This window comes from Planococcus citri, chromosome 3 (assembly GCF_950023065.1).
Source record: "Planococcus citri chromosome 3, ihPlaCitr1.1, whole genome shotgun sequence".
Classification (NCBI taxonomy): Eukaryota; Metazoa; Arthropoda; class Insecta; order Hemiptera; family Pseudococcidae; genus Planococcus; species Planococcus citri.
This window is the reverse complement of record NC_088679.1, coordinates 58583705-58655793: the sequence shown is the minus strand read 5'-3', so window position 1 is coordinate 58655793 and position 72089 is coordinate 58583705. Positions and strand designations below refer to the sequence as shown.

Sequence of the window (72089 nt, the reverse complement as noted above, 5' to 3'; positions counted from 1 at the left end):
ATTTCAACAGTATTTATATTGGTTACACAGCCCAAAAGTGGCGAGAACTCAGGTTTTTTTTTGAAAATCATACCAGGACCCTTGATTCAGCCTTCTGTGCGTCTAAAGGACTCAAAATTTCATCAATTTTACCAAAATCTTTTTTTTTTTGATTCCACTGCAACGTCCATTACAAAATATGGGATTTGATTTTTATTTGTATGTATGTAGATGTATCTATTTTCAGTAAGTTGCCTCAGAAGTGCAACCGTGAGAAAAATCTTGATTCACCTGTGTAGTTGTCCAACTCATCTTTCAGAATTTTTTATATGGGAGGAAGATCTTCAAAAAATGCGAAAAACTTATTTTTCACGATTTTTCTCACACTCAAAATGGTCAATTTTGGCAGACGAATTTTTCTTGAAGTGTGGGTAGGTGGTAGGTATTAGGTACCAAAAAAGACACCCAACCACATCGTCAACCCAAATTTGTCACGTTTCTCTAAGCACCTGAAAATTCATGTTAAGAAAATTAAATCGCTCTATTTTGGGAACCACTGACTTCCCTTTCAGATGACCTATCGAACCAAAGTTCATATCTAGACCAATATCAACTTCGTAATACATCGACACATCGTGTATGGCAATTTCAGATAAATTAAAATAAGCTTCAATTTTTTCACCCTCTGATAAGTGCATTTTTCCAAATTAAAAATTTACTTCGATAAATAATTAAAGAAAAAAATCAAAATTTTCAATTTCTCTGAAATTTTTACAACATATTTAGAGGCCATAATATTGGTCTGATTGATATAAATTTTGACCCCGTTGGTGACCCAAATGGGGATCCAGGGGTCCCAAAATTGGGCGATTTGCTTTTAAATGGATACGAATAAAATTACAAAGCTCAGGAAAAATTGACAAATTAGGCCCAAACTCAGATGGGTAGCGTAGTTGGGCATCGTTTGAGATACTAATGTGAGAACGGAATTTTTTCGAGTAAAATTAACTAAATTGGGCAGGAAAAGCTGTGAAAAAATCAATTTTCGTATTTTCAAAGGTCTTTTATTGCCCATGTATGATATAGGCATGAAAAATTCTGGAACAAAATCGGTTCTGAACTTCTGAATCTATGGGAGTCATCTATAATTGTGTAAATACATTTACAAACATTCCTATCTAGGTATTGCAGGGACGAAAACAATTGCAGAAAATAGAATTCGTCTTTTTTGATGGAACTTGGCAAAGTTTACGTTCTACCAACTTCTAAATAGCAAAATATAAAAACTAACTAGATAAATTAACACAATAAATCATTAGAAGTTAATGAGAATTTCTAACTGTTTAAGAATTGCTCAAAAATGCAACCTGACGACTTGAGAGAATTTTTTTTTTGTTTTTTGAAAAATTGACCACAAAAAACAGTACCTAACTTTTATCATTTTTACCACTTGAGTGAAATTTTTCAAAAAAAATGAAAAATTGACAACAAAAATTGGCAATTTTTTATCATTTTAACACGTTACTTACGCGAAATTGTTCAAAAAAATGAAAAATTTACTTCAAAAACAGCAAAACGCGAAATTGTTTTTTAAAAAATTGAAAAATTGACTAAAAGTTGACAAATATGAAGTTGACAAAGTGATAAAAAATTGTACAAACTTTTTGAAGAAAGTTTAAAAATTGATTGAATTCAAAAAATTTGTCAATGTTGAAGCAGGAAAATTCATATGAATTATAAAGTTTTAAAAATTCCAAGGGTGGGAAAATTGAATCTTGTTCCAAATTGAAATTTCTAAAAAAAAAAAAAAAAAAATAGTCGAAGAAACTTGAATGCAGAATTTACCAACTAAACTATGATGTAGGTATGTATTGAAAACATAATTGAATTTAGTGTTGTTTTTAAAATGAAATGTGGCAATGACTGGTGCAGAGAAATTCTTCACGCTTTTTCATTTTTTTAAAATTTTTATTTTTATTTTTTTTGTATTGAATGAGAAAATCACCCCATGAATACAAGTCGATATCAATTTTTAAACCTAGTTGGGAACTTCTCAATTTTTTTTCAGTTTCTCGCCAATATATCTGTCTACCAAAGACAAGTACAGCGTAGATCAACTGATGAAGAAGAAAAAAACCATCGTCGATACTCAGCCAAAACGGATATAAATTTCAAGCGAGTTTTTTTCCATTCTATTTTGATCATCGAAATAAATAATTCATTTATTCGTATATTTCATTTTGTAACTTCCGGTGCAGCTACTGTATATAAACGTACTTAGTATCTACAGTCGATTCGTACACCGAAGAAGGTGAATTTTGTACTCGCGCCACAAGCGTGCGTAGGTATACGTGTTACGTGCTAAGAAAGCAATTTGTGTTTTAATACACGTAAAAAACTTTACGAGAGAATATTGTTAAATAATTTACATTGTATTCGAATTCGGCTGTGAGTTTTTAAACGAGCATATAAAAAGTAAATTGCCGCTATTACCACCGACTCGTTGTAAATTTAACGCTAAAAAATGTACTCCAGTATAAATTCCTCGGTCTTTGTTTCACATGGCGGAATGTCGACGAGCTAGGGAAACGCAGCGAAGAAATACACCAAAAAGGTCTTTTAAATGTTACTACAAAGGTTTTCTTTTTCGGGGGGATTAGAATTACCCGACTACAAACGAATTTTACAGGGTTACAATAAAAGAAGACTCGACAAAAATTCTCATCGTTTTGTGTAGGCTCATCCTCGGCTCAAACTCGTGGTACATCACTAAATACGAGCACAAAATAACATTTTATTTTATACTGCTCGTAACTTAATCGATTAGGTAAAAATTAAATTTTCTTACTGGTTTCGAATGTTTTTTCTCTGGAATTTTACACTCGTTTCCAATATCGTCTCTCGTGAAGAAGTGCACCTTATTCATCCTCCTACATAATATATTTTCATTTAAATGATAGTACGATTGCACATAAAACGAATAGTGTCTCGTTTCGTATACCATCCTATATGCATGTGCTTGTTGTATTCGTAAAGATCTGGAAACAGAATACCGTTTCGTTGGAGAATTTAAATTATAAAGAAGAACACTCTCCCTTAGGTTTTTTGTTTCAACTGTGCTTGTGCTTGTGCTTGTGCACTCTTTAAAAGACACCGTGCTGTAGTGATAAAGTTTTTATTGGTTTATTCCAGCTCTATTCTTTAGGGTTACTTTCGAACATCCACTAAATTGGAAGGATTTATTTATGCTGTTATTTTTTTCATTTCCATTTATTAAATAATTCAATGTTGTAGAATTATTACCGGCGCGTTTAATGGCGTTTTTCATGATATGAATCCATTGATGGATGGATGGATGGGGTATGCTGTATGTGGATGTAGAATTTTAAATCGCTCGTGCTGTATTTCTATTTGTACGTACTCGAGACTTGAATATCAGAATAGTGTGGTAATATTTGGCAACAGGAAATGTCCTCAGTTCATGTATTCCATTTGAAGATTTTAGATTATTATTAACACATTGAAAAAAGAAAAGATGTGTACTTACTTAAACCTTTCGTTACTTACCAAACAAATAAAATAGGTAATTCACTCAAACTGAATCAAATTGATCATTTTTACATTAATAAGCGCCTGGCCCACATGTACATATAATACGATAATCTAGCCAGGTTTGTAGTTGGGTAGGCAACCGTTTATACCTCAAGCTTGATATTGCTGTACGATGCAATTTTCAAGGAACTCGTTAAGAATGAACAAATGTGGAGAATTTCTGACCAATTGTAATGTTACTCGTACGTGGACTGTTTGAAACACTAAAAAAACTCATGGCGATCCTCATTAAAAATACTTTCAATTTTTTATGTATTTTTTTTTTTTTCAAAAAATTAAATTTGTATAGAAAGACAAAGTAAGTAGGTAGAACAGATGGCATTTTTTTTTCTGAAAGCAGAAAATAGAGTGAAAAAGACAACGCGTCAGGCATTCAAGACAAATTCATGTAAGAATTTACATAAAATTAAAAACATCCCATGAAAATTTTCAAATCTTCCAGATCAAGGGAATGGTGTCAAGTTAGGGGTTCTCAAAGCAGGATTATTTTTTCAAGTCCTAATTTCACCAAGTTGCATTTATTCAAAATGAAAAGCTGGAGTTGAGGGCATGGTCTGTAGAACAAAAATGAAACATGAAAATTGTCAAAATCTCCCCAATCAAGAGAGGATGAGGAAGGGGATTCAATATTATTCGTGCCAAACATTTTTCATTTTTTGAATTTTATCTTTCCTCACTTGAAAATGTCTGCCTGAAAATGGACTGTTGAAAAACCAAATTTTTGTTTCATTTTGGAATTATGGAAATGACTAATACTGTCAAAAGTGATGGATGTACTTTTTACCAAAATAGTGAAATCATCTCTGAAAGTACCCATAAACGTTTCTTAAAATTTCAAGAATTTAAAAAAAAATTATGTGAATAGATTTTTTAAACAGGTCGGGAATAAGCCACAACTCAATTTTTACCATTCCTAAATTACCTATTGATATCCACGCTTTTCGGAGGAATTGTAAGCCATACTATAAACTAAATCAGTTTTGGGGACTAATTTTTTCATTGTTTTTAGTTTTGCTGAAAAAAATCTAAGTACATTTTTTTTTGAAGAAAAAAATGCATAAATTGAGGAAAATGGTCAACTTGGAATTTTCAAAATTTTTCCAAAAATCTAATGAAGAATTTAAACAGCTAAAATTTTGGTTTGCTTTTTCCGAAAAGATGAAAGGTGTCGTAAGAAAAGATAATTTACAAAGGTTGGAAAACAGGGTCTGAACTTCGGAACTCAAAAATATTTTTGAAAAAGCTAGATGGTGTGAAATGACAACCAGTGTACCTACTTTTCCTGATTTATTTGAAACAACAAAGAACAAGGACTCTGTTAAAACGAAATAAATAAATAAGAAAAAAAAAGAATTTGAGATGACCAAATTTTGGACGGCCTTGTTTTTTTCAAATCACGATTAAACTTTGATGAGCGATTTTTATAGAATGTTTCACACTAATGACGGGAAAAATAATAAAAAAATTACATCACGTCAGGATTTTTCAAAATTTCAGAGTTGATGACGCTATCACTGAAATTCCGTCAATTTTTGTCAATTTGTAAATAATTTCTATGATAATTTTACGATTTTTATCAATCTTCAAGTTTTGATTTTTTCACTTTTTTTTCATTTCAGCGTTTGATCAATTTCGCAATTTTCTTCTTCTTTTTTTTCATAACAGCATTTCTACGGTATTTTGCTCAATTTTCATCCAATTTCAATCATTTTTATGGCATTTCAACAAATGTCCAATCAATTTTCGTAAAATTTTTCTCTACAGCCTTTCATTTTTGTTCATCACTTATGGTAACTTTCTATAACTGGGGGGGGAGGTCAGTTTAACAATTTTTAACCAAAATAAGGATGACCTACAATCCAAAACGATGACTTTCTGATGACTTTTGATGACCTATAGTAGACACCTAAAACAAGATGACGGTTCATGAGCAATTTTAAACGGAGAAAGTAATTTTTTAAGTTCTTCCAGTTGCGAAAAAATTTTGAAAAAAATCATTCGTGCAATATCAGTATCAATTTCTGAAAAGATCGTTTAGAAATTCGCGGAAGTCATGCAGATAAAAAATTTGAGGTTGAAATTGCTTTTTGATGCTACCCCATATCCTGGGGACTCTCGATAAAAAATGCTGCTGATGCTTGAATAAAAAAAAAACAATACCTGGGTCTCTATATAATATGTATTTTCCTATACCTTCCTGGAAATCGAGTAAAACTGTAATGAAATTGCACTCGTGAGATCTTTTTGGATACGATCAACAACAATTTTTCATTTTTTCAATGGGTTAAAAATATTTTGAAACTTCGAGACCCAATCATAAAATTTACTGGTAAAGTAATCCCTGAAGAAAAAGGGCAAAAAACTCATATAAGTCCTCATCATATTAGTTTCCATTTTATTTATTTATTTTTTTTTTTTTGAAGAGAGGAAGGGGAGACGTAGACGAGTCGTGAAATAACACCAAAATAAGATTATGATGAAAATCTGAACTTCAGCTAGCCACAAGGTTTTTTCATTTCTGGAAAAATTCTGAAACACAAAATGACCCTTTTCAGCTATTCAAGACTATGCTTCATAAAAGTAAATGTTCTGTAAAAATAATGAGAACTGGCGATTACTTCCTTAGACTGAAATTATTAACCACCTTGACCGAAATTTCACCTTTTCGAGCCTTTTCTCTGGCCTCGAGCGAGATTTACGATTTTTCTAGAATTTTGAAATTCCACCAGAAGGCGCGAGAATTAATTTGAGCAGCTGAAAATCAAACTGTAGATTATTCTCGATTTTTTTTCGGCTAGTTTATGTGTAGGTACTTACCTACGTCAAAAGTAGGTATGTTGTTTTTTGTACCAACATTATTGACGTGTGTAGATAGGGGGAAAATTCAAAAAATCAACTTTAATATCAATAAATACAAAAAAAAGCGGCATGATTCTCGAAATTTTTCAAAAAATGTCATGTGACTTATCAAAATAGGTCAAAATTTAGCAATTAGGATATCGAATATTGCGACGAAATTGTTTTTTGAGCTCTCTTTCGAAATTTGTTGAAAAATCATCACGATGATTCATCAGAATTTATTTAAATTTTGTAAGAAACTTACACCTAGATGTTTCTAAATCGATCGGAATGATTACGAAGAAAGTAAATCCAAGTTTATTTGTGCCTAATTTCATTTTCAAGCTACTTACAGCGTTTTTTTTTTTTGTTTTTTTTTCGAAAAATCGGAAAATCAAAAACCCGCTGGAAGGCTCAGAACGGTTCAAAATCATCACCAATCGACTCTGGAGGTCGACAATAGCTTTCAAACAAAATTTTAGCCCTTTATGCAGATTTTATGATATTTCGATAATTTTTAAAATAAAAAATAGATTAAATTTAAATGTTTGAAAATTCACCAAAAAAATTTTAAAAAAATGGATTTCTACCAGAAATTTTTACTATATCGAAGTATTTTGGGATCCTCTTTCAATTCCTCTTCGTTACTCTAATAATCGAAATATTTCACAAGGCATCTTCCACCAGAAATGTGGTCAAATTTCAAGAAACCCCCACGCATTCCACCCTGTAAAAAAGTCCTGTCCTTTGCTATCAAAAAATTCATCTTAAAAATGTGTTTTAAAATACACGTACATCGTACGCCTTATAATCCAACCCACGATTACTTATTATAACGGCGTCATGCGAGTCTTAACAAATACTCCAGATCCCTTTTGTAAAATGAAAAAAGCTCTTTATTGCGGTACTTGGGTCGGGTTAAAATTATGGTGAATTTTTCAAAGTCTCGTATACCAACAGTTGAATTCACCTCGCGCCCACACGTTTTTGTTACACAATCCACCATACATACTCGTATAGTAGTACAACAATGATGACACAATGACGAGTTACGCTCACGTCATACTCGAGGGAAAAATCACTGCTTTTACAGTTTTATACCAGAAAACATCATAAATAGACACGCAACACACAGAAAGAGTAACGAGGATACACGAGACGCTTCCCACCAGCCGCATCGTTTGGAAAAACAAAAGCTGCGAAAACATTTGGCCAACACGTATTGCTCGTAAAAGTCTTCCTTCTGTTTGTTTGCACATCGTTTATAAAGCCTTCAATTTTGTACGCAAACTACATCGGTCTGGCAAAAATTCACCAAAATAACCGGTCATTACTTAATTGTGCGAACACCCTGCGACGGCAAGGGGATGACAGGGAGGGGGGTAACCGCAGCGTGAAATATTCGCGGGTAGTCCGCCACAGACGAATGCAATTATTTAATTCTCTGAACTTATTTCATTTTTAAGGTCCACACTTCGCCAATACACGTTCGAATTCGAATAAAAAGCGCGTACTATGTACGATTTATAATTTATCGAGTTTTACGCGTGTGCTTTACATTGCACATAACAATCCGTTAACAATGGCAAAAACACATATTCTTGTCGTTATTGCGCTCATAGTACTACCTATACCGCGGCACCGCACCGCCATTTCAAAGTAAATACATTCGGTTGATGTTATCCCTTGTCTATAGGAGGAGGTAGCTCGCGCATACAATGCATCAGGCAATATATCTTGTGTGATCGGTTTTTACCACCTGAGTTGTTGTTCAGTACAATAGAATTGACCCTATTCAAAAAGGTGACTTTTACCTCGTGTTGTGACATTTGATTCTCTCGATATACCGCTAACATAGACTACGCACAGATACACACCACACGTTCTTCCGTGATGCACAAAAGCCTCTCAGCTGTGTGGAATCAAAGTTTATATGTTGGAAAAAAAAGAGAGCCTGCACCCTGGGTAATTTTATAGGTAACCGAGGAAGTGCAGTATGGCGCGGAAATCTTTGAAATGCGGGTTTCTTCACACTTACTTAACCCATACCTATCGAAAACATTCAAATCATAGGTAACGAGACAAGAGGCCAGCTTCGAATATCTGTCGCAGATTTGAACGAGACTGTGAATTTTAGCAGGTGCAAGGTCTGAAATCCCCATATTTAAAATTTTGGCTGCCAAATCGATTTTTTTCATTTTTGAAGTACTTATTTTTGAAAATCCAAAACACCTTTTGGAAAAAAAATGTGCAGGTATATTCAGTAAATACGATGGAAATTGATCCTGGAAGCATAGTAATAACCTCCCCTACCCTAAAAACTAAATTTCACTGTTTTATACCATTTTTGAACCTCAAATGTGATTTTAGATTTCTCAGGAATTTTTAATTGTTTCAAAAAGAGAGCGGAAATTGATTTGGGCAGCAGAAATCTAGTTGTGACTCATTTTCGATCTGTTTAAAACGAGTTCATCCACATTTGAGTCGATTTTCGGGCGCTTTCTTCAAATGCCTTTTTTTTAAATGCCCAAAAAATATTTTTGTTGAAAGGAGGAGTATTGATAAGGCCATTTTTTGGGCCCAGACAGTTATCGACTAGACCACTCTTAAAATGTTTTAATAAATATACAAAATACGAATCCGTGATTAGGTGACCCAAAATGACCACTTTTTGGGCTCCAGGGGTTCCCAAAGTTGCGAATAAAGAAATAATTTTAGGAACCACTGAGTATTTTTTCAAAAACTTTTGTAGCGTAATATATCTGTTTGAACCTGATAAACATCATGCGAGATGATTTTTCTATTTTTAACCCACGGGGGCAGAAGTTGGGGGTTCTGATTTTTTGAAAATTTTGGAACCACAAGTTTGGACCTACCCCTTTGAGCCCCGCTAAAAAGATTTTTACAGTTAATTAGTATCTGAAAGACGTCCATCTTACCGAATTTTGAGCTCAGTAAAATTTTGCGCAGGTACTCAGAAATCCAATTTTCCAATTTTTCGCAATTTCGATATTTTGGGAACCACTGGAAAACTAGAAACATGCGATTTGCGCCAATCGTAACGTTTTAAGGTATATATTCAATAATCTCGATGAAAAAGTTAAATTAGGCTCCCTGTACATATATTCGTAATTTTGAACCCCTCTTTTAGAGCCCTCACTTTAGGCACCCCTAAAAAAGGCGTTTATGCATATTTTTTCAAATAAATTGAAGCATTTATTTTTGAAACACACTAGCAAGTGCTCGATAATTTTTCATTTGATTTTTCCTGTAACTTTCAAAATTGAGCTATTAGGTGTCAAATTCTTACATTTTTACTTCGTTGAAATTGTGAAAACGTTATTTTCACGTCTTTTCGAAGAGTTATATCTCAGAATTTGACCCAAAGTAGCTCAATTTTGAAAGTTAACCGGAAAAATCAAATGAAAAATTATCGAGTACTTGCTAGTGTGTTTCAAATGCAAATTCTTCAAATTATTTGAACAAATATGCATAAACGCCTTTTTTAGGGGTGCCTAAAGTGGGGGCTCTAAAAAAGGGGTTCAAAATTACGAATATGCAGGGAGCTTAATTAAACTTTTTCATTTGGATAATTGAATATTTACCTCAAAACGTTGCGATTGGCGCAAATCGCATGTTTCTAGTTTTCCAGTGGTTCCCAAAATATCGAAATTGCGAAAAATTGGAAAATTGGATTTTTGAATACCTGCGCAAAATTTTATCGAGTTCAAAATTTGGTGAGATGGACGTCTTTCAGATACTAATTAACTGTGAAAATCTTTTTAGCGGGGCTCAAAAGGGTAGGTCCAAAATGGTGGTTCCAAAATTTTCAAAAAATCAAAACCCCCCAATTTCTTCAATTTTTTTAAATGGTTGGTTTTTCAAATTTTGTGATTGTTGTGAAAAGTTGAGCTATTCACCTTGGAAGTTCAGTTTCGAATTTTTCCAATCTCCAATTTTCAGTTTTGAATTTACACTAACTTAATGTTCAAAACTCTGTTGCTACCCTTATCCGGTCATAATACCTATTTTCATTTAAAAAAAAAAAAAAAAAAAAAATCATTTGTACTTAACACAGCTCCTTCAAATTCCATACTTATAGTGCTAAAAATATATCGCTCCTGAATCATTTTTCGTCTGAAGTAACCCTACACAGCTATTCCTAGCTAATTATAGGTCCAGCCAAAGTCATACGTATTCATTATTAAAATATAGCTAATCGATCTGGTCATTGAGATTGAATTTTAGAACTCCAAAGTAAACAAATAAATACAATGTACATGCGCACAATCTGATAATCGGTTTTCAGACCCTATAATAATAACTTACTAGCCTATTTGAAGACCTCTGTGTGTCTGTAAAAATGATACATTATAAATATGACAAAATGCAGGTGCATATATAGATAGTCGTGTGTTTTTACTCGACCGGAAATGCATCCACCCATCAACACCCACATATACTGCATGTAAGTTGCATTCGTATATGGACAGATATGCTCTTGTATATATGCCTATACTTCACGTTAAAAAACCATTTCCAATCCGAGCGAGTAAAAATTCCATAAACAAAACCATTTTACACCGTAAGGTACCTACAATACATAAGTACTATATTAAATCAAAAAGATTCGTATCTTTATTGAATTTGTTGAAGAAACATTGAAAACATGTTCACGTTCAGTTACGCTAACACGTCCAACTTTATAATGTGATTTTCATATCATCGACTTACATTTTCAAAACCCTTTGCTCAGGCTACCTACCAACTTCTCTTTTTTTTTTTTTGCCTCAGAAGTGAGTTATGTAACTAGAACAGATGAAATTGAGAAATATTGATTGAGATGTCTAAATCAGGCTTTAATTAAACGATAAAGTTTTAACAAAGTGAGGTTTTCTTTATCTAAAATACAAATCAGGAGTCTGCTAAGAATCTGTATCGTGGCTCAGGTTCGTATTTCTCGCTCATTCATATAGAGGTAACTTAACTATATGCTACGAGACGGTTAGACTATTTTTTTAAACCAGCTGTATCATCTAATGAAACTGGTTTCGGATATTTTTCCTTGAAATATGTCTATTTAATAGATAGATTAATATATGAATAGGTATGTACTCTATACATAGGTGCACATCCATCATATCTTATGTACGAGTAGGTACATCTGGAATTTAGTTTCTCCTCTTCGTAATATTCTCGCGGTTATACTCGTATGTTTCGCTATCTGCTGAGATCGATTGCCTAAAATTAATACAAATCTGTGCAATGTACACTGTTCAAAAATGAATTTCTATATAGGTACTTGTATATGAAAACCAACAGATACGACATTCATTTCGAATTCGATCGCAATTTATATCATTTTCAATTTGTTCATTCCTTGTCGTAAGTAGGTATACGTCCAGTTCACAAACTAAGGAAAAAGTTGCTTTGGAAATTTATAAAGCAACATTTACTATACTTATAAACTCGAAGACGCTGCCGACGAGAAGAAATTTTACACGCCGAGAAACCATAGTGATATCGTTTGGTTGGCCGAGTAAAAATGCTACTCGATGAAAAGTGTAATTTGTAACGGTATTATTTATCCCAATGTAGCAAATTGGTATTCTCCAACTGTCTGGAGAATAAGTTTTTTGAAAAATGTGACAAAAATAAGTCTGCAAGTTTTTCGAAAATAAACAGAGCATCGAATAACTAGAATTTAGAATGAAAGTTGGCGAGAGCTGTTCGGAATATTTTCGGCTTTATGCATTAGAACGCTTTTTATCGTAGTTAATATTCCGGAAACGCAGAGAAGATATGTCTAATGGTCTTTTGCCCATTTTCACTACAAATCCCAAGTTTTTATTTTCATTTCGTACAAAATCTAGCCCGCTTTAGGGTGTGAGGTCGCCTTTTTCGTCGCAAAAGCGTTCAATTTTTAGCCAATTCTTCTCCGAACTTGTAAGCTTAATTTTTATCGGGCCCGGGTCTAAAAGCGTGCCCGGATACCGGAATCCCCCGTAAGGCTGTATACCGAATATCGTGCCTGAACAACTCGCCGAATATAGTGGAATTATTTAATATTTTACACGTTCCAGCGAGTAAGGTATTTAAAATTTTTACCCAAATTATTGACACAGCGTGATCGATTACAACTTTTATGGTAGTTTCGTTCGTTATTAGTTTTTCGTGTTTGAGATTTTTTTTTCATCGAAAGTAGGTATTTTTGTTCCGATAAGACCCGTCTAAATGATGGTTTTTTGCACTCCGACTCGTTACGTATAGTTGAAGTGTGAATATACCTATACGTAATTATGAACGAATCATAGGTAATGTGTATTTCATCTGTGATGTGATTTTTTTGTATCGTCGTGAAAGTTGCTAAAAAAAAAAAAAGTTACCTACGAGAATTATGCATTATTTCATCAATATTTTGTCAAACCATACCTAAACTAACCCCTCAAAATTGGTGGTAAAAATCCTGGCAATTTTAACGTTCAGTATTTAAAAAATGGTTTTAAAAAAATTATAGGTACCTCTACCTACCTATGAGATAATTTTAACATGTACATACATACTTAAAGTAAGTAAATTTTAACATGAGCTGATAAGCAGTCTACTTATGATTTTTGGGAACGGTACCTATAAAAACTTGAAAAACAATTTTGTGAAATGATTTGGCCAAAATGTGTCTTTTTGGAAAAACTGAGAAAATGTGAAAATAGCCCAGTTCTCACTACAAAAAAATTCAGAAAATTTCGTAAATAAAAAAATAAAATATCAACCACATGAGAATTTTGTAAATTTAAACAGATTCTGGTCTTCTTGTAAAAAAATGTGCTCCTGTTTTGAAGTAAAATTGATATATTTGAATTTAATTTTTTGTTTACACTATATTTTCAAGTTTTTGGGATTTTCAATCAAGAGAACCTCGATCAAAATACACCCCAAACAAAAGTTTTAATTACACTGTAATTCATTTTTATAGATATTTTTGTAGAATTTTCGAAAATTCAAACTTGGCCCATTTCTTACGAGAAAGTGTCAAAATTGATCGATTTAACATATTGTCATCTTAATACATAAAGTCGCCAACTCCATTTTTGTAAATTGTTCAGGAAATGCAAAAAACTGCGTTATCAACTATTGATGGGTGTTACATACATAGTTAAGGTTATTTATTAAAGTAAAAAAAAATTCTGCTAAAAATTTTTTTCACTTGATACATTTCAAGCCACTTTGAGTGGACACGGATAATACACCAATGAATTCACCAGAGGTAATTTTCAATGTCGGAAGTTACATACAAAGTGTTCACCTTTCAGATGGTGTTCATAACTCATTTTCTGATGGTGATGGCAGTGAGGGTGGTTTTTAGGCAGAGACAACTTATTAATGTAAAGCAGACTACGACAAATACAAAGAGTGCTTTGCCAAACCAACCCTGTGAATCCACCTTGTGCTATATACTAATTGTTGTGCTATAATTACTATTTCAAGTTGTATATCTACCATGCTTGAAACTAATAAACATGCCGAAGTGTTTCAGATACTTTTTTCCAGGTAATATTGTGCAATGGTGTCATTTGTAGCGGTACCAAAAATCTTTCCCCTTCTGCGTGGAAGCAAGACACCGCTGGTCAGTAGCCACCAAGTGGAGCCCCTGCTCCTGACCGCCTCTGCTGTGAATCTGATCAGGATTTATGCAGGCTCCTTTCCACCCTAGTTTAAGATTATCTGTTTTATACTTATTTTAAAAAAAAAAAAGTGGAAATGTATTAATCTGTCAGGGACATGTGAAGTGGGACTTGTAACAATGGTGTGAATGGCTTTTTTTAGAGAGGCGTGTGTGAGGGTCGGAAGTGCTAAGTTTTGTGAGACATCTTAGTGGGTATCTTATGTTTGCCAGGGTCACTTGCTTGAAGCTTGCTTCAACTACACCCCTTCCACCAAAAAAAAATTGAGCCGAACTAGAGGGCGTAGGGGTGTCTCACCCCCTCTCCCTTTCCCTGACAGAAAAACGTTGGCAGAAAGTTGGGAATTTTCGGGAAAATCGAGTGAGTTGGGAAATTTAGAAAAAGTTGAGAAGAAATTGCAAGAGTTTGGAAAATCAGAAATTACCAAAAACCATTGATTTTTACTCCTTAAATTATAAATCTTCCAAAATCTTTTGCCCTCACTTTGCTCGGACTAGATCAATTTCCTTTCTTCTGGCCAAATTATAAGAGGGTTGAAAAATTGACTCTGCGCATCAAAAATAATGCTGTTTTACTTCTCAAGAATTTTGAATTTTCGAAAGCTTTTCACCTTGCTTCGCTCGGGCTTTGGTATTTTTAAAGATAATATTTTGTATATACCTTATCAGTATCACTGATATTGAGTGGGAATATTTTGAAATTGGCAGAGGTGTAAAACAGGGGCACCCCTTATCACCTATTCTTTTCAACGGAGTTTTGGAACAAATGTTTAGGGAGGTGGACTGGACAAAATTGGGAATAGAAATTCTAGGTAAAAAACTAAACAATCTTAGATTTGCAGACGACGCAGTACTAGTTGCAGATAAATGGGAAGACCTGACAAAAATGATTACGGATATACAAAAAATTGGGACCAAATCGGGACTTGAACTAAATTATAATAAATCAAAAATTCTTACTAATGGGAAGGGCTATGGCAATTTGGCTAAAATAGGGGAAAATGTTATGGAAATTTCTGAAGATATTATAATATATTTAGGACAGTTGATTTCTTTTGAAAACAGATCTGAAAAAGAAGTGCACTGAAGAATCACCCTAGGATGGAAGAAGTTCTGGTCTCTAAAATCGATTTTCAAAAAACCACACAAAAACAAGCATAAATCTGAAATTTTCAATAGTTGTGTCCTTCCCACAATCACCTATGGCTCTCAAACCTGGTCACTGACAAAGAAATTGGAGAAAAAATTAGAGATTACTCAAAATTCAATGGAGCGATCCATGCTGGGGATAAAATTACGGGACAAGGTTAGGCTTTCAAAAATTAAAAATATGTTTAAAAATAATTAAAAAATTGCGTCCACGGTTAGGAGGAACTTATGGAATTGGGCGGGTCACGTTGCAAGATTAAAAGATGAAAGATGGACCCGAGAAATAACCTGCTGGACCCCACATGGTGGCAAAAGGAGAAAGGGGAAACAAAAGGCGAGGTGGAGAGATCCGATAACAAATTTTATAAAGAATAAACTATTTGAGAGCGTGGCACAGGACCGTACCGAATGGCACAGGTTGAGTGAGGCCTTCGCCCTAGATAAGGGCCTCTGAAGTATTTGTGTACATTTTTACTTTTTATTTTATTTTTGCTATGTACTTCATTTTTTGTATTTTTCTATGTATACTACTTTGTACACAATTCAGAATAAAGGCATATTTTGATTTGATTTTGATTTTGATTATCAGATGATATGTACCTATCTTATGTAATTTTCTGAAAACTTTCAAAATTTGAAACTTTTGAAGCTAGGAAAATAAATTTTTTCATAAAAAATTACGTTTTACGTTTCGAACCATAAATTTTCCATAGCTTTCACCAGATTTTAATTCTACTGCACAAATTTTCAAACACGACCTAAAATGGATAAATCAACTCAAAAAATTCCAAAAACATAATCCAACCAATAAAAAAATCAAAATAATTTTTCTTAAAACATTTTGTTTCCGACATTCTCTTCAAAAAAAAATGTTTCGAATCACCTCCGGGCCTATCTAGTTGGAAATATCTTGCCAGAGGGGGGGGGGGGTCTGAAGTAAAAAATGATATTTTTTTGTTCCAAAAGGTAACTTTCAGGTTATCTAAAAAAAACGCCAATGCTTATTTCAGTTTAGTAAAAAAAAAAAAATTGGTGGTAAGAGATCCATAAAGAACCATTGAAATCTTGCACTGAATCTTGTGATGATTGTTCTTTTCCTCAAAAACTCAATCGGTTCTAAATGGTTCTAAATTCTTAGTGAAATCATTTTATTTTATGGTTCTTTTGGTATTTTTCTTTTCTACATTTTCAAATAATTCTGGTGCTTCTGATGGTTACCATTTCAGCTGACCAAAAAAAAGGGAGGGGTGGTCGGTGATCGTTCCAAACGGCTTTCAATCCAGATCTGGATCAATTGTGAACTCAACTTTTTTCTAAAATGATCAAAAAACATTTTCGTCCAAATATACAAACTCTGTGCGACAGTTCATTTTTACTTGTAATGAGGGAGGGGGGAACTTCGAAATATGAACTCCTCCATGCAATTGGATATGAATTTTTTTTGACAGTTCAAGTTGGTACCTATAAAATGAGTTACCCTCATTTTTCCACCACAAATATTTGATCAAGAAAAAAATTCATCATTCTAAATTTCGAGAATATTTTTATGACAATTTTGAAAATTTTGAAAAAAAGTTCAAAATTCTTCCAACACAGCAGCATCATTATTTTTCCTCGCAGAAACTACAAACTCGCGAAGATTATCATTCTGCTGCTATCTACAAGATACTTCTGGAATTACATCCACATAGCTGCAAACAGATGAACGATCCGCGAAGAAATTACCCATCACCTTTATCTCTCCCATCTTCGTAATCAGAAATAAAAAAAATTAATCCTGTATTTTGTATTTTTTGTACGTATTGAGATTTTACTAATTAGATTTGTATTTGATTACATGTTAGCTCGATATTGTTGTCTTACAGATGATCGATGATGTTCCAACTTATGTTGGAATATTGACTTTAAACGAATAAGCTATGTAGTTAATAACTTGTATATAAGATGGAATTTCCTCGTCGTCGGAGGGTTCGTGTTAAGATGTTCAATCATATTGCAGATGATATCGAGAACGATCTATTACATTTTGTTATTGGCGAATTATAAGGATTCACCGATGCGATGGGTAGGTAGGTACACTTTGGTAACATTAACAACGTACTCGAGCCAGTACCTCGATATAACCACGTTATATTGTGTAAAGAAACACGATATTTTTATTTATTCTGTTATTAAGACGATGTAATTAATACGAAGATGAATCATCATCGTTTAACGTACTCGTTTGTTTTTAAAGATTCGCTCGAGCTCTCTGTGCGGCCAAACAATTCCCCTTCACAACTTTCGCTTATAGCCTAGCGTATAGCGTTTTACGTGTATTTATTTCGTTTATTTATTACAATTGTCATATTCATAGCTATCTGGCAAATGAAAATGTCACATCTAGATATGCGGCGAGCATAACCACGTAGCCCTATATATACTTTGTACCACTCTCGCCGTACCTATTCCATCGTCGAAATGAATCGTAAAAAATGAAGGAGGAAAAAAAATTCCAAGAAATTGTATGCTCACGTACACATTTGCACGTGGGAACTAATTTTCATGTTTCACCTACGTGAACCTTCATCGCAATACACAACGCTGATGCAAAAGCCTTTGTGAAAAATATTTCATAGTACGACGCTATAAAAGTTATTCTTTTTGTTTGTTTTGATATTTTAATCTGCAAAATGGAAAATTCATAGAGGAAAAAATTGTAACGATGAAAGCGTTTTTCAGTAAGTTACCATTTTCGCGAAATAGCTCTTTCGCTCTCTTTTATTTCGCAAAGAAAAAAAAATCACGATTCTGGCGAAAGTAATTTTGCGTTTTATTTGATTCGCAGTTATTTTTCTCTTTATATTACGCTTTTTGTAACGCAACAACTGCGGCTTCGCGTTCATGGTTGTTGTTTATGAAAATGGTATTATCGCAAAGACAGTTAATTAGAAGACCGACGACGAATGCTTCGAATAAGAAACTATAGTTAAAGTAGCTGTTGCTGTAATGAAAGGCCGAGTAATGATTTGGTTTACTACGTTTGAGCATAGCGAACGGTATAGCATTTAATTCGAATTATTTTCGGTCAAGTTTTTCCCAAATGCATCGAAACTATCTGCCTATCTGTATCAAAAATATTTTCAATTTGCGAGAAAATTCGGCGAAGTTATTTTTTTTTTACACTCGATGAAACTTTTCACCTTTTTTGAGCGAATTAATCACCACCAAACCTGAATTGGGTAAAAATCTACCTTTTGCCGGGCTCATACGAGTACTATCAAATATACAGGGTGTTCCGAAAATCGTCTGCCAAAATTCAACAGCTGTAGATATTTTTAATACCTACTCGAAGAGACGAACAAAAAACGTTATCATGACTGGTTAGTGATTGCCCATCTTGTGAATTGAATTTTTGAAGGAACCTCAAGAAAGCAAGCGTAAGAACGATTTTTAATATGTACCATACAATTTTCGGAACACTTTACTGCGTGAAGAAAAGAAGACAAGAAAGTGTGGAACAACAAAAAAGAACCCTATATTGGTCTTGTGGATTCTGCTTTGCTTTACTGATATTATTATGGTTGTGGGGGGGGGGAGAATAGGAGTTTTTGTAAATTCGTTGAGAGGTACCTACATTTCAAAAAAATGAAATTTCATTTTTCTCATTTCATTAGTCTGTCTGGTATGAAATCCCATTTTTTTTTTTTTTTTTTTTTTTTTTGGTTATTTGTAAGTACCTACTATTTTTTGCCAATTTCTATCTTTTGTCAATTTTACTTTTTACGTTTTGTTAGACCTAGTTTTTCACCAAGTATAAAATTGTATTCTCTTGTTTTACCTTTCAATTTTTTTCTAGTCCTTTTACTTTTGCTTCTAGTGTTCTGTGATAAGGTGTTTTCGTATTATAACCTCATGCAGCTCCATTTCGAATTTTTACAGAATCATTTTCATTTCAACTAAGTCTGGGTTGTTTTCATGAAGTACCTAACAGGAATAATATGACTTGTTTTTTTTTCACATGTGTATGCGCATTGAAATGTTCCTATGGCGAATTGGTTGCCTAACTCATGTAACTCCGGCTCGTGTCGCCAGCGCGAAGCCAACGCGACGTAGGAGTGAGATGAGAGGTATACTTTTACCTACCTACTACGAAAGGTTGCAAAAAGTTACACAATTAGAACAGACAATAATACTGACGTCAGTATCAAACAAATGACATGAAGTTACTGTTGGGAAAAGAAAAAATTTCAACATTCTGATTGTGAGTCAAAAATTCCAGAACACGCGGTCTTAGTGAAGAATTATTAACCCCTCAACACCTGCGTAGTTCACTGTTCAACCCATAAATTTCAAGGAATTCATGAGAGAAATTGAACTGAACAATCACATTGTAATACCTATTCGAGAAAAAAAAGTTAAATTTAAGTGATCACTAATAATTTTGGAAATTGAGGATTTTTTAAAATTTTCTCCAAGAGATTACCTACTCTCTAAATTTGAAACAGTCAATTTCACTGCTTAGCAGTCACGACATTTTGCCTTTTTAAAGCAGTAGTTTTTTTTACTGCAAAACAGTGAAAAATTACTGAATTGGTCTGTAAAAAATCATTTTGACTGACCAATTCAGTAATTTTTCACTGTTTTGCAGTAAAAAAAACTACTGCTTTAAAAAGGCAAAATGTCGTGACTGCTAAGCAGTGAAATTTGACTGCTTTAAATTTAGAGAGTACTCTGATTTTCAAAGCAAAATTTACAGATATAAACGGAAACAAGAAACCAAGTTGATAACAATTTTCTGTATGAACCTAAAATTTCACTCGCTGAAAATTTTTCCAAATGTTTTTATCATTTTTTAAATAAGATCTGCGAAGAAGGAATTCAATGCTCTGAAACACCAAATTTCCATTCCTTTTTCAAACAACTTCAACCACTCACAGGGAAAATTTTTTATAGCGCAACAAAATCAGGACAGTCGGGAGGGGAGTGGAGGGGCAAAGGGGATAGTTCGCCTTGGGCCCGCGCTTTCTCTGGGGTCCAGCAAAAGAAGGGCCTGCGATGAAAGAAAACTCTGGTTTTTTACTTCTCAAAACCCAAATTATCAAAAGCTTTTAATTTTTTGTCAAGAATATGTATAAGAGCATCGTTTTTGAACATTTAAAATTATTCACCATTTTTGTTGGCAACTCCCCCTCCAGAATTTTTTCGAACCAAATGTGACCAATTAGCATGAAAATATACCGGAGGCGGTGAAAAGTTGCAAAATTTCAGTCTCACCACCAGACAGTCAAAAAAATTTTCAAATGCCCTGAGGACATTCTGGTGGTGTTTTTTACCAACAATTCGTTCTAAAAAAGACAATAAACCCACTTGGTAACTTCTGGTGATTCTGTCACCAAAGAGTCGCCAGACAATCGAAAAAAATTTCTAGGTTCATGAGGACATTCTCGTGATTTTTTCAACATAAATTCACCTTTAAAAAAGTAAAGTCAAAAACTCACATAGTCACCAGAATTCACATAAGGAAGTCACCAGGCAATCAAAAAAAATTGTCAAGGGCTCTGAGGACATTCTGGTGGTTTTTTCACCAACAATTCGTCCTGAAAAAGACAATAAACCCACTTGATGACTTCTGGTGATTCTGTCACCAAGAAGTCACCAGGACTCACCAAGGTGTCACCAGACATTTAAAAAAATTTTCAGGGGCCATGAGGACATTCTGGTGATTTCTTCACCAAAAAATTCATCATAAAAAGGCAAAAACCCCACTAGGTGACTCCTGATGAATTTGCCACCAAGAAGTTACCAGAATTCACCAAGGGGTCACTAGACATTCGAAAGAAGTTTCAAGGTCCATGAGGACATTCCGGAGGTTTTTTCACCAACAAATCGTCTTAAAAAATACAATAAACCCACTTGGTGACTTCTGTGAATCTGTCACCCAGAAGTCACCAGGGCTCACCAAGGAGTCACCAGGTAATCAAAAAAATTTTCAGGGGCTCTGAGGACATTCTGGTGGTTTTTTTAATAATTAATTCGCTATAAAAAGACAAAAAAACAACTTGGTGACTTCTAGTGAATCTGTCACCAAGAAGTTACCAAAATTCACCAAGAAGTCACCAGACATTCAAAAAAAAATTTCAAAAGCTCTGAGGACATTCTGATGTTTTTTTCACCAACGAATAGTCTTGAAAAATAGAATTAACCCACTTGGTGACTTATGGTAAATCTGTAACCAAGAAGTCACCAAGACTCACCAAGAAGTCATCAGACATTCAAAAAAAATTTCAAAAGCCCAAAAACTTTGAAAAAGATTCAGAGGGGCTACATTTTCATGATACATTTTTACAGCTATGAACATTTTGAGATGAAATTCGCAAAACGGGGGAAGGGGTGTACGGAGCACTAAAATGCTGATCGAAATGTAACAAAATACAAACTCATTTTTTGGATTGAACCCCTCCAACGTCCCCTCTCTCCATCGACCCTCAATTTTCTGGAAAATTGAAAACATTGTGTGACAACAGTTTAACCAATTTTCAGGAGATTTGAACACATATGTATACGAATACCAGATAATTTTTGTGATTCATCCCCTCCAACGTCCTTATTGACCATTAAAATTTGTTGAAAACTGAATAAATCGTGTATTCGTGTTACATGCTCCAACAGTATTGACATTTTTCAGGCCCACCCTAATGTACCTACTTGAAAATATCTGACCAAAGTACCCAGTCATGGTTATTGGTTATTGATTGGAACAAAAATATCGTATTCAAATCGTTTTTAGCGATTTATAAAATTTCTTTTACTACTTTTCAGCAAAAAATTCTAAAAAATTGAACCTTTCCTCCAAAAATGTCCAAAAGCTCTTCTCTAACCTTTGTCAAAAAGTCCTACTTTTTTGCCAAAATTGCCATAATCCTTAGTGAGTTTCATCATGAGATTTTCATTAGAACGTTTTTAGTAATTTTATGGCGCTTCATCACAACTACAAATTTTTTGCGCACTATTTGCAGAAAAAAATTGTCGGAAATTGTGATACCTAATTACCTACTCAAAAAATGTTGTCACCAAGTCATTTCTTAAAGATCTCTTTGACAGCCCACAGCACTGCTCCAAGTCTAAGAGAACCTTCAACCTTCAAAATAAAAGTCTGTAAGATAATTTGGCCAACATCTTTCAACTTCGTTTTTTTTTTTTTTTGCTAATTGCGATCCGATCCCGGATCCACTCAAGTACACACACCCAACCGATTTATTTTTTCAAAACGGAAGTTGGGAAAATGTCTGTTTGTTTTGTTTTAACTGATTTTTAGGTACCAGATGTAGATAGAAATTTTTTCATTCAGAATAATATACTCACGAATAATTTGAAAAAATAACACGCTTTGTGAATGCAAATGTGAAAGTTTAATAGGTAATACATACGTATAATTCCAAGATAATTATTGCTTAAATTATTTCTTAATATCTAATGGGTAAAACAAATTCGCCGAAGCGTGAAATACTTACATATTCGCAGCTTAAAATATTAGGTACCATAATTTTTTTTTTATTTTTAGACTTTTTTTTTGGTTAACTTAAAATTAACTCACAAACGTTGTAGAATCATTCGGTCTGCACATACACCTTCATATTATCGATCTCTGTGTAGAATCCATCGGGGTTGAAGAATACATTTAATATTCAGGCAAGGATTCCGTACATTTTTTTCTTATCGCAATCAATCTTGCTGCAAAAAAAAAATATTTAAATCATATTAACCGATAATAATTCTTTCATATTTCATTGCAACTTTGATCACCGATCTTCAATCGAACATAGATAATCGAAATAATCCCACTATCTTACTTGCTAAAGGTACTCGGCTACCTGCAATATAAAGAATAATTGCTTTAGACATGATAACACTCCTGGAATTAATTTAGTATTTTCACACTATCAGAGAAAACCTCAATTGTACGTACTATGAAATGTAGTCAATACTACAAAAAATGACCAGGGGTCTCCTTTACTATACATTTTCTAGTAATTTTTACTAAAGTGATTTTTTTCAGTGTACCTAGGTAGGTACCTAAGATCCAAATTTAATTCGTACGGCACCATTTTAATGCAAACTTTTAAAACTTGAAATTAAATTTTCCAAAATTCGAAAAAAAATTCAAAAGTGTAATCCAGCTTGTCAAATTTCAGGTTTTAAATGAAACCTTCAAATTGTGACGGTTCAATTGTTCAACACAAAAAATCCATCATGTTTCGCTCTTAATTAAAATGAAGAAAAAAAAAGATAAACTTTTTCTACAGTTACAGGCGAGGTTCTCTCAAGCATTAGGCTACCGTATGTCAGTTTTTTTTTTATCTGAAAGAAAAGAGTGATTTTTACTTACCGTCGAGACCGGCATCATCCAACACTGGAAAAAGTTAGGCGGTATTATTATAAAATTTTAAATTATGTACGAGTAGTTAGGTACGTAATTGATACTTTCAAAGACTTACATTTCCAAAAAGCTTGCTTGTAAGTGTCAATTTTTTCTGAAATAGAAAAAAAATTGTAATTTTTAAGAATTTTGTAGGAGACAATAAAATTATAATTCGAATTCCCCTAGTAAAAAGTTCGAAACATCCCCAGTCCCGCAAATATTCGTACTAAAAAATCAAAATGGGATTTTTTTCCATTCTTCAACTACGACCTTCACAAACACATAACTTGGATACCTACGTAAATATAATTGTAGGTATTGAAGGTATTATTGAAATTCTTACTTACGTACCTATCATTGTTCTAGCGACATTCACATCCTTTTCTGCCTTCTCTACAAGATTTCCTTGACTACCCTTGGCATTGAGTATTTCTTTACCAGCTGCTATTACACCTAAAAACGACACCAAAATCAGGATAAAGAATACTTACAAAAAATGGACGCATGTACCTATACTATTCGATATAATTTGAATAATAAATTGACTCACTGTCTGCATTGCCCGCGTTAGTGATTCCTAAACATTTGATAATTATAAGATTTACTATTAAGATCGCGACAGTTAGAAAATAAAAGGAATTCTCGAGCAAGGTATAAGTAAATCGTTCTTAGGCCCGGATTTTGAAAATATTCTCCGGCTATCTTTGCAAAATCACATAAGTTTTGGAGCCGACAAAATCGTTGCCTACTTTTCTTCCTTCGTCTTCTAGGTATACGCAAAAAATCGCGATTTTCACATTTAAATTAGTATTCGTAATTCATCGTTATAAATTAACCAACAACAAAACTTCTGTGAATTTCAATTACATCCAAGGTTCCAGCAATTTTGAAATTATTTTCGACTTGAAACAATTCTTATCCAGCCTTTTCCCTATTTTCTTTTACCAATACATATTCGATACGACATAATTTTCAACGTTTTTGGTTACCTTGGAAGCAAATAAGTATACCTATGAATTTTTCATGCATATACTTTTTACTTTTAAGGATATTTTCAAAATTTCCTCCGGGTCCTCCTCATGAAATCGGTGTCTAATATAATTAGGCTCTGAACTTCCGAAGTTATTACTCACCGTTTTTAAGTGTTTGGTAATCTCCTTTCAATGCTCCAAGGCCATTAAAATAGTCCAGCATTCCATTTAGTAGCACTTTTGCTGCATCCAAATCAAACGCTACTGAAATTTGATTAGAATTTTTGTTTCAAAAATTTCCAGTCAGTTCATACGATCAATCCTTGCAATCGAATTAAAATTTGTTATTTACCTGGTGCTGATGGTTCCTCGTTTGAATCTTCTTGCGATGAACCGCCAGCAGCAAATGCACGGGGTAGGCCAAAAACTATAAGAAAATATATGAACGGAATTCATTATTTTTTTTTTATCAGAATAAAGAAATAATTATATACCTAAGAATTCCTTTCTTTTTATTTGTTCGAATAAGGAAAATGTTGCGTTATAATTCAAACGTTCAACAAAATCCTACCCTCTGAAGTTATTGTATTGTAAGAAAAAATAAATTCCTTACGTTTCGATTTTGCCATGAGGTAATAAAATAAAGGAACCTCGCTCCCAGGGAAAAAATTCAATTGTTAAATTTTCATTGAAAATCCTCTAAAGGTTAAAAAATAAAAAATTGACCAATTTTGGTTGAAATTTTTCAAGCAGGACATTTTTCAAACCGATCTCACATCAAGGTCGGAAAAGGTCAAATGGTTGAATTTTTCAACATTGAAAAGTTTTTTAGTACCTACTGAAAAGAGAGTTGTTTAGAAGAATTTTGAGGCAGAAACTAATGGATCAGAACTTTAGGGAGTAGGAGCTGAAAAAATTGCAAGGAAAAATAGTCCCAATTATCTACGTATAAATTAGAGCCACCCCTACTCAGAATTCCTGAATGACACCGAATAAATCAATAAAATATGAGTAACGAATGTACATATGTGTCCTGAATCACGAATGCAGTCAATTTTTCGTTTCGTAAATTCGAAATACTTAAACGTATCAAGAACATTCGTAAAGAAAAGGTTTTCAAAACGGTACCATATTTTTTCGAGATTGGACCGAATTTTTAAAAAAGTATTCGTATGGGGTTAGGAGCGAAAAAAAATGAATTTTTGTTCAAAATGTTCTTCCTCTATGAGGGCTCACATCACATGCTCCAGGGACACCCTCAGATGTGGAATTTTTCTGGCCAACTTTCACTTCAAAATGAGGGTGTCTCTAAGAAACTTGGTCAAAACCCTTTTGCCTTTTCTTGTCGTCCATTGTAATACTTTTATGCACCTAATTCATCTGCTCGAAGCAGAAATTCAAAACTTATGTCGCAATTTACAGGGTCATATACGTGGCATCCTACACCTATCGAGCACCCCAAAGAAAGTTTGTCATTAAAAATATAGGTTAGCAACGTGAAATAGATGCATATGATTGGTCGAATGGTATCTCTCCAGTCCAACAACCAATCATGTGCTATCATTATTATCATTCACTGTGACCAACCAAAGTATATTAGTAGAAAACTTTTTTAGGGGTACTCGATATTTCTGGGCACCCTGTACGTTGAGATGGATCGCGAAAAAATTTAGGAGAATTCTGAACAAGTTCAGTGCTGACCCTCATTTTGAGTTAAAAGTCACTCATACAATTTTTTGGTTCCGGATTTGCTCTTGGAGGGAAGATCAAGCCCCTCAAAGAGAAAGAATTTTTGATAAAATCGTGTTATTTGGCTTTAGCCCCTGTGCAATTTTTTTGATACCTTCGAACTTTCATATACCTACTTACATGAAAAGATGTGATCTAGATAGGTACCTAATCTATATTATCATTCATCATTTTAAAAAAAAAAACAAACTAAAAACGTTATTATTTAGCACCGACCGCGACAATCGGATTTATAACTTGTTCAAATTTTCGGTTGATCGATAGAATGATATCGCACCTAGTATTTAACGAAGTTGAGAGTACATTAAGGTACTGCATCAATCGAAGTAGTCGGTAGTCACATCTGTGAAATGTGAAGTACCTATGCGCCTCAAATTTAAAATTTTCAAATTCTACCAACAGGAAAACTTTTCATTGAAATTTTAAAAAATCTTTTTTCGACCAACGAACGGCATCTTTATCCGATTAAATTCTATTGCTTAATCATCTCGATAATTTTTGAAAAATTCTCTGTGGTGATGGAAAATGATAATTCGAAATTATTTTCAAGATTATTGCCATTTGTCGGTTAATCGGCGAGAAATTGTGCGGTGTAGGTACTTAGAGATAAAAGACTATCCTCTAGTATAGGTACACGGAAAAAAAATTATGGATAATTTTTACTATTTCACACAGTAACCGGATCCCATTCAAAAATATTGCGATTTTTACTATGAGATTAGTAAATTTTACTATGAGAGTAATAAATTTTACCTAATTCTATAGGTAAAATGTATTGTTTGGCTGAGTAAAAATCACTATTATTTTTGAATGGGATCCGGTTACTATGCTGAAATAGTAATTTTTATTGATTTTTTTTCAGTTTACTATATTGGAATGAGCAAAATTTCAAGAAGCTCGTTTTCAGAGATCGAGTTACAAGTGAATACATTTGTTTACCGAGTTAGCGGGATGGTGTTTTGGAAGAAGGGCCAAACTGCATTTTTCAAGATTTTTTTCTCTCGGTGAAACACTGCTCTAACAACCGGAGATGGAAAAGTAAAAGGGCCAAACTGTCTCACAGGCCACAGCTAAACTGAATGATACCGCTTGGCTCTGAAACAGTTTGGCCCTTTTTATCTGTCCAACTCTGGATGTTATAGCAGGCACTGTTCCCCTGAGTGAAAAAAATCTTGAAAAATTCAGTTTGGCCCTTCTTCCAAAACACCATCGGTGTATTCTATTGATTTTTTAGAAAAGGGATTCTGTAGGTATAGAGCACCGAAGATGCAGAAATTGGGATTTTTCATAAAATGAACTGAGCACCCGGTATGACTCAATTTTTATGTAGTGGCTAAAATTTTCAGAGATTTTTTTCATACATATGAACCAACAACCAATGAGGGATGTGAGCAAAAAAAAATTTTCAGAAGCACGTAATTGTAAAGGTAATGCCATTCCGTTCAGTATTCTCGAATACTGAAAACTTACTCGTAATCATGAGAGAAAACAGTATTGCGAAATTCATCTTCATTTTCCGTAAAATACGATCGATTTCTGTAGGTATACTCGGGAAGATATTAAATTTGAAAATTTCGTTGCCAGCTACCTAATCGCAAACCAATTTTAAAATTTCCAAGAAACGAAAAAAATCAATTTTTTGAAAACGAATTCGTTAAAAAATTCTCTAGCATAGAACAACCTTATTGTAGAAAAATCGCGAAATCTATGAGTACGAGTGCGTTGAATGTTTCCCTTTTTGTAATCACTTTTGCGATAGGTTTCTTCGGTGGGTGGGTGTCTAAAAGGTATTAGGTATACATCATTTCATGAATCACTTTTGTAAAGAACAAGTGTTTCCGATAAAGCTGAATAAGTAAGTTGAACCAAAGACTTGCAACACGTTTCGCATGTATGTACATAGACATACGTACCTAGCTCGTGTATCTTGAATCACCAATACTGCCGAGCCTGATTTTTGTGGATTTGATTGCGTATTCGCACCATAAACGTATTCAAAATCTTTTCAAAACGCGAAAAAAAAAACGATTCGTAAATTTTCAACACTTGGTAGAACTTTAAAAGTGGTCTTGTTTTCTGACAGCAATGATATAGACATAGATTGATACAGCGTTGCCAGGTACTCGAGAAAAAAACCGTACTAAACCCAAAATTTTCAATATAAAAAATCCGTACCATTTTTTTTTAGTTGAAAATAACCAATAAAAAAAAACTGGAAAATATTGTATACTTTTGTCCAAAAGGAGTTTTAAACACGAAAAATACGCACAAAATCTTATAAAAGTAAAATTTTTTTTCATTTTTGGATAAAAAAGTAAAAACAGTCAAAGCATTTGAGAAGCTCATTGCAAAAATAGCCCTTGTTAATAATGAAAATAAATAACAAGCAAGACAAAAAACCACTCTGAAGTGATTTTTTTACCAACATCAGTAAATGAGTATAATACGTGTTACTCCCAGAAAAATTTTTAAAGCGCTTCGCTTATATTATACAGATACATCCATACAATGCAGTGGAGAAAAGCATCTCTCCCATTTCTTTTTTCAAACTGAAATAGAGCTATTTTTGTAATGAGCTCCACATTTCAATTAAAAATGTTCGTACAAATGAGGATTTTTCGTACGTCAGAGAAAAGAAATCACAATTACTATAGGCTTTGAAATAAGTAGGTATGGTAGATTTCAGCATTTATCAAGCAGAAAAACTGAAATTTCCGTATTTTCCCCTTATTTTTTGGAAAATTCGTTGTCTTTTTTCAAAATTTCAAATTTCCGTACAAATACGGATTTTTTCGTACGTCTGGCAACACTGGGTTGATACGTACAAGATCTGAAATACTATTTTTTAAAACTGAGCCGTTTTTCCTAAAACAAGTTCGGGAGGGGTTAGGGGCAACAGAACATTTTTTCTCCAAAATCCTTCCTCTTTGAGAATTTGTATCAATATTCCAGGTCTAATAAATCATTTTTTGGTGAATTTTTTAAAATCAAAGAACTGAAAAATTTTTTAAAAACTCAAAATTTTACTTGATTGAGCTAGAAAGCTGAAATTTAGTGTGTAGGTGGATACCTATCTTATAACCCCGCTAATCGATTGGAAGCAATTTAGAGCCCCGCGTTTTCATTTTCGAAATTGCATTGTGCTTTTTTGAAATTGCGTTGTGCTTTTTTTCAAAATCGCGTTGTGCTTTTTTTCAAAATCGCGTTGTGCTTTTTTTCAAAATCTCGTAGTGCTTTTTTTCAAATTTGCGTTGTTTTTTTTCAAAATCGCGTTGTGCTTTTTTTAAGTCACATTCCCTATTGACAAAAATTATGCGATAGCATGCTAAAATGAATGCTTTTATGCATAGCACAAGCATGCGTGAATTTGGACTTTTTTCAAAAAAAGCATGCGATTCAGCCTGTGAATATCATGCATAAAAGCAATGTTAAAGCATGTAAAATGAAAATAAAATTTAAAAAAACTTCTGCCCTGGGTGGGAATTGAACCTGGGACACGCAGTTTCTGTTTTTCTGCATCACCTAACCAACTCAGCCACTTCGCTTCTTGCAAAGATGGGAGTTATTTCCCCATAAATGTTTGCACTTTTTGGACTTGGAAGAAAAATTTTAAAATTTAATAATATACAACGCACAAGCATTTATGCGGAAATAACTTCACTCTTCTCAAGCGGCGAAGTGGCCAAGTTGGTTAGGTGACGCGGAAAAATTGAAACCATGGGTCCCAGGTTTGATTCCCACCCAGGGCAGAAATTTTTTTAAATTTTTCTTTTATTTTACATGCTTTGACATTGCTTTTACGCATGCTATTCGCAGGCTGAATCGCATGTATTTTTTTGAAAAAAGTCCAAATTCACTCATTACGCATCTACACACCTGTTTTTGTGCATAATTTTGTCAATAGGGTTGGGCTTTTTTTTCAAAATCACGTTATAATTTCAAATTTGCATTGTGCTTTTTTTCAAAATTGTGTTGTACTTTTTTTCAAATTTGCGTTGTGTTTTATTTCAAAATCACGTGTTTTTTTTCAAAATCCCATTTTTATTGCATTGTGCTCTTTTTTGAAATCGCGTTTTGATATTCAAAACTGCGTTGTGCTCTTTTTTAAAATTGCAATGTGTTTTTTTCAAAATCCCATTGTGCTTTTTTTGAAATTTGTGTTGTTCTTTTTTTTTCAAAATTAGTTTTGTTTTTTTGAAATTGCGTTGTTTTTTTCAAAATTGTGTTGGGTGCTTTTTTCTAAAATCACGTTGTGCTTTTTTTTCAAAATTGTGTTGTGCTTTTTTTTCTCAAAATTGTGATGTGCTTTTTTCAAAATCGCGTTTTGCTTTTTTTTCAAATCGTGTTGTGCTTTCAAAATCAAAATTGTGTTCTGCTTTTGAAATCCAAATTGCGTTTTTTCTCGTGTTGTGCTTTTTCCAAAACCGTGTTGTGCTTTTTTTCAAATTCGCGTTATGCTTTTTTTCAAATTTGCGTTGTGCTTTTTTTCAAAATCGTGTTTTTTCCTAAATTGCTTTGTTTTTTTAAATTTTGTTGTGTGCGTGTTTTTTAAAAAATCGCTGTGTTTTTTTTCAAAATTGCATTGTGCTTTCAAAATCAAAATCGCGTTCTGCTTTCAAAATCCAAAATTGTGTTGTTTTTTTTAAAAATTGGGTTGTACTTTGGTAACAAGGCACACTGTTACACACGGTGTCTAGTTTCATTTCATATTCGTATACATTGTTCATTTTTTAAAAATCGGCGAAGTGTAAAAATGAGATAAAAAAGCGTGTCAACTCAGAATGTCTAATTATAATACATATTTATATCTACTAAATTACCAAACATAAACTCATTAATTATTCGCGGTGTCCTGCGTGTGTAGTTCTGAAAGTCATGCTTCTTATTCAAAAGTACCTAATGAAATGAAAATATGTTGTTGCATTTTGACAAGAATGTTGTGAATAAATCAGCTGCTCTTCTTTTGCCTGAAATGATGATGGGTGATTTGAGAATTTTTTTCCTATCTGCGATTGTATTGAAATGATAAAAAAATTACTAAAAAAAAAGTATCTAGTTATTCGGATAGTGCTTTTTGAATTTTGAAAAATAAGAGTTTTAATGGTGAGCAGTGAAAATTTCTGATCTGTGATTCTCTGATGAAATGCGGTCTTTGAATATTTGGAGGCAAATCGTTGCCTAGTAGAATTTTTTTTCATTTTTATTATCGAATATTTTTTTGGGCCAATGAAGAAAAAGATACCCTGGAAATCACAAATACGTGTCTAACTTTCATTAAATTAAATTTTTTAGTGAATATATGCATATTGCTTTAGTTTTGTATAGGTAGGTATTTTGTTCGAACTTTTCAAGAAAAAAAACTCTTTAAAATTTTTTTGCAAACAGTTTTTCATTTTCTTGAAGTGTTACACGTTACCTTGAAGACCATTTGATATTTTCAATTTCAACATGCTGCACGAGTAGGTATAGAGGTAGGGATCCAGGTTTAAAATTTCAAAAAAGAAAGTTGTTATAGGTATCACTCAAATTTTGAAATACCTATCCCACTTACTTGACATTTCAACATAGATGGGTATCTCCATCCAATGGAATATCATTTCGTAGTCTTTATTTTCCTGCTAAGTAACGAAATAAAAAAATATTTTCTCTCTAAAAATTTCTGTTTTTAAAAATTATTCAACTTCGATACAAAGAATGTATGAAACGGAAAGAAAACCCCCGTAAAATAACATCAACTCTCTCGTCGCATTACAAAACTGAAGGAAATCCACCTACACGATGAAAAACATCGATAGAGTTTTTCTCCAATTAATTAAACATTAGTAGGCGTTGTTTATACCCAATTTCAAATGAATCTTTCCACTGAGAAAAGAGTATGACCCTGGTTATTTTTAATTTAAGTATTGTTTTGAAACATTAATTTTATTTATAATATTGAGAAAATTTCCATCCAAAAATACATTGGTAAACTAACTCCGAAAACAAATCGTCCACGACGTAAGATAAACTCGCAAATTACCTTCTGTATCTCGGTAAATGTAATAAAAATATCATAATAAGTGGCAACGCGAGATATAAAATATTTAGTTAATTTCTAAACACTCGCAAGTGAAAAATTGTTAATCCCGGTATAAACGAAACTTCTTGTAAATCATACGGTTTTAGTGGTAAAATTACATTTCAAATCAACACACAGTGCTAATGTGACAATAATAAAGAATGTAAGTTGTAGCCGCAAGACAGTAACAAATTTGCTAATTATAAACGCAAATACGAGTAGGTACCTACATGTGTATGTACCTACACTACTGAGACAAACTGTAATAAACACTCGATGTCAAAACGTCCATATAATTCGAAGAATTATGAAGGTTAATGGTTATATCCCGAATGAGTACTCTCTTCTGCTCTTTTTTACGATACAGGTTGTCTAATAATTCACACAACAACGTGTTGAAAATTTCATCGGTACAAATTTCTAACCGCTTGTGTTTCCTGTTCGGAATGCTTTTAAGAATCAAGGGGGCAGAAGGAATTACGTATAAGATAAAATCTACATCTGCGATTCTACACCCTCGATCGAGAAAGGCTACTGCGTTTAGTAAATGAACTCGAATTAAGTCGTTTTCAAGACACGATGACATTCTTTTGTTTTTGTGCTGCGACTTTGGCGTACAAATACTGGAAAATATAACCTTTACGATGCAGTCGGAGAGAGGAAATAGCGTCGCTGAAAATTTCATTTAAGCGGATAAACTGTGATTTAGACGGCAATAAACAGAAGGAAAGAGTGTATTCTTTCGATTCGAAGATGAGCCATCACACCCTCAAGATCCCTTTTGTGTTACAATCGACAACACGACAGTGTTGTATATAGTAAAAAGGGGTCGCAACCCCAATACGAGCTACGCGAGCCGGCATCGACAGCGACACACCGAAACCAGTACCAAACGAGGGTTAGTATAGATGGTCACAGCTCATCAATTTCGTCCTCTCGTTTCCACAGATAATCGCATACCAAAATCATACCCGTTCACCCTCGCACCATACCATACCCCACACTAACTCATCGTAACAATTGCCAATGATCAATTGCTACTACAAATGCCGGCACCAAATCACTACTGAAGACGCGATCCATGCTATCGTAAAAATTGCAAGTAATAAAGGGTAATGCTTTTCATTCGATGTGGAAAACTATACGTGGAAGTATTCTGTCGTACGTCGACGTCGACGTCGTCGTCGTCGTCGTCCTTGCCTTTCTTGTTGGTCGTCGTCGTTAATGATTTTCTTTCATTAAACCGTACACAGGCCTTTGTTACGTCGCGACTTTGCCAGACGTTTATAAATTAATAAAAACTTATCGTTAGTCAACTTTTTAAACTGTGTACTCCTTCCAGTCATTCTCCTGGTTCACCTTTGTATATCCACGTGGTTGGGTCTTTTCAAGATAGAAAGTATAGTTTTATTCGATGGAAATTTTTTGAAACCATTTATACGTTTCGATTCAACGTTGAATTTATACCTATACAGGGTGTCTGGGGAGTGGTGGTACAAACTTCAGATTTGGATATAACCTGGTACGAGTAAAAAAACACAAAAGATAAACAAGTTGCCTATTTTGAAAATTGAAGGAGCAAAATACATTTTTAAAATCTAAAAGCCAGAATCCAATTTTGAGTTTTGACTTAAAGTTAGTTTTGACCATGAGGGTCGATAGTTCTTTGAAAAATGAACAAAATTACCTATTATGACTTTTTGCCCAACTTACAAATTGAAGGATGAGTTACATAAAATCGCGATGAAGAAAATACTTGCACAGAAAGACCTCAAAGTAGGTAGGTATTGAATGATTTAGGTAGGTACATTAGGATGGTCCTTATTTTCAAAGTTGGGATTTTCCTCCCTACCAACCCCCGAAGTGGTGACCTCTCGTGAGAAAATAATTCTCCATTTTTTATTTTATAAAATACAAATTCACTGTAAAATTTCAAAATGTCAAGTTCTGTTATCTCTAAAAAGTCACTTTTGAGTAAAACAAACTCTCATGAAGATTTTAGCCCCTTCCATTGAAAATTAAGCTGACCACCTAAAATAGCTGTAATTTAATGTAAAATACGAATTTCAGATATTCTAAGGGACCAACTTGGTTTTCTAAGGATGGGGTTAATATCTCATTAGAGTTCATTTTACTCAAAAGAGATTTTTAAAAGTGTTGGAAAATATTTTTTTAATTTTAAAAGTTTTGCTTTGAAGTTGGATTTTTGAACATTTTTGAAAATTGAAAAACCCACCGCTGCCCAAGTTTTTCAAAAATGTAAAAAATAAAAAATAGGGAATTATTTTCTCACCAGAGTTCACTGAGGATTGGGAGCAGAAGAAATCGCGATCCCCCATGGAATCGGTTGAATGATCAAAAGTTCCTAGTCGTGGTATGTCCCAGCACATTTTTTTTTCAATCCCGTTTTTTATAATAGAAATATGCATTTTACCACACAAAAAAGTGGTAGGTATATTATAAAGAAGTTATTTTAGATGAAATTTCAGACATTTTTACGCTATTGGTTGACCTCAAAACTTTGATTAAATGACTTCACGGAGAGTTCAAAGTCTGCCCCTGACTTTAGTGTCCATTGCCGTGGTCATTTTTCAGATTTTTTTTTATCATGTTTAAAATATTTTTTGATGGCAATGAGTGGCTACATTGCTTTGAATGATTGATAAAAATGGTATGTGCATTTCAAATGTAAAATTTACATTTGAAATGCACATAATGTACCTAGGTCCTAGGTATCGATTTAGTCAGTCTGAAATTGAAAATGGAGTGAAATTATATCATGTCCCACATTCAATATCCATCACCGTGGTGCATTATTTTCGTTATTAGGCCTCATATTTTCACCTGAAAACAAATAAAATACGTATATTCGATGGCCACGTACTATAATATCAATACATGGAACTTTTCCAGAAAATGTTTTCTAATTCCATGTTTTAAAGATTTTCACAATTTTTTCCCACACTGGTGTTGTACTCGTCATGGGTATTTTATATGGATGGTGTAGACAATTTTAAAATTATGATGTTAGGAAATATTTTCTGATGAATTTTCATGTAAGTAGGTACCTATATAATTTACTATACTCGTACTTAGTCATCGGATGTATTTTCTTTGCTATATCAAGTCAAAATATCAGTGTTCTAACAGCAAAAAAATGCACCACGACGATGGAAATTTTTACGCCACGGTCCCAAAATCTTTGAACCCCCTCCCCCTTCCATGGTGGAGATTAATTGAGGCCAATATCAAAAATGGAGTCAGGGACATGTACGAATATATATTTATAAATTATAATTTCAATTTAAAAATTTTGAAAAAAATTATTTCTTTTTTTTGTTTTTTTTTTTTTAGAATAATTGAAATATGCCACTTTGGGTAATTGAAATTGCGATATCAAGTCTTTGAGCTTTATATCGAACTTCGAATAAATTTTTTATTTTATAATGGAAAATCAATCAAATTTGAACCTTCAAAAATACTAATTGAAAAATGAAATCAAGCAGCCAAAATTTTTTAAATGATGAATTTTGAGATACTTTTTTGTTTTGTCTGATGTCAAAAATCACAATTTTGAATTTGATTGTTAAATTCAGCAGCGAATTAAATCATGATATTAGGTACCCAAATTAAATACTTAATACATACATATCCTACACTACTCTAGTTTGCTTTGATCTATCAAGCTCATATCCACACGATCACTCAATAAAACATATTTATAACAAAATAATGAATGATGGGGCGTGTAGATTAGATAATATCGGCGAAGTTGGCCTCACCTAGTAGCGGTTCTTAATTTGGAAATTTTGTATGATAGGTACGTGTAATAATTCATATCCTATTCGTTCAAATAAGCCAGCTACATTTTATTGGCTCAATCTAGCAATGACTAATTATCAAACACGACGCACGTTTCAAAACGTACTCTATGTGGGCATTACAAATTAGATTTCGTTCAAAATATTGAATAATGATTAGCGATATTTTAATAAGTTGGTAGCGGATATGAGTCGTATGTCAATTATTATACGAGTTGTATGATTCATAACACAATACAAGATTCCTGCACGATTTTCGTCGAACAGATACCTACCTATATAAGTAGATTGGCGTATGTAAAGATGTACTTTTAGCCATGACTTTTACGCTGCTGCTGTGCCAAGAAGGTCGAGCAAGGGTAGTAGAATAATATGTATTTTGAAGTATTGGTAGGATAGAAATAGATATTACGGAGGAACCGAATTGAAATTTTCATTTCGTATAAATCACATAGGTTGGCAAAGTTTACGTTGAAAGTTTCTACTTACGTACGAAAGCGTATAAATATGCATACAGAAGAGCACGTGTGTATAGTTTAATCGTTGGAATGTATTTCGTTGGTGTTTCTTTTTTTCTTCTCCAAAATATTTTTTAGGAAGGTCATAAATCGCAAAGAAGGGAAATTTGTTTATCCTGGGCGGTGTTGGCAGTAGCGAAGTTATGTATAGTATCTACTTATGTAGCAAGAATATGCTCAACTTTGGTATACTGATAAAAATAATAAATCTGCGTAAAATGTTGTTGTTGTTGCTTGTTTGTGTGGCGAGGGAAAAAGCCTAAAAGCGCCAAATATTAGGTAAGTTAGTCGATGCAATAACAAAAAGAAGTATACAAAGATGGTCGTGTATACCATTGTTGCAAGGTACATATTGTAGCTTATTGTAGTGGGTTTTGTAAAAAGGGACATATATTCAACCGCAACGCTAGGTAGGTATCTATTTCATTGTGCTTTATGTCATAACACGGTGTCATCTGTCCGCTACTTCTGGTACGTTGAATCGCGGCTCGTCCCGGTACAATAATCGAAAACCTTAAGAAAAAGTAATGGCTACAAGACAAAATGGCATTTTGAAAAAAAAAATCACAGCTGGAGGTAGAAATGCCAGCGTTAAAGGGCTCCCGTTAAATTCCGATTTCCTAGAACACCTGCCCGAGAAGGGCGGATTATTTATCGATACATCGTTTTAATTCATTGATTCGATGACTGAGTGAAAAAAAAAATGCTACACGTGACATCGCGGTGGCATTTTTTTCCTTCGCCGAGCCGTTATCTGCCCAGAGTAGAGTTAAAAAGTAAAAGATCTGATGGGAGATGACGATTAGCTGGTTAAAATTATATGCGATTTGTACGTAGGTATGTAGATATGTGTACCTACAGTACCTACTATGAGGTGGAAATTGATTCGTATCGAAAGTTCAGCGATCAAGTCGTTCGAATAATGTATGAAGCAGTGTCTAGGTCTGGTCCGCGGAGTACCCTTCGATGTAGGCTTTGTTTGTGGTGAGGCTCGTTGCTTTGATTGTTATTCAAATTGGCCAGCTATACCACCTCTGGTGAACGGAAAAGATAAAGGTGATGGCAAACCTTTTAAAAATCCAAAGGTGTGTTAGAATACGACGAGCTTCTTTATGTAGCATAGGTATATCTGTACCCACTTAAGATTAGCTGTGTCTCCTACTGAAGTAGACAGCGTATGAATAACGAAGTAGAAAATGATTTTAAAGCCTACCCAGTACCCACTATTGATCCAAGATTCAAGCATATCCCAGTACCGAATTAAAATCAGAGAAAATCATCGCAGCGGGGAAAATTTGGATTTACGTATTTTATCCAAAAAATGAATTATTTCAACTCAAAATATAAATTTTTCAAATTACGAGAGATTACTATTCACATAAATGCTTTGTCTTCAGAGAAGTGCCTACTGAAAGAATTAATTTATACAGGTGAAATCAACTCAATGTGATTGGTCTTTTCATCAATGTTGATTTTATTACTTTAGCTAGCATAACTTATCCCCTCAATAAAAAGAACACATTAAACAAAATTCGAAAAAAAAACATCCATATGTGGTCAATTTCTAAAACAATTATGAAAAGTACTATCAATTCATAGGGGTAACGGCCCAGTTTTTTTTACCCTCTCTAGCCCCCCCCCCCTACCTCCAACCAAAAAAACGAAGTTTGTGAAAAATAAACCCCTCAAAGTCCTAAATTTGTTTTAAACCCAAAATTCGCGTCGAGTAGAGTTTTCTATTTTTTTTACCAGGGTACAAAAATTGAAAACCTATATTAATTTTCGTTCTCTTATTTTAAACCCCCCCCCCCTATTTTCAAAATTTTAGATCACCGATGACTGTTTAAAGGTATGATATAAATATTTTTTATTTTTGGGGAAGTATGTATTTGAACTGTTGCAAAACTTAATGGCGTCCAAAAAACACTTGCTACAGTGTTGATATGTACATACATCAATGCAAACAATAGGTATAGTGTGAAAAAATTGAATAAATGATTTTGATACCCCCTAAGAATACAGGTTTTCTATAAAAACAAATGGAATAAAAAAAAGAAAAAAATTGACTAATTTCGTCCTCAACAAATCTCCAAAAAGTAGTTTTTTTGTGAAAAACGATGTGTTTACCTACATATTTGGTGGTCCCAGAATTTTTAAACCCAAAAATACGTCTATTAAATTTTTTTGACGAAAATTCGAGCAAATAATCTCTATATAGGTAAACTCTCAATTTTGATTTTTTTAGTCGCTTCAAGCAATAGATGCCAATTAGGGTAAAAAAAAAAAAATTAGAAGACATGGTAAAAAAAATAGTCAATTCATTTTTTTGTAATTATTAATTTTTTTCGGCCAATATAATTAAATCGAAGCTTTTACAAATACTGAATCCTGTTAAGCAATTTACATTGATTTCAACAAACTTTTTAGTTTGTTTTCTAGCTTTATTAGATCAAAAAAAATTCCATGAAATGTCCTTAGAAAAGTGAAAAAATGGGGCCTTCATCCCCTAGTTTTAATTCGAGGTTCGACTCAGTTCACTATTTCACTCCAACAGAAAATTTTTGAGAAGAGGTAATATTCCATTTGCAAAATGCGGATGTTCTTTAAAGTTGGCTTGGCGTTGGCGAATTGAATTTAGAATATTGCGAGCTTGCAATCTGGAAATTTCACAGTGAATTTTTTCAAAGTTTCACAAAGGGAAAATGCTTATGAATTGAAAAATTCCAAGTTCAATAATTAGAAAACAAAAAGAATGAAGACACACAAAGAAAAAAAAGCAGTATTCGCGAGATTCGCAGGATTATTCATTGATTCTTATGAAAGGAAATCTCCAAAAATGTTAGGTCACAGCGTTCAATTAAATGGTATTAGGAGCTCCCTGAAAGAGAAAAAAAATCTTTAAAAAATACATAATGAAAAAATGTAGGTACAGGTACAATAAAAATTCTCAACTTATACATTTTACCTGGAATCCTGGATCTTTCTGACAAGTCCCTTTTAAAGAGAGAATCCCCCTTCGGTCCCTCAAGTAATGTTGTCCACCAGAGCCATCCATTTCGATTTTTTGACTTTTTTGGATGGAGGGGAGAAGGGAGTGAAAGAAAGTTTTTTTTTCTTTTTAGAAGAGTTCTACCACAGAAATTGACAATTTTTAAGAAAAATTCAATTATCACATTTTTTTTGTTTTTTGAATTCTTTTTCAACTTGGGAGGAATAGCTCCTAGCGTCACTTTATTTTTGACTTGGAAAATCAAAAAATAAGGAATTGTTTCCCTTCACCTGAAATCCAGCAACTCTGGAGAGTGGCATTATACAGAGAGCAAAATTTTAAGATGAGATACACTTTAACAAACATTCATTCTACATTTAGTTTTTCTTCCATTTTGAGAAAATTAGATGTGAAGATTTTTTTTCTCCAAAGTTCCTTAGGGAAATGATTAGCCCCCTTGTAACCAATGAATTCATCGTCTTTCTAAACAGCCCCTTTACAGAAATTGGTGAATTCCTTAACTATAAAAATCATACCACCTCACTATCACTCCTTTCAACCATCTTGTCGACATCACAAAAATCGACTTCCTTTCGTCAATCTTTGGACATTGAGTTATTCAAGATAGGTGCATTAATTTTTTCATCACACGTTTTTCCCCAACATCTTATACTATTTTTGAAGCAAAAAAAAACAAAATATCCAGCCTACTGCGCATAAAACGATCCACAAAAAAAGAAAAGAAAAACAAGACGTAATTGCTTCAAAATTTATAACTTAATTAGAAAATAAAAATTTCCGCCGGCACATTTTTTTCAATTTAGATGAAACAAAGCCGGTATAAAAATTCAGGCGGCGGCGAAAATAGTACTCGTAGTATCTCGTTGCAGTGTTATGTTTTCCGTTGTAAAATAGTTGAAGCTGATAATTTGGTAAGCGCCAAGTTTTACTCGATATTGCGAAGTTTTCACGCGTATAAAGTTCAAATTAAAAGTTATAAACGGAGAAAATTGAAGCGTTATTTTGGCTTGGTAATGCTTGTAGAAGTGCTTTAAAAGCATTACTCAAACGTGCTAATTTTATTTTGATAGGATTTTCACGTCGAGCAATCTACACTCCGGTGTACCTACTACGCGGATACGCGATCTTATTAAGCCTTCGAATAGTAGACTAGGCAAATTATTAGTTACGCGTGTTGGTAATGTTAGCCGAACGTTTATTCAAAGGCTGAACGAGTTTTAGATTTTTTACGACGTTTTTTTCATTTTTCCAGCGAGCTGGTTACGAGAGGGATTATTAGAAAGAATCGAAAATTAAAAAATGTGGATGGATTTTGACCGAATTCGGTGGAGACCTTCATTTTGAGTTGGAAATTACTCAGAAAAAAATTCAGCTCGAGGGGTGCCCTTGGAAGGGAAAAATGGGTCTCCAAAGAGGAGGCATTTTTCAAAAATGGTGATTTTCTCGCTCTAGTTCGTACTCAACCTGTTTCAGGAAAAATTGTCCAGTTTCAAGAGATCGTATGTGAGATTCTGCGTCGACTTGAGTGATTGCCATCAACATCAAAGACCACTTGTAGGGCTCTGCTGAGTGGTTGGAAATTGAAAATTGCTCATTTTTGGGTAAAATCGTATTTCGAAAATTTTTTCTACTCAAATATTCCACGTTAATTATCCCCAAACATCGAAAGATATCATTTCTGGAACTGGGGAAGTATTTCAGGGACATTTCCAGAACTACAAACTACCAACGAATCAAATTGAAGGAGAAGGAGGTGAAATTCTGGACAAAAATTTCGTGTTGCTGTCATTTTTTGATAGAGTTTTAGAACCCAAATTATGGATTTGAAAAGGGACAAAAAAATTCATGCACCAAGGATATTCAAGGACGACATAGCTGCACAGTTCAGGATCTGAATGATTGAAAAATCATGTGGGAATGAAATTCATCAAATTCAAATTCATTTTGTAACACACGAACAAGTTTTGCACTAAACAGATTCGCTCAGTGCGAAGAAAAACAATAACAAATAATCATTTTCAAACATATGTGTCATGACGTGGTATACCTACTAAAGTGAGTAAACACAGGTGACTAGACCTACCTTCATAATACCAGTATTATGACATATTTTTCTCAACATCGGTGGGAAAATATCGAACATCAAAAACAACAATCTTAACAGTTCATTTATGAGTTTTGTTTCGATATCAAGTACCATATGCAAGAAGTGGATCAAGTTATTACATGTGCCCGGTTGTATTTTGAAAATAACTCATAAAATGAAAACGATTGCTCTGATAATTATTTTTTGTTCGTTATTCTTATATGAAATCACTCTGATACAAGGAGAACAAAATAATGAAGGCTCACTCTCATTCACAGACAGATTACTTGGCAGAAAAAAACATACAGAAAGTCCGAGAAAATCAGTCGACCAAACAGAATACCCATCAGATGCAGATGACGAGAAGAGTCCAAGAAAATCAGTCGACCAAACAGAATACCCATCAGATACAGACGACGAGAAGAGTCCAAGAGGTTCGTATTCCTTGACAGGACATTCGTCAGGCGAATCAATATCATCTGCAGACACAGATCGAGACTTTAATATCAAATCGACACCGATAAAGCGTCAGAAGACCAGAAAAGATTCCATAAAAAAAGATACTGAGACTGGCCAACGGGACCCGAATGTATTCCAAAGAATACGAGTACCAATAGGAGGACCTTATTGTTACCCTGAAATATTAGATATTGATGTCAACGAGGATGGATTCAAGCGACGAAGAACCAGGTACACTTATAGCCCACAATTACCGATTGAAAGTTCAGAGGGAAATATTATCGAGTTTCCAAGCAGAGTAAGAGCAGGAGACTGGCCATATGAACCAGACCAAGATAAAAGAAAGAAGGAAATACGTAAATATATAAAGCTGAATATATCACCAGAAAGAAACGAGGAAGATTACAGATTTACTGGTAGAGCTGCTGAAAGAGCTTTCATCAGTCGATATTATGGATTCATCAATCCTTCCAAAAATGAAATTGTTGATGCCTTGATCAATGTATATAGAAGACAGTCAGAAAGAAAGTAATTAATACGTACATTACCCTATGTCAATTTATTTTGCATTTCAGCTTTTGAGTGGAATTAGATATTTCTATAATCGAGCATACCATGAATGAATTTTTTTTTAAAATACCTACTTTTTTTCTCAACAATGATTTGATTACTAAACGAAATCTGACCAAAGCACCTCATCAACTTTTTTATTCGATACTTTCAGTCCAAAATTCCACTCAAATGCACTTATCAAAACCAAACTGTCTTTTTTCAACAGATTTTTTTTATTTTATTTTTTAATATATTTTCAGGCAACTACAAAGCATTAAGCACAGGACCGGATCCATTGGCTGAAGAACCTGAATTCAACTTATGGAGTGATAAAGAGAAATCAAAATTCTGCGAACTCTACGTCAATTCTAGCATTATGCTATACGATGAGAAAATAGATTTTGATCCATCATATCCAGAACGAATTATCAGAAAACTGGCAAAAGTGAAATACAACCATCCTTATCTGGAAAAATTCAAAGATACTGATGAAGTTGTCATATGCCCTTGCATCGATATCTCCTCGGACACTCCAATTGACCTGGGTGTTTCACCAATACGATACAAATACGAACAAGAGTTTCTTTACGCATTTATATACGACATCTTGGAAAATTCAAATGATGAAGACGTATGCACTGTGAATGTGAAAGCGTTGACGAAAGTTGACTTCCGAGGAATGAAGAAAAAAAGGGAATTGAGAGATAAAGAACAAAAATATAAACGAAAACAGATGGACAAGCTCAGAAAACGGAAACAAGAAAAAGAAGACGAAGAAGCGAAACAGGATGACACAGATAGTGACAATGAAGAAGCCCAGAATCCAGATCTACTCAAAAAATTATTAAGTCTTGTTTCCTTCAGAGGCAAGGAATAAATCCAAAATTGAAACTTCATACTTATTCTCACAATAAGTAGGTAAGTACCTATTAACTATGTATTCGAAAATTATTTTTTTCCAATGATGTGTAATCTTTTCATTCATTTTATTCAAATCAGAGTGTAGAGCTAGTAGCTGTGAATACCAAAATATTGTAACAATAAAAATGTAATGTTGAACCTATCATTTTTAGAAATTGAAGACGTCATAACAAAAAGGGGTATATATGACACATATGTCCTTTTTGAGACGAATCCATATTGTTATTCTTCAGACCTCCTTCTATTATATGAGACCACCCCCACTTCACAAAGTCGAAAAATCAGTGAGATATCGCCATTTTAAAACTGCGAAGTCGATTAAAAATTTACTTTTTCAGAGATAATGGGTTACTCATGGTCGATTTTGTGTTGTCAACCATTATTTACCTGGTTTAAATCCAAAAATTTGCTCAAAAACATTTTTAAATCAATAAAAAAAATTGGCCAAAAAACCTGTCTTTTTTGTTTTTTTTTTTTACTCAACATAGCGACCTTTTTTAAGAGATAATGGGTTACTCATGGTCGATTTTGTGTTATCAACCATTATTTACCTGGTTTAAATCCAAAAATTTGCTCAAAAACATTTTTAAATCAAAAAAAAAAAAATTGCCCAATTTTTCGCTTCAAAAAGGACATATAATTCGAAATGTTTGAGCGCTTACCGCTAACACACAGTTTCCTCCAGACTGATGATGCATAGCATTTCATATAGTTAGATAGTGAGAAAATAAGATAAAATCGTCACCATGTTCAAATATGCACATTTCTAAACTTCACAAGCACTCAAACTTTCAAACAGTTTTTTCTCAAAATACAACTTTCACACATATGTCCTTTTTGCTATGACGTCTTCAATTCTCTACCTTCTAAACTTATCAATTACAAATTCAGAAACTCAAATCTCCGGGAAAGGGGGAATCAAAGGTGAATTGTGATTCTATGAAATGTAATTAAGTATGTATTTTCATTTCTGAAAATTTGAGTAAGTAGATACCCACTCGAATGCACAGCAACGAAATTGGGTCAGCTTAGTGAGGTGAGCGAAGAACAACATCTGAATTTCACAAGTTTTGTAAATGCTCAAGTTCATTAATCATGATTTTTACTGAATTACTTGAATCTCAAAAAAAAAAAAAAAAAAAAAAAATAGAGGAAACTTCAGGGGAAAAAATCAAATGGTAATTGAGCACCCAAATGTCCTCGTAGACAGAATTAATGTTTTCAGTAAATTTTTAATAAGTAAGTAGGTAGGTAAATAAATAGGTACCTAGTTCCAATTTCAATGAGAATTTTTGATGAAAAAAATTATCATTACTTTCTAGTGAAAACGTGACCAAAACCGAGAGAATTATTCATTTCAACGAGAAAAGGAGTAGGTACCCAATATTTTCACATAACAATGGCAATTTCCAGCCAAAAAATGTCACAATTTTTAGTGAAATGTGGCAATTACCTATTTAGTGAAAAAAACGACAATTTCAGGTGAAAAAATTACCATTATATTCTGGTGAAAACCTGTCCACTTGGTAAACAAAATGTAGCCATTGGTATTTCAGTGAAAAAAAAGATATTTTAGTACATATAAAAAGATTGAAAATTTGTGGTGAAAAAACGACTATCAATAAAAATTTAAATTTGTTTCGGTCTTATACAGGGTGTTTCGGAAATCGTCAGCCAAAATTCAACTGCAGATAGTACTCGAGGAGATGAACAAAAACTTTATTATGGCCGGTTGCCTATCTTGTGAATTGAAGGCGCCACATTGTTCGCAAAACTCAAAATTACCAACTTTGTCAAAAATTATCAAAAATAAAAAAAATGTTTGATCATTCAAATGATGCCCATAACGAATGTTATTATAACAAATTGCCCATCTTCAAAATTGAAAGGGTTAACTTGATTCAAAATTTCCAAATTTAGGATGCTTCAAATTTTGAGGATGTCAAATTTTCAAATTATGCTTGCAACTTCAATTTTGAAGATAAGGGATTTATCATAATAACATTTTGTATTCGTTGATTTGAGCACTAAGAGTTATTGAGGTCATTTTAATGATGCAAACATTTTCTTATACTGTCTGTAAATTTAGGAAATTACACCATTTTTGGGCGAAATTTGCCAACTTTGAAGAATCTGCTAAAAATGAGAAAATCTTCGAACCATTCAAGTGACTTTACTAATTCACAAAACAGTTTTGTAACAAATTGCCTATCTTTAAAATTAAGGGGGCAGACACAATTTGAAAATTCAAATTTTTCAAAATCTAGGGCTATAACAAATTTGAACATTTTCAGTCAAGTTTGCCCCATTAATTTTGAAGATAGGAAATTTGTCATAATGACATTTTGTGTTCGTCACCTCGACTAGGGGCTTATGGGCATCATTCGAATGATTCAAACATATTTTTCCTATTTTTGATGATTTTTTTCAAAATTAGTAAATTTTGAGTTCTGCAAAACACAATGTGGCAATTCTCAGAGAACAAAAAATTTGGTACCTAATTTTTAGTAAAAATTGAAGTGTTTATTTCAGTTAGTGAAAAACGTAAGTATGATATTTCAATGAAAAATGTAGCAATTCTCAACACTTTTTTCGAGTAATTTTCATGATTTTCACCTTCAGAATCGAAAGTTTACGTTTAAATAAGTATAACAAAAATGAAAAAAGTTCATTTATTTAGATTACTTACGTTTCGTGATTTTATTGAAGTTATTAGTATTAAATGATTTTTTTCTGAAATTTTTGGACAAATGTATGACTTTGGCATGAATTTGCATGACTTGCACGACCTGTTAAAAATCTTGAATTTCAAAGAGAACGATTTCGTTGAATATTCGTGATTTCAATCGCTGAAATTTTATCAAAATCGAGTCTCGTAAACGACTGCGACTTGAATTTATTATTCAGAAATAGGACAACAATTCAGTGAGAATGAATGTAAAATTATAGAAACATATTCGTGCGTAAGTAAACATCGATCACAGAAGACGAAAACGAATCATGACGACACCATAAGCAAACATATTTGTACGATGATTAATTGTCTACGATTTCTCCGTATGTAGTATGTTTAAGGCCTGCCTTCATAAAATTGGAATAAAATTAAAATCAGATCAAGTTCAGTCGATGTCCTAGATTTTTTTTTCGATTATTCTACGAAATTTCACACACCATGTTGAAAAAAATTCTACCCATAATAATTGGTTTTTGTTCGTTACTCATCTTAATTGTAAGTGCAACAGAAGCAGAAGAAAACTCGAGCTCAACAACACAAACTACTACTCCAGAAGATCCAAAGGCAGAATCAACAAACAACACGGATAAAGATCCAAATGAAAACGACACCCATTCGGAACCAAGCTCACTCCGAGAAATCCGATTACCCATAGGAGGGCCTTATTTGTACCCTGAAATATTGAATCCAAAAAAGGACGATGACGTAACAACACGTCGCAAAATCAGATTGAAATTCAGTCCTCAGCTATTGGCTGAGAGCGAAGAACAATTAATGGAACCAGTTTATTCTAACGGTGTCATAGAAGATGTATGGCCATATGAGCGAAAACAAAGCGAAAAAGAAAAGGAAACGAGGAAATATGTGCGATTAGATGTACCATTGGATAAATTCGATGAAGAGTATAGATTCATTGGTAAAGCTGCGGAGAGAGCTTTCATCAGCCGATATTATGGATTTATTAATTCATCTGAGGAGAAAACTGTCGATGATTTTATCAGATTTATCGAAGATACTGAAAAAATCAGTAAGTAGGTACCTATTTTATGCACACATTATTATTTTTTGATTTTCTACTCACTGTACATATCTTGTTCTTGAGCGAAGTAGACTAAGTAGTTTAAAAATAGGAATTTCTGAAACTTTGGGGTTTTGAAAGTTTTTCATCAAATATTAAAATTAAAAGTTGGTAGCTACCTACACTTTTACATTTTTTTTTTTTTTTTTTGATAGGAACGAAAAAAATTGAGAACCCAAGTACAAGATTCTTGATTTGAAAAATTTTCAACATATGTACTAATAATTTCTTCTCAAAGCACCAACTCAATTCGTCCAAAAATTCCCAATTTTAATTTTTCGTTAATTTTAAATGTTACAGAGAATAAACTAGCCTTACAAACAGGACCAGGTCCATTGCTGGAGTTCAACTCATTAAGTGAAGCGAAGAAATTTAAATTTTGCGAAAAATACATCAATGAAAGTATAATTTTATCCGAACAAAATATCAACTTCGATCCATCACATCCTGAAAAAATAATCAGAGAACAGAAAAATGTGAAGTATAAACATTCGTACCTGCTGTCATTCCATGATACAGTAGACGTTGTGAAATGTCCTTGCATTGATACATCTAGTAATATTCGATTGGAATTAGGGGTATTACCAGTACGTTATAAATACAAGCAAAAGTATCGTTATGCATTTATATATGACATCTTGAAAGATCCCCGAGAGGAGGATCCTGATACTCGTGACATTGGCGACGTGACTTTGAGAGCATTGACAAAAATTCAAAATAGCTCGAAAAAAAATGAAGACGAATTTGTAACACAAGAGACTGAGAATACAGCAGAAAATGAAAGTGATTCTGAGGAAGGGGGAATAGGCCACGTAGTTCATAAATTATTGGCACCCTTGGAACATCTTCATCTCGGTCATCATGACGATGATGATCACAGTCATCATCATTTTCTGCATTTTAATGTAAAAAAGGGAGATGATAAGTTGACTGCTGAACATGATAAGAAAGAAGACGGATTGGGACATAAAATTATTCACAAAATATTTCACCACTCTAACGAGAAATGACCATCGCTAGACGAAGTAACTCATTGAGGAGGAGGGATCACGAATCCAATTTTCAAAGAATTCATCAACTGTTGTACCTACCCTGAAATGGCTCACAAAAATAAATTTTATGAATTTCTTTCAATTAAAATGAGAACTTCGTAAAACTAATGACGTAATTAAACTCGTACAAATCCATTCACTATAGGCCATGTAGGCTATTTAATTCGCATCAATTCACCACTCTGCACCACAGAAAACCTCAAATACTCGTACCCCTTAACTCCTTCACACATAGTTATCTACAATCCTGTGGCGGTTTTCTCCGCCATTAGCGAAATCTTCGCAACCACAATAACAAGTCACAGTCGCGAAATGGCAACGTTAAGGAACAATTTCAACGCTGTAAAATGAAACGAAAAGTATTTTTTTTATCCCTAAAATTTGACCAAAGCGATCGTAACCGAGCCGGAAACGATTTAGTTAACGAAATAAAACCCTACAAAATGCGGAACAATGCAAATAATAAAGAAAAGTGGTCGACTAGTGGAAAATACGAACACCGGCGAAGGAAAAAAACCATCCACGGAAGCCTACGATGGTCATTATACGTCTTGATATAAATTTATCCTTCGGTCTACAAATCGCTATTCTCTTAATAAGCGCATCTTCACCGAGGGAATGAGGACGTGGTGTAAAATAGTTTTTATGATTTTTGACCCCTTTTTTCAAACGAGTCGAGCCACCAAACACGTATAATATTTCGCAGTATATCAAACATTACAAAAAATAGCAACTTTTTCCTCGTATTTTTTTACCCTATTCGTATAATATAAAAGCGCAATGTTATACTTTCTGGATAAGCTCTATAGGTACCTGAACAATGTACATGTAAAGTATACCATACGTATTATGTAGGTAGGTACCTACCTACGTACTTGAACTTAAAAGAAAACGAAAAAATTTTCGTCGGCAATTTTCGTGACTACAATTAGTATTTTTATGGGACAAGGACGCACAAGTTCCACAATACCTACTTACAGTACCTACCTACGTGAATATTTCGGCAATTTTTTTTAATGCGTGTATTTTTCCACTTGATGAAATCTTCAAGGCATAATATTCAAACCGTCTGCATCATAATATGAATTTTTTTCATTCATTACGATAAAATTTTCCTTCTATCGTTGATGAAATTTTAGGAAAATTTTTTAATAAGAATGAAATTCGTCTATTTAACCCACTTTACATTTACGCACGAAACCTCATGGTACGCATTACGAATTTTCAAACGACAAATGAGTAAGAATTTTTCCTTTCATTTGTTCACACAGTCTTGCACTATAGGTACTAGTTCGTATTTCAGCTGGGAAAGAGTCTTGCCTTAGAAAATAGCAGAAAATAACTTCAATATTATCTAAAAAAAATGTTGACTCCTGCCCTCACAATTTCTAGAATTACCTATGGCATATGGCTTTATGGCCCATCGTACAATGAAAAATCAAATTGTGATATCTACATTCGGGGCAGAGATCCTGCTCGATTTTTTCTAAAAGAAAGCAGCATTAGTCACCAAAAAAGTTCAAAAAAGTGACCAAAATGTGGCAAAACATAAGCAAAACATAGCAAAAATCACAACAAAAACCATTCATGCTGGGCTCATTCTAATTTTTTTTCAAGTAACTTTAGTAAACGCTCAGAAGAGTGACCAAAACAGTGACAAGATGCGAGCAAAACACCTTAATGTAGAATAAAACCACAAAAAAATGTCAAAATAAAACTAAACCGACAATTTGAACAAAAGAAATAAGTACCTATCTGGAAACTTTTTGTAAAAAAAAAAAAACTTATGTACCTACTTATTTTTTAAAAAAAAGTAAGACTAAAATTTTTGCAAAAACAACCTATTTGTAGAAGTTTTGTTAAAAAGCAAGAATTTTTAGCAATTTTTGTCAAAAAGCACTTTTACAATTTCAACAAACAGTAGGGACTTTTTGGGAATCGTTGTTGTCGTTGTAGTTCCTTGCCCTTTACAGGACATTGGAAATCGCATTTTTGTGGTACCCTAACAGGGTGAGGCAAATGCCTATGCCACTGCGATTATTCTGGGGAATCAACGTTGTTTTGAGCTTTCACGTAGTAGTTTCCCGTTGCTTTCTACGCTATCTACAAAGTAGCTCATACATCATTAGCTAAGTTTTTACAACCCTGAGTTCCGTAATCACCGCTACCTATAGTTGCTCAACCAGTTACAGCTTTTTGATACCAGCAACAGATTGCGTGCATTTCTGTTGCCTCTGCTGTTCTGGTGCTCAAGTGGTTATTCTAATAATGCCTCCTTACATCATGCTATTTATATCCCATGATGTAAAGATGCATGGTAACGTAGGAAATTATATAAGGTGTGTTGGAGGACGTACTTGAAGGTTACTGCAACTAGAAGTATACCCCTATGATCACTTGATTCCAGCTATTTGCAGTGGCAGAAGTCTCATCAACACTGAAAGTTAGGAGTAATTCTATTTATCGATATGCGGCAGGGATTTATCTCAAGTCGTATTGCTCTTTGTTTTAGCCCAATGTAGATTTGGTGCAAAAGTGTCCCAATCGACAAAAATTATGTGATAGCATGCTAAAACGCATGCTTTTATGCACAGCACAAGCAATGTGTGAATTTAGACTTTTTTCAAAAAAAAGTATGGGATTCAGCCTGGGAATAGCATACAAAAAGTAATGTTAAAGAATGTAAAATGAAAAAAACAATTGAAAAAATGTTGCCCTAGGCAGGGATCGAACCTGAAACACACAGTTTCAATTTTTCCACATTACCTAACCCACTCAGCCACTTCACTGCTTGTGAAGAGTTGAGTTATTTCTCCATAAATGTTTGCACTTTTTGGACTTGGGAGAAAAATTTAATAAGTTCACAACACACAAACATTTATGTGGAAACAATTCCACTCTTCGCAAGCAGCAAAGTGGCCGAGTGGGTTAGGCAACACGGAAACATAGGAACGGCGTGTCCTGGGTTTGATCCCTGCCTGGGGCAAATTGTTTCAATTTTTCTTTCATTTTACATTCTTTAACATTACTTTTACGCATGCTATTCCCATGCTGAATAGCACGTGTTTTTTTTTTTGAAAAAAGTCCAAATTCACGCATATGCATCTACAGTCTACACGCCCGTTTTTATGTATAATTTTGTCAATAGGGGTTTTATGTATCTCTTTAACTTAAATTTACCCAAAGGGATAATCTAAACATTCAGTTACTTACCTTTTTCAGCCAATTTGGGATATACCTAGGCATCTTGGTGTGAGTGTTTATTGGTCCTCTTTAAAGTAATGCAGCCATGGACAACCACTATTATTGGGGTAGGCTAAGGAAAGAGATGGTGAGATGGTCAGCAGTGTTAGGTAATGTAGGTACGAGTGATGTCTCCACTAAATTAATTATAGCCTAATCTAGTTAATTGATGAAGTCATTTTATTGTAAGTAGAAAATAATGATCTGATACTTAGGTACGAATGTTTTAACCCATTTTGCCATATTGGATTATAGTAAAAAATGAAAATATAGGTACTTAGTTGAATAAGATATCAATGTCAGTTAATCGCAATGATCTGCAGAGATTTGTACCTTCTTTGGTACCTATATCTCATTTATTAAAATGAATCTCATATAAAATAAACCTTGTACTTACATAGTAATGGTTATATGTATGTTCATTTGCTATGTATTCTGTGTACGTTAGATGGGTTTGATTATTTGAGACTAATGCCTATCTAAGGTAGCTAGGTATCCGATAAATCTCTCCACTAAAGGGATACTTATTGACAAAATTATTAGGGAGATCATTATTCAACTCGATACCTATTGTAATCCTTCCCACTTTAACAAAAACAATATGACTTAAAAAAAATTTTCGTTCTCATTTTTCAATTTTTAAAAGCCTCAAACATAGAATTTTTTCATTTTGTAAAAAAAAAAAAAAAATAGGTAATAATAATCAGTAAACAAATTAGCCCAAACGTACTACTTAGCAAGAGCAAAAAAGCTTTTGAAAATTCCTATTTTTATAAGTGAAAGAACCATGCTTTTTTATGAAAGTAGGTTGATTTTTTTGGCTTAAAATTTTCAGAATTTGAATGATTTTTTTTTAGAAATTTCAGCTTTGAAAAAGAAATGCAAAAGGATCTAAACGAAATGAGGGCAAAATTTCGTATATCGAGAAGTTTTTTTTTAAAAGAAATGATATGAATTAAGTTTTCCTATTATCCAAGCGTAAAATAATCAAGTAGAATATCATCTTACCGAATATTCACGTATTTTTTCGCACCTGAAGTTCATTAAACCGCCAAAAACTCGGCTATACCTAAAGGTCCTTTATAACAAAATATTTATAGAAAATTATAAACATAGTTCAGCAGTACGAGTCAACAACCTCGTTATATTCTCGACACTATCAACATTAGGTAATCTCATCATTATACGAGTGAGGAAAAGCTACAAAAAGCTAACACCTGTTGAACGTAGTGTCTTGATCTGTGTTTCACCAACTCGACGACGACAACGGCCGAGGAATAAATTTAATCTTCTTAAAATTATGAATTTCGTTGATACCGACGACGACGCGACGAGAGGAAGAAAATTTACCAAAGTTGTGAAGCAAACACAAATCGCGTCGTACAAAACCAGGTCAAAAATTTCCCTCGTATTAGAACACGTGCCTTATTCATTGTGGTTTGTGGTGTAGAACAAAATATATGAATTGAGTAGGTACCTATTTTTATAGCAACGGCATTTTGTAGAAGAAATCTAAGCGCATAAAATCTCGAATACGATTCAATAAAATACTCCTTCTTGTGAACCCCCTGAGAGCTGAAAAATTTTTCCATGACATGTTGTCGTCCGAGATGACTGGTAACGTAATATTCGATGCTGCACTTCCGACTTTTGGAACGTATCGAACATCACATTTCTCTGATACTCATTACATTAGACGCTGCGTTGGTAAATAGGTAAGGTAGTCATTGTCTGTACCTACTCGAACACTACTATTCAATTTAGCGATTATCCCATTGAATAATGGATGAATATAGAAAGATCTCTTGACCTTTTCTAGACAAGAAAGTATCTTAGTTTGAAAAGAGAGTGAGATGAGATGTGGAAAACTCCTATCGAAGAGTGACCGGAGACCTTAGAAATGCTTGTGTGACCAAATGACCAGCCAATAAGTGCGATAATAATTAACTTGGGCGCGACGACGAGCTCGTATTCGGTTACAAATTGACAACATTTTGCACAGCCGGCTCTCTTAGCTCTTCGTAGGACAAATTTTATCGCTGACATTTGCCTCGACTCAGTTACTCGTCTGCGTCTACGTAGGTATAATTACTCTATGTACACGAATCGAGGATTATTAATTAAAGATAAAAGCTGCATAAAGTATTTGTCACCACACGTACCAGGTATGTTTATATACGTATGTACACGCGACTAACGCCAATGAACCTGCACCCTATCAGAAGGCTTAATGGCCATAATATTTCAAATCTCATTCGTCTCGAATGGGTGTATTAATCATCGTTTTTGACCATGTCTCTGTAATATGTGCCTTGTGGAAAAAATATATCATATACTACGAAACAGAGATGTAAAAATAAGTGTGACATTTAGTGGGGAAGGACGGAGATGAGCAACCCCAAAAATACAGACATGAAAAAGTGCAAATTTGTTTGCTAAAACAAGACGTGAAAAAGAAGTGTTCGCAAAATTATTGATGTGATCTGAGGGGATGAAACTAAAGGAGGCAGAAGGCAGGATTTCTGGTCCTTGGGTTCATATGGAATGCAATGTTGTAGCTGTAGAATTCCTGAGGACGTGCTTGGAAAAAATTTGAAAGTTGGGGGAAGCTCTTCGAAAGTCCCCCAGTAACTTGTGTACTATTTTTGATAATTTTTGTGTTTTTTATGAAATTTTTCTCCATCTTCGAAATTCGAGGTACTCAATATACGTTGCTTATATGTATGAGAATACCTAATGCAAAATGATATTTAGTATTTCATTATATGCGAGGACCAGGACCCACATTACAACACCGTGTGCTGTGCGAATTTCTTGATTTCGTTCGTCGGTTATTATTTTTCGCCGCTTGCCAGGCGGACTGTAAAACATGATTAGTTTCTTGTCCGTCGCTCAGACTAGCACCGCCAAGCGGGGGTGAAAATTGCGAAAACGTAAACGGCAAAGGGGTAAAATGGCGTCATTTGGCTTGCCGCCGCTCACGCGGAAAAAATGATTACGTTTCAGCGCCACCACTTTATTGTATCTGAAATATTACTCTTTGTTTACAGCTATCTGCTTGTAAAAGATGATACCACATACAACATGTATATATTATACTCGTACATACCGAAAAAGCACCAAGCCGTACGTATCGGAACTTGCTACCGTGACGAGCTTTTTGCTGCTTTAATGCTCTTTAATTTATTCAACTTGGTCGATTTCAAATATTAATGCGAACGGAACGGAAGGAAAGGCAAGGCAAAAGTTGCAAGTCATGGGTTGCGGTCAAGATGCTTAAGAGTAGATTTTCTCCTAAGTATATATCTGTAGACGAGTTTGGAAAATTCCAACATGATGAGTGCATGAGCATGTAGTACTACATATTTGAAAGTGTAAAAAATGTTGAGGAGTAAGTTCTTAGATGGGAAAAGAGAGGCTTACTACTGGGGCAGTTTGCCCAGGACCTGCGCTTTCTGGAGGGTCTGCCAAAAGAAGCACCTGTCATGAAAGAAAACACTGTTTTTCACTTCTCAAAACAAATTTTCGAAAGCTCTTGTCCTGGTCCTCGCTTCTCTTGGGATTGTTTTTCTTTCTTTTTCAAAATTGAAATTTCTAAAAAAAATTATCATTCAACTTTTAAAATTTTGAAATGAAAAAATGAACTTCTCGTATAAAAAGTTTCGTTTTTAAGCCTCTCGAAATACAAATTTTCAGGATCTTTCGCACTCATTTGGACCTCTTCTCTTTTCTTTTTCAAAAAATTAATATCCTAAAAAAAATTTTCAAATTCACAAATTCCAAAAACCAAAAAATAAACTTCTTGCATAAAAAACATTGTTTTAGTTCTCTCAGAATACAAATTTTCAAAAGTCTTGGCCCTCGTTTTGCTCGGGCTTGTTCTCTTATTTTTTCAAAATCAACTTCCTAATTTGTTTTTTGTTTTTAATTTTAAAAATCCACATTTTGGGAGCCCAAATAAATCCGAACCGAAACATGAAATGGAAATTTTTATAAGTCATATAAATATGATATAAATTGGCAAAATTGATATTTTTTCCCCTGGGTATATAGGTAGACAAATTTTCAGTCGACCCCCTTCCCTCTCCCACTCTCAAAACCCCCTCTGTATAGTTTCATCCCTAGAAATGGGGACAAATTATACCTTTTGACGACTAGGAGAAGCTCAACCGATAAATGTTAGAAATTGGACTAAACAATCAGATTGTGATAGGTCTATCTGAAAAAAATTGAATTTGAGTGATCACTCATTTTGGAAATTTTTCTCCAGAAGATTACTTATGTTAATTTCCACCAAACCAAAATTTACATGACATGCAGACGGAAACAAAAGGCCACGTTGTTGGAAATATGCTCTAGAATTTCTTCAGTTGGAAATTTTTTCGATAATTTATCTCAATTTTTTCATAAGGACTCACAAAAGAAAAATTTGATGCTTCTAAATGCTTTAAACAAACTATTTTCAATGTAGCATCAGAATTTTTCAACAGGAAAAATTTTCAGTTCAGAAGACTCCTTGCGACTTGTGTGGAAAATACATTATCAACTTGAGTCTTGAATTTTAGATTTCATTTTATAATTTATTTTGGAATTTGATTTTTGTTCTGTTTAGTGATTTTTTGTTCGCACCAAGTTCAATTTAAGGCTCGTATTCGGTTACTTTGTAAGTTAGTATAGCCAAGTAACCAAAGTTACTTTTTTTTTAATTTTCAAAAATTCAATTTTTTCATGCATCTTGAAGGCAAATAAACTACAAACTAGTTACCTACATATCATTCATCAATAAGTGAATAATTTGCGAAAGTACCCACACACTTTTTTTATCCTTTTCCATCAACTGGCTACAGTTAATTTTCAGCGATACTGTTACAAAACCCTGTCTTTTGCTAAAATAGTCAAAATCTACCTTTCTGCCGAAAATGGCAAAAAATCTCACATTTTTAAAAAATTGTTTCTTGCTGAAAATTGTTCTTTTTTGCAAAAGATTTCAAAAAGTATTAGGTACCTATTTTTTTTTAAAATAATTACCCAGATAGTCAAAAGTTCTACTTTTTTTCTAAAAAAAAAAATGCCAAAAAGTCTTATTTTTTAACCGTAAAATTGACCAAAAACGGTCTCCCTTTTCTAGTGAAAATTGCAATAAAATAGATTCCATTTTTTTGGCAATAATGATTTCCAAAAATTTGTCCTTTTTTCAAAAATTGTCATTCTTGCTTTTTTTCCAAAAATTAACAAAAATTCGATGCAGCTTACAGAGGGAAAGGAGAACTCCAAAATGACTAAAATTTTCGAATTTTGAAATGTTCGAAGAGAAGAGTCAGAAGAAGCAGCCAATGAAATCGAGTAAATTGAATGAAAAACTCAATTCTTAATGAAAAATCCGGAAATTCTGATGGATACTTCCACAAATTAAAAAAAAAAAGATTTTTTATTCAAATAGCCAGCCAAAAAAATGGTTTTGAATAAATTTGATCAAACAAAAATTTGTGTATCATTATTCATTATACATTTTTTTTTCGGGCGCTATTCATTTTTTGGAAGTCAGGCACCCTGAAAAATCTGTCCACCTCGTCTTCGTCACTTCCAAAATCAATTTCACCACCAGCAAAAATCTCGACGTAAGAAACACAGCAACATGAAAAAAAGATAGAGCTGTTTACTTCGTATATAAGAAAACAGCATTATTTAAAGGTGAAGTATCCGCAGTTATGTGTACTCTATATACCTATATGTATCAGAAAAACACACGCCAGTCTCTCTTGCTTCTTCATCTATTTCAAACATACGACCATAGAAAAAGATTGATTGATGTTGAACACAAAGCTATATGACCTACGGACCCAGTTATTCGTACATATAAAGCGCAATGCCACCTTCTTTTCGTTTTTTTTTCACTCTTTTTCTCTAGTTGCCTATTCATTGAACCAAATTTCCGGCAATCAGTCTTCCTTACACTTCAAACTGTCATTTTGCACTATCACATCGCGTCGCGGTGCTTCGTAAAAATTCACATATTTATACCGAGCCGTTGCGCCGAAAACACACCTTTGGGGCCAAATTACATATTAAGAGTAGGTATTTCTTATACCTACCAACTTACTTTCATAGAAAAAACGAGTTGAGGATTTTTTTGACAAAACACTCCTAACCGAGTAATACTCGCTCAATACCGAGAAACCATTCTCTAAAATAGGTAATGATATCTGATGGTCGTTTTCAATTTCAATTTTCTTCCGCGATATAATTTTTTCTTTATTTTTCACAATCGAATAATTTATTTCGGTATACGGATTCGATTGATTCGTATTTTAACCAACATAGTTCTGGTATACCTAGTGGTCCTGTCTTGCAAGGATAAAACGTTGGAAAAACTGATAAAAATACCGTTATTAAATTAAAGATGAATATCGTCTTTCTGTGTGTATGTTTTTTTTTCGAAGCAAACGAGCGCAGAAGATAAAAATAAAAAAAATGCTTCGATATTTTAAATTGTGTATTTTTTTACGCTTTTTCAATTTTATTTTTATCTGACAATGAGACATGGCACGCAATTTATCCGTTTAAGATCAGTAGACGTACGTATATAATATTGCAAATATGTAACGACCAAGGTCGAAAACGTTTATGATTTGTGTAGGGGTTCGAAGATTATACGCTTTGCATTGATCCCTTATTTTCTGTTTCTTTCCGTAAACTAAAAAACAAAATACAGGGTGTTTCGTAAATTGTAGCAATCGAAGTTTTTTTCCAATCCGATCTTTGGACGACGTGTGCCCAACCAATATATAGGTACCTTCACAGCTGCATAATAAGAAACCAATTTTTTCATAGGTAGGTACCTACCTAGAATTGAGCAAGCAGGCTAAACTGGAACTAACAGGACGAAGCCTTTGTGCTTTTATAAAAACCCAGAAGTGCAGTGCACCAATTCATCTTGGGACACTGTAATCCTAACAGTAAATTATAAATAAAGCTCCAGTGTCAAAATTACACTTCCTGTGCTCCACCATCTACGAGGATTGCATCCATACGACGTAAAAATGAGTTCACATCAACGTTGATTTGAGCAGAAATATTCGTATAAAACGTGTAGAAAAGAAGTTTTCAAGACGATCCTTACGAGAAATTTGAGGAAAACCTAATGTGTAGCGAAAAATCTGCGTAAAAAGGTTTCGTTTGAAAATAGCGTATAAGTTTACCCAAGAGAGTGATAGGTAGCATTTATACTCTAAGGGGTAATTTGCCGAACATTCGCATCCTATGAACATAATTCACCTTATTAAATATGTAATAAGATACCTCCTAAAAGCAAAGGCAAACACCCACACAGTTTCAACATAAAATCTCAACATATTATAATATCCATGTTTATTCTAGATGCTTCAAATTTTTGCAGAGACAGGTGCAATGTCTTACGAGGTTTTTTTTATTGTTTTTGAAACGTGAAGGAACCCAGCAAAAAATTATGACCAAGGGAAATAAGCTGAACAAGACGCAGAAAAAATTTCAAATTCTCATATCAACTCCTAACCCCTCCCCCCTCCAGCGAGCGCTCAAGTTGAACTATCAAGAGCCATTATCAATCGAAAAAAAATGTTTTGAAACTACGAAGAATTTTTAACATCAAGCTCGACTCGTATAAAGGTTAAAAATGAACTAAAAATTCAAATTTTTTCACGTTTTGTTGAGATCTTCAGCCACAACTTTTTACTAAGCATACCTAGGTACTCGTATTTCAAAAGAAAAAAAAAGAAAAAGAAAAACGAACCCGTTTTGTAAAGACATTTGAGACCCCAGGCAATTTTTTTAAAAATGGAAGAGATTTGAAAAATTTTAAAGTCAGTGCATCATTCTCCAAACAACCACGCTGATTTTTTCAGCTCCAAAAAAAAAATGGGCGACGTCCCGCAAATTTGAAAAAATTTGAAAACATTCGAACATCCCTTTCTACTTTATTTCGAGTAGCTCCCAAATCAGAGTGGGTATTCAAATTCAATTCAATTCAGAAAATAATAACGCTGGAATTAAACTAATTTTTTCAAGATTTTTAAAATGTTTGGGGCTTGCAGGGTTGCCAGATGTACAAAAAAATGCGCATTTGTACGGAAATGTGAAGTTTTGAAGAAAAAAAACCGGATTTCCCAAAAATACGGAAAATGGATGCGAAATGTTTGAGAAGAACATACCTAGATATTTTTGGAACAAGAATTTCCCCAAAAAGAGGAATATTCAAATAGGGAGAAAAATCACTTTTTTCTCGATTGTCTGGGCAACTGTCAACGCAAAATTTTTCATTTCTATTAATTCTCGTTCTCAAATTGTTAGCTCGCTGCTCACTCCAGATTTTTGAAACTTGAAATTTCCACAAAATTTCATCAAATAATGAAGTTGGAAATCCGAAATTCACGTTGCACTCTAAATTAAACACGCTACCTATCAAGTCGACTGCTGGAGAGTTTAAGTGATTTGGGAGCCCCCAGCGACTTTCAACATGCGACTCGACTGAAATTTTTTGAACTGGACATAGGTGGATTGAACTGGACATAGGTAGATCGTATGAGAGCGTGCAAAAATTCATCGCCAGGCAAAATTTCAAGCGCTAAAATTGCATTTTTCGATTTTTGGTGAATTCTTGAAAATCAAATTGAGAAAAAAATCAAAATTTTACGAAATTGATGTATAAAGCTGAAATTTGGGATACTTGTTATTTTCGACCTGCCAAATCGATTGGAAACGGTTTCAAACCGTTTGGAGCAGTTCTGAAGTCTCCAGCAGATTTTTGAAACTTGAAATTCCCACAAAATTTTATCAAATAAAATTGGAAATCCGAAATTCACGCTGCACTTCAACTTAAACACGCTGTCTAGTCGAGTGCTAGTGAATTTAAGTGGTTTTAGAGCCTCCAGCGACCTTTTTGAAAATTACTGGAGCCTCCAGTAGATTTTTAAAACTTGAAATAATCACAAAATTTCATAAAATGGAGTTATAAAGCAGAAATTCACTCTGCAAACTAATTCCAATATGCTATGAAATCGACTGCGAGTGGATCTCAAGTCGTTTTGGAGCCTCCAGCAAATTTTTGGACCTTCGTGGCCGATAAATATGTAAGTATTTGTTTCTAATGATACAGTTGGAAATTAAAGAAATTTAGTGTGGTTTAAACATATCTTCATACAACACTATCAATTGTATAACGTCCAATCTTTAATATATTCCATAATTTTAAACCACTTTTGCGAACCCTCATTCATGAATACTTCACCTACTTGTATCGGATAACACGCGTTATCAATAAAGCGAACACGAAGAAAATCCCATTCAACAAACGACCAAGTTCAAAGTACCTACTCGAAAAAAATGCGGGAAATTTTGCGTTAAAATAGCGTCACGATGCCTGCTGATCTGTATCGCGCGAATGGTAAGAAAACTCAGCCCATCTATGCGCAGAGGCCACAAGGCAAAGAGGGGCACACACGATGCAACCGGCATCACGCTATTGATATTGAAACCGTAATGTCAACATTATTAGCCTCCGATAAACAATACACAAGTGAAACTGTTAACCAGGAAATGCACTTTTCTACCCCTTCGTAGACCTGAATCGTAAATCAAAACGCCCTTTAAAACCGAGTACCACTTTAAAAATATAGCGAATACCGAACAAATATTATCGTTAGTGTAATATAAAACAATATCGTAAGTATTCCATATATACTTACTACTTATGAGAAACTCTGACTCGTCTGACAACTGAAACAATAATAAAAATGGTAAACTCTTTTGACTCCACTTTACCCAAAAGGGAAAACATTTTTGCGCCCATTAAAGTCTATGTATCTTTCAAAAGTCGCGTATATAAATTGTATCGTGTTGTGTATTTGGTTCGAGCTGATACAGCACATTTAATGAATATCATTATTGAAATGTCGAATCGTATTATGAGGAAATGTTTCCTATACATTCTTATATTTTCAACATGTGAGATACGATAGTAGCCAGTAGGTAGGTATGTACAAGTAGAGAAAGGACAAATGGTCGAAAAGGTCAAAACTTTTGTCGCTCTCTCAGCTGTAATATGTACGAATGTAGTCCGTATTTCATTTTAGATTGCGTACATCGTTCCACGTACAATTACCCTAGTTTATTATGAATAAACCATGGAAGGCTGAAATTTGCCAATTTGCTAAGCTGTGTGGAAACATCGTTGACATTTATCAATTTAGCAAACTGCCAACGACATTCACACCCACACGTACAAATGTGTATCGAGAAGAGTTCGATAGAACTATGTTCGTGCTAGCTTTCTTTCAAACTTTCAGTTGTCTCCCTCTTTCTCACTTGCTGAACATTTATCCATTTCAGAAATGAAAGCTGTGGGTAGTTTAACTCCATTTTTCGCTAGTAAGTTTAAATCTTGAATACCCACCCACTGATTTAAATGTTTGTCTCAACCACAGGTCCTTACTTAGGTCTGAAAACAACCACTGATTTAAATGGTGTCTGTCTCAACCACAGGTCCTTACTTGAGTCTGAAAACACCCACTGATTGAAATAGTGTTTGTCTCAACCACTGGTGTATAGAATTCTGATTGTTTGATTATGACCAGAAAGAAGAGCAGATTTCTTGTTGGTTTTTTGCAATTTTTGGAAAAGTTGAATTTAAAACTCCCGCTGTGTTTGTCTCAACCACAGGTCCTTACTTGGGTCTGAACACACCCACTGATTGAAACAGTGTCTGTCTCAAGCACAAGTTCTGACTTGGGTCTGAACACACCCACTGATTGAAATAATGTCTGTTTCAAACACAGGTCTCAACTTGGGTCTGAAAACACCCACTGATTTAAATAAGGTGCACCGGGGCAAGTCAGAATGATTTTTCGCAATTTCATTTTTGACCAGCTGTTACTCCCCTTCTAATGAACCAATATGGATCAAATTTATTACATAGGTTCCCATAAGGGTTCTTAACCTATGGTAAAAATTTGAGCGCGATTGACACAGTAGCTTTCGCTTAGTGGAATAAAATATAAACTGTCCTGACTTACCTCAATTGGGGGAAGTCAGAACAGGCTAAACTTTGCAGAGGCGTAGATCACAAACCGAGCGTCCTAGAAAAATTGCTCATAAACAAAATTGTAGAAAATTTAATTCTCTTTGAGATTACTCTCATCAGATTTTCACTAAGACGCACGGTTCGTCCGCTATATGTGAAAAACTAAGATATAGAAAGTCTGTATTTTAGACCAAATTCAAAATAAGTTCAAAACAACAACAAAATACAATTGAACCAAATACATCTAAAATGAAACTGAATCGCGAAAATTTTTATGCCGTGATGAAGTAGGGGTAGTACCCTCAAGTCACCTTTAGTGGCACTTCGCCAGATATAAACCTCTAGGCGCTAGAGCAAGTTTTCTAACTTACCCCGAATTCCAACTTCGCCCAGTGCACCTTAGTGTCTTTCTCAACCACAGGTCCTCACTTGGGTCTGAACACTCCCACTGATTGAAACATTGTCTGTCTCAAACACAGGCCCTAACTTGGGTCTGAAAACACCCACTGATTGAAACAGTGTCTGTCTCGAACACACATCCTCACTTGGGTCTGAACACACACATCCTCACTTAGTCTGAACACTCCCACTGATTGAAACAGTGTCTGTCTCAAACACAGGCCCTAACTTGGGTCTGAAAACACCCACTGATTGAAACAGTGTCTGTCTCAAACACACATCCTCACTTGGGTCTGAACACACACATCCTCACTTAGTCTGAACACTCCCACTGATTGAAACAGTGTCTGTCTCAAACACAGGTCCTAAGTTGGGTCTGAAAACACTCACTGATTAAAACAGTGTCTGTCTCAAACACAGGCCCCCACTTGGGTCTGAAAACACCCACTGATTGAAACAGTGTCTGTCTCAACCACACATCCTCACTTGGGTCTGAACACTCCCACTGATTGAAACAGTATCTGTCTCAACCACAGACCCAGTCTGAAAACACCCACTAATTGAAATGGTGTCTGTCACAAACACAGGCTCTGACTTGGGTCTGAATACACCCACTGATTGAAACAGTGTCTGTTTCAAACTGTCAAACACATGTTGTAAGTTGGGTCTGAAGACACCCGCTGATTTAAATGGTGTAATATGTTTCAAACACTGGTCCTAACTTGGGTCTGAACACACCTACAGAGCTGTGGGAACGAAACGATCCCAAAACCGGAACCGTTTAAATCCAGATTCAAATCCAATCCCAAAACTATAGACACTGGACCTGCGGAGTAAGACAACCAACTGGCAGCCATCTTGCCAAAAAAACCTGTGTAGAGCCAATTTCTCCCGCTGAGTGCTGTTGGCTGCGCTGCTGCCGATTTCTTGAACAAACTACATACAAAATACAGCCCAGCCAAAAGCATTCAGCGGGAGAAATTGGCTCTACACAAAACTCACTACCGTCCCTTTTCCCCGTTGCCTGCGGATTGAAGTACAGCGCAGCCAAGAGCACTCAGCGGGATAAATTATCCCTACACAAACTTTCTTTACCGTTTCCATTCCCCTCGGCCTGCAGTTGGTTGTCTTACTCCGCAGGTCCAGTGTCTATACCCAAAACCAATCCTGAAACCAAAATCGTTATTTATCTTGATCGCAAAACCGATATAAATTTGAACCTGGAACTGAAACAAAATCATTTCGGTTTTGGGAATTTCAATTTTTGCCTTTTTTCCGCAATTTTATTTTGAAAAATGGTCATTTTACATTGTTTATTGTAAATCATTCAGATTACAATAAAAATTACTCGACAAATTCAGCAAAATATGCACTTAAAATGTTAAACTAATCACTCCATTGGATTTTTCACGTCAAAACCTCCCATTTTTTAGACCCCTAAAAGGCCCATTAGTGAATTTGGGCTAAAAATTGGTTGAAATGGAAATCCCGAAACCAAAACTGATTCAACCCGGAACCGAAACAAATTTTTCAATCCCAAAACGAATCCCAAAACTGGAATAGAAATTTGAAGAACGAATCCCGAAACAAATTCAATCCCAAAATGAAAAAATTTCAATCCCAAAACTGAAATCCAATCCCAAAATTGTTTCAGGCCCACAGCTCTGACTCATCAAAATAGTGTCTGTCTCAAACACAGGTCCTAACTTGGGGTTGGAAACACCCGCTGATTGAAATAGTGTGTGTTTCAAACACTGGTCCTAACTTGGGTCTGAACACACCCACTGATCTTTACTTGGGTTTGGGAACACCCACTGATTGAAACCGTGTCTGTCTCAAACACAGGTCCTAAGTTGGGTCTGAACACACCTACTGATCAAAGCAGTGTCTGTCTCAAACACTGGTCCTAACTTGGGTCTGAACACACCCACCAATTGAAACAGTGTCTGTCTCAAACACAGGTCCTTAGTTGGGTCTGAACACACCCACTGATTGAAATGGTGTCTGTCTCAACAACAGGTCCTTACTAAGGTCCGAACACACCCACCGATTTAAGTGGGGTATACAAACACTGGTCCTAACTTGGGTTTGAACACACCCACTGATCAACCCACTGATTAAAATAGTGCCTGTCACAAACACAGGGCCTAAGTTGGGTCTGAACACACCTACTTATTGAAATAGCGTGTGTTTCAAACTCTGGTCCTAACTTGGGTCCGAACAAACCTAAGGAACGCTAGATACCAGGTATGGAAATACGCCATTTTTGGTTATAGATTTCGTAGTTTGGACGGTGATGTGATTTTTTCATTTCAGTCGTATAATGAAATGAAATCAAAAAAATGGTGGGAAAATGTCTATTTTGCGTATTAAAATGAATATGAGGTAAAAAAAAAATAACGTAAATTGGCGGTATTATTAATAAATTGAGAACTTGAAAATTTTTTCTATAACCAAAGATGGTGCATTTCCATACCTTTAGTTCCTTAAACAAACCCACTGATTAATATGGTGTCTGTGTCATCAACAGGTCCTTACTTGGGTCTGAACACACCCACTGATGGAAACAGTGTCTGTCTCAAACACAAGTCCTAACTTGGGTCTGATCACACCCACTGATTGAAATAAGGACAAAAAGAGGAAAAAAGATGAAAAGACAAAAAAATATGAAAAGAGGAAAAAGACAAAAACAGGAAAGCAGAGGAAAAGACGAAAAGGTGAAAAGACAGAAAAATATGAAAAGACCAAAAAAGACAAAAAGACAATAAGAGGAAAATAGAGGAAAAGTGGATAAAAGACGAAAAGACAGAAAGACGGAAAATGGTATACAGAAATGAATGAATGAATGAATGAATGAATGAATGAATGAATAAAAAAATAAAAATAAAAATTTGTGTTGTGATTCAGAAAATTCGTTATTAAAATCCAAAATCAGTCATTTTATTCTACAAGCAATGGAGTATGGGTAGGTAGGTAGGTAGGTACCTTACCTACAGGGTGCGCAGAAATATCAAGAACCCCAAAGAAAGTTTTTCATTAAAAATATAGGTTGGCTACGTGAACGGTGAAATAGATGCATATGATTGGTGGAATGTTATCACTTCAGTCCAACAACCAATCATGAGCTATCATTATTATCATTCACAGTGACCAACTGAAATAATTATTAGAAAACTTTTTTATGGGTTCATGATATTTCTGCGCACCCTGTACTCTTAATTATAATTTCATACCTACCTACCTACCTTCCTAGAGAGCGTCAAAATTGAAAAAGAATAAATCTATTCACTCGTCACGATTATAAAAACATTATAATATCTTGATGAGGCACGTGTTTAGATTAAAATATTCATTTTTCAGTATTCAAGCTGTACATCTACATCGTCAAAAGTTATCTTACTAAAAGAACAAACTCAACTCTAAAATAGTTTCAGGTATAATGTTCTACATAAACAATTCCTCTAAACGGTATAATTTTTCTCCCACTTTAATTTCACTCGCCAACGGAAAGATATCATTTTTGAAATTCTTTCCAAACAACATAACTTCGAACTACTCGTAAATTTCGTCTAAATTTTTATCAACGTTTCGTACAAATACTGCGATTTAAATTCAATTTCTAAAACGTCGTGATACTTTATCAAACTGTGGCGAAGATTCAAAAGCTAAACTAGCTACCATATAAGTAGGAACAACAAAACAAAGGCAATAGAAACAATAACCATAAAAATCTTTAGCCAGAGTAATATTTCGCTGTGTACGATACAGTTCCATGACTCAGCAATATTTGTCCTTCATTGCAGCTCTTTTCTAAATCATATTAAACGATACAAAAGTTAGAAAAAAAAAGTTACAAGTGTATGATTTCAAAATACCCCTCGATTGAAAATGAAATGTCGAGATATCGACGCATGGACCACTGAGATGCGTAAAAATTGCGAATAATTGCATAAAAATTGCAGCAAAAACGTCTCTATTCGTAATCTAGAACTAATCTCGATTTAATTTGTTTCACGATTCGCCAAAGGCTGTTCGCTTTAAGGGGGTTGTTTCGGTTCTATTGACGAGATCCGTTCGATTGAACATTCCCTCGGATGAAAGGAAATATAAAAGGGATGTAAATGGACATTTTTATACGCTTTGAAATAATAACTAGCTGTCTTTTCTATAATGCTCAGTCCGAGTAGGCCAGTGTGAAATGAAATACTTATTCGAATTTTCTTGACAACGGTGATCAAGGATTATCTAGTGTGTTGAAAAAAAAGTGAACATTGTCTGATTTTACCTCAAATGAGATCTATTGACTTTGAGTAAGTATATCCAAACCTCTATCATAAAATTGTGGTCCTTTTACTGATTTATTTTTTGAGAATGGGGTGAAATGTTCAAAAATATACCAGCCTTGATTCATGAAAAACGTAAAGATCACTTGTGAAAAAAACACTAACTACCTACATAATGAACTTTGAAGAAGAGGTGTGAAAATATAGCTCCTTAGAAAGCATTAATTTGTTACACGAGTAACACCAATGTTATACAGGTAAATAAATGTGCCCCGTTAAAGGAACCTAATTTTTCACCTCATTTCTGAGCAAATACCTACATATAAGTAAGTAGGTACAACGTTGTGACATTAAAGGAATACACGTCGAAAGAGTTATGTCGACATATTGTCTATCTCGCGTGTTGGAGGAGTTATGTGCGGTCTTCCTGGAGGCAATATTTTATTAAATAAGTGCCACAAATAACGCATGTATAAATTTATCCGTGCGAAAAAGTAATATACATTTGTTCCAGTACCTATTTTTCCCTCTGTCGGTATTTCTCCTGCTCTGTTTGAATGGAAATGAATCGGTCTAAATATCAGAATTTCAGTTTGAGCGATTGATGGGTATAGTTAGGTACTAGTTAGCGAACATTTATACGAGTACAATATCGTTGTGCTTGGAAATACACTGTTGAGAGAGCATTCTATTTGTGTTTCTCAGAACGATTTTTTAACGAAAAGTAAGAAAAATGTCAATTTTTATTTAGGTATTTCTCTATTTTAAAAATTCAATTGTTCCGGTAAATAGGAACGTTGTGATATGATCTCCAGCTAATTTACTTATACCCTTTCTTGACTTTTGAATTTGAATTTTTTTATCCAAAAACTTGGAAATTTCAATGAGGTGAACATCGTGGAACAACTTTGTTCCAATTTCACTAATATTAGAGAGTGTTAAAGTCTCTTTTGAATGAAAAGTTTGAAGTCTATAGATTTTTTGCTCGAAAGTTAATCGTAAAAGTCTGACAAAATTTTAGGAACTCAATAGGATTTATTTCAAGGTCTCGAATGTGTAAGACATGATTTCGAGAAATCGTCAAATTTTTTCTCCAAGTTTTTGAAAGCCAAACAGAATGATATAAAATCCAATATCAGCACTCGTAGTTTTGAAAATTTTTCAATATTTTTCAAATTTTTGAAAATCTTTACGCAATTTTGGGGTAGAATTTTTAAAGATGACGTATTAGTTACTTAGCTAAATGTTGATAATGGTCCGGCATATGGCATTTGCAACCCCCTCCCGATCCTCTGGGACAACTTTTTTCTTAAACGGGACATCCTAAAGAACGTTTTAAAGCAAACTTGCTAAAAAAAAAAGTTCGCCCTACTAGTGCCCTACTAACGGCGGCCATTTTGATTGACAGGTCAGCCGAAATCGCAAATTTTGCTTTCCAACATACTACTCGATTGAAATTTTTTGAACTGGACATAGGTAGATTGAAAGAGCGCGCAAAAATTCATCACCAGCCAGAATTTCAAGAGCTAAAATGCATTTTTCGATTTTTGGTGAATTTTTTAAATTCAAATTTAAGTCAAAAATGAGGAAAAAAATCAAAATTTTACAAAATTGATCTAGAAAGCTGAAATTTGGAATATTTCCTGTTTTCGATCTACCCAATCGATTGGAAACGGTTTCAAACCATTTGGAGTAATTCTGGAGCCTCAACTTAAACACGCTATCAAGTCGACTGCTGGTGAGTTTAAGTCATTTTAGAGCCTCCAGCGACTTTTTGAAAATAATGAGAGCCTCCAGTAAATTTTTGAAATTTGAAATTTCCAAAAAATTTCATAAAATGCAGTTGGAAAGTCGAAATTTATTCTGTAAACTGATTTCAATACGCTACGAAGTCGACTGCAGGTAAATTTCAAGTCATTTTGGAGCCTCCAGCGACTTCTTGGAAATTACTGGAGCCTCCAGTAGAATTTTCAATGCTCGAAATTTCCATAAAATTTTATCAAACAGAGCTGGAAATCCAAAATTCACTTTGCACTTTGCACTCCACTTTCATCACATTATGAAGTCGACTGCAGGTAGATTTCAAATTGTTTTGGAGCCTCCAGCAACTTTTAGAAAATTACTGGAGCCTAAAGTAAATTTTTGAAACTTGAAATTTCTACAAAATTTCACCAAATGGAGCTGGAATGTTGGAATTTGCTCTGCACAGTACGAGTTCGTGCTAAAATTAATTCAGACAGATTTTGTAGCATTTTTTGATAAACAGAGGTTGCTAAAAAGGATCGGGGGGTGCATTTACTCCATGCCATATGCCGGAATATAAACTACGATTGCATACTCTAACAAAAAGTCGGAGAGTTTATTGCAACTAGGAGAAATGAAGTTACCAAATTTTCTCATATCACAAATGGAGCACTCGTGTTAAAGTGGATGTCCCACTCCTCAAATCTTTGTATCGTCATTCAATATGTATTTTTTCACCCGTCGATGCAATTTTTCGTCTTGCAAAGAGGGAACATGTTCAAGTATATACGAGCTTTGGTGCTTTCTACAAATCTACTCAAGAAAGAGATTTGTTGATGCGGATGATATTTCGATATTTTTCAACACATTGATTCTCAATTCTCTATACTTACTTTTAATCTAACGCATAGACAGTTTCTTTCCTAACGGGTCAACTTTATCAATAAATAGCAAAAATTTAAAACAACTATTTTCTCGATTCGGTTAATTATATTTATTGATTTATTAAGTACCTATCAAAATGCACGTTCATCGTTTACCCGCATTATTAGCCGGTGTTTATTTTTCCGCAGCTCGATTATTTTCTCCAAGTCGAGTGCGTTTAATTTTCACACCGCGTGGAGTAATTTTAACCTCGTTATTGTAATATCGATAATGCGCTTTTTATGAGTTACATCGGTCGCCCGGGGCTTTTCGGGCGGTTTTTCCCAATTGAAATTTAATTATAGTTTTTTTTCTGCTACCGAAATTATCATCGAAAGGGTATCGTTCGTACTATACTGCAGTTTAAAAACGAACGAGCAGGGAAGCAGCTTTCGTCTTGTAAGACCATGGAAAACGCTGCATAAGCACAAAACGATACCCACTATAAGGGTTCGGCCGGGCCTCGTCGTCGTGTTTCGAAAAAATAGAAATTAAATTAACATTAATTTGTCGAATATTTTTTCATCGTTGGGTTTTAAATTGCAATTCTTGAGCGTGATACAATGCCACCCTCGAGAAGAGCTAACGAAATCACTAGTACACGCGATTCTCTAATCGATCATTCTCTCCATAGTATACTCGACGAGGTATAGCCGAAGAAAGGAAGGAAAGCCTTCCACGACATTGCGATCTTAGATAATTTACCTCGTTGGCCTTATAAATATTAAACAAAATAAACGAATAATGTTGTATTACCTAATTGCCAATTATGCTGATTTTTGAAATAACGTATCCATCATTCGTCTACTAATCACGTTTGTAAACTTGTGCTGACTGCTGAGTTTTTGTTTACCTACGAGTTACCCAATTTCTAGTGAAATAAACGTTCCTATATAAAGTGTCTCTAATGTGAAATAGACTAGAGGGCATGTGCATGTTCCTCATATTGGTTCAAACTAAAGCCCTCTGGGCACGTTAGGCACTCAGCACGTAGTACCTACCAGCAGAAAAGTACCAAAATTTGATACTGAAGTGTCAAATGATGGCATTCAGTGTCAGATTTTGACACTGGAGTGTCAGGGTGTCGGCACTCGAGTGTAAAATTTTGGCACTGGTGACACTCTGCAATAACACCAGTCTCAAGATCAAATTTTCAAAATTTATTTTTTTTTTCAAATTTCAAACTGATAAGGAATTTGAAAATTCTGAAAAGTGGACAAAATACTGAAAATATAATCGAAAAATTAAACTGAAAACTTTAAAAATGAAACTGAAAACGAAAATTCTGAAAAAAAATTGCTGATCTTAGACAGTTAAGTTGAGCCAAATTATTTTTCAACTTTTCAAGAATTCAAAAAAATTCATAAATAAACTTATGAAAATTTGGTTCCAACTCGAATACGCGAGAGGTGGGAGGGGGTACTTTATCCTAATATCACGAAGTTTCGTCCCAAGTTTTAGAATTTGAGTTCCTTCACTTCTGGACTCCAGTGTTTATTTTTTTTTTTTTTTACCTCTCGACATTTCTCAAAATGGAAAGGAGAATTCTTAAAATTTAAGCAATTTTCAACCGCTCTGAAGAAATCTAAAAGTAGCCTCGGATTTTGATGTTAATGGCTTAGATCGACGCAGAATCTCAAATACACATACACCTACTATCTTTTGAAACTGAGCCATTTTTCCCAAAACAGATTGAGTAGGAGCTAAAGCGGAAAAACCACAATTTTTTCGAAAATTCCTCGTCTTTGAAGTCCCATATCCTCCCTTCAAGGGCA

The 72089-nt window shown here is 34.1% G+C and overlaps 2 protein-coding genes across 3 annotated transcripts; one reads left to right on the top strand and one right to left on the bottom strand.

The window, feature by feature from the left end:
• Positions 1 to 22722: 22722 nt before the first annotated feature.
• On the bottom strand, positions 22723 to 28072 carry LOC135840962 (uncharacterized). Of its 2 annotated transcripts, XM_065357722.1 has the most exons (9): positions 27851 to 28072; positions 24984 to 25058; positions 24794 to 24895; positions 24211 to 24237; positions 24012 to 24113; positions 23737 to 23772; positions 23628 to 23651; positions 23092 to 23112; positions 22723 to 22972 (listed from the first exon to the last, which is right to left on the bottom strand). In XM_065357722.1, exons 1-9 carry the CDS (start codon positions 27891 to 27893, stop codon positions 22920 to 22922), a joined length of 483 nt encoding a protein of 160 aa, XP_065213794.1. In that variant the 5' UTR covers positions 27894 to 28072; the 3' UTR covers positions 22723 to 22919. The 2 variants fall into 2 exon arrangements, with proteins under 2 accessions (XP_065213794.1, XP_065213795.1); XM_065357723.1 differs by lacking the exon at positions 24211 to 24237.
• Positions 28073 to 41967: 13895 nt separating this feature from the next.
• LOC135841406 (uncharacterized) lies at positions 41968 to 43918 on the top strand. The gene is made up of 2 exons (XM_065358345.1): positions 41968 to 42860; positions 43145 to 43918. The coding sequence occupies exons 1-2, from the start codon at positions 42833 to 42835 to the stop codon at positions 43759 to 43761; spliced, it is 645 nt and encodes a 214-aa protein (XP_065214417.1). The 5' UTR covers positions 41968 to 42832; the 3' UTR covers positions 43762 to 43918.
• Positions 43919 to 72089: the final 28171 nt, after the last annotated feature.

Excerpts from the sequence above, each read along its gene's own strand:
- LOC135841406 (XM_065358345.1), top strand. The coding sequence starts at position 42,833 with ATGTATATAGAAGACAGTCAGAAAGAAA. Across the intron at positions 42,861-43,144 it reads AGAAGACAGTCAGAAAGAAA|GCAACTACAAAGCATTAAGC; the intron begins GTAATTAATACG and ends ATATATTTTCAG.
- LOC135840962 (XM_065357722.1), bottom strand. The coding sequence starts at position 27,893 with ATGAAGATGAATTTCGCAATACTGTTTTCTCTCATGATTACGA. Across the intron at positions 23,652-23,736 it reads CAAGCAAGCTTTTTGGAAAT|TGTTGGATGATGCCGGTCTC; the intron begins GTAAGTCTTTGA and ends AACTTTTTCCAG. Across the intron at positions 23,113-23,627 it reads GGATGATGCCGGTCTCGACG|GTAGCCGAGTACCTTTAGCA; the intron begins GTAAGTAAAAAT and ends TTTATATTGCAG.